The following is a 72,089-nucleotide window of genomic DNA, read 5'->3' on the forward strand; positions in this document are numbered from 1 at the left end:
TTGCACTATTCATGTGACCCTGAGAGCACAGATAAACCTCCAAGTGGCATCAACAATTCTCAGAAAGAGTGCTAACGACCAGATGACTGCAAGAAATATAAATACTTTCATTCACCACTATCCATTCAGAACTGAAGAAGCCTCTTGGGTAAGAAGTGAAACATCTTCAAGCAAAAACAAAGTCCAGTTGCCTTTTGAAAAAGCACCTTTGGGTGTAGTTGATTTATTTCACCTTTCATTATATCATTTTTCCCCATGTTCATGCCTCTTAAATTCCATGTTCCTACTATAATTCTGTGCTGGTAGCTTCAGATTTTATTTTCCTGCATGGCAACACCAGCCACTAGATCTCCAAAGGGCTTCAATCTAGCCATGCCATAAACATCATCAGCACTTTCAAAAATCTTCACTTCATTCTCAATATCATGTTGAATCCCATTCAATCTGAGGGGTGTTCTCATCTAACATGATATTTGCAGTGTATGCCTCCCAGCATACACAAAGGACAGCACAGCAGGAGGCTGATGGTGCAGATCAGCAGAGGGGCTGGACAGCTCTGGGCGATGACTGCTCACTCAGGATAAGCCTAATGACTTAAGCTGTTGACAGCCCCAGGCATGGTCAGCCTGGTGGGAAGCCAGGATCTACACCCATTGTCACCTGCACTGGCAGGAAGCCCAGGTTTGAACTGATTGGATGCCATCCACCTGGGCAGGTACAAATAGACGCCAGGCTTCCCTGTTTTCCCAGTTCGTTCTGTTCAGAATAAACTCATCTTCACCCCAGCTCTGTGTCCGTCTCTATGTGAAGCACGCGACTTTACAATATTGTCCATCATTTTACATTTTCTATCGTTGTGGTTTTCAGGGTAAAATACAGAAGTGGTTTACCATAGCACCTGAAAGCAGGACAAGAAGCAACAGATGGAAACTGGTCAAGGAGAGAAGCAACCTAGAACTGAGAAACTTCCTGACAGTTAGAACAACTAACCAGTGGAACAACCTGCCTCCAGAAGTGGCAAATGCTCCAACACGGGAAGTTTTTAAGAAGAGACTGGACAGCCATTTGTCTGAAATGGTATAGGGTTTCCTGCCTGAGCAGGGGGTTGGACTAGATGACCTCCAAGGTCCCTTCCATCTTCTTCTTCTTCTTCTTCTTCTTCTTCTTCTTCTTCTTCTTCTTCTTCTTCTTCTTCTTCTTCTTCTTCTTCTTCTTCTTCTTCTTATTGTTATTATGTCTTCTCCCTCACAAAATGAAATGATGCCTTTGCTATTGTTATTAAAGTGATCTTGTACCTCAGCATCTTCCTCTATCACTGTCGCCCAATATAGACACCTGCTTGCTTCGATTGGACAGCTGGGGTATGTTCAAGGTTTGGGTGACCCTGCTGGGATGATATATACTTGATATACAGTAACACTCAGCATTCTTTGCTTATCTGTCCCCAGGAGCAGCTTCCCCCACCACAATGAGGCAGCACAGCAGGATTTGAGATGGGGTATATAAAAGCTTCATGGATCATGAATGGGAAAACAAAGCATAATTAACTAGCACATTTATTTATTTATTTTGTGGATCAACTAGATTGGTGCTGCCAGTTTTATGTAAAGATTGTAAAATAGATTATAAAATTTCTTCCACACTACAGTATGTATGCCAGTAAACTCTTCTTCATGAAGAATTAAGGAGCAAACATAATTCCTGCTGTATTTGGACAGGGTATATATGCTATAGATTGCAAGTCATACTCATTGCTCTGGGATGTTCTGCTTCTGAGGAGGAAGCAAATTGGTTTTCATGGCATTCCTCTTGATTTATAGCCAGGGGGCTCTGCTCAGAATGATCTAGCATGTATCTCTGTATTTACAGTGTTAATATTCTATCCAATTCTCTAGCTGGTTTTCTGCTCCTCTCCCTGATTTATAAACAGTTAAGAGTGTTCCAATCCTTCCAATCAGCTGAGAGGTAAAAATTCCTTTTTTAAATAAAGCTTTTGATAGTAGATCTAAATTCTCTCTCTGCATATCCATTTCTCCCCATATAGAACCATACTGGTTTGCTCATCATCAATTCCTTTTTTTTAATAAAAAAAGAAAACTAAGGCTTTTGGTCTTTAAAAAATCCTTAAATAAGCTTCCTTCCTTCCTTCCTTCCTTCCTTCCTTCCTTCCTTCCTTCCTTCCTTCCTTCCTTCCTTCCTTCCTTCCTCCCTCCCTCCCTCCCTCCCTCCCTCCCTCCCTCCCTTCCTCTCTCCCTCAAATATAGTAATAGGTTAGAAGGGACTTTGGAGGTATTCTAGTCCATCCGCCTGCTCAAGAAGAAGATCCTATACCATTCTGGACAAATGAGTGTTCACTCAATTTTTTTAGGTTCCACGTTATTTAGGAAGTTATTTATTATTGTTGTAATTATACTTTTAATAATGCTTCCATTTTCATGCAATACGGTCTATAGAGACACTGTATTGAATAGGGATCATCAAGTTTGGAGATATTTCTGGGCAACTTTGATATATGACTGTTTTCCAATTATGTAAGCTGTAGGTTCATTCTAAGCAGTTGATTTTAAGATTGGGCAATCTCTGAATGCGGTTGTTGGTTTTTTGTTAGTGTGGGAAGAATCCCGAGAAAGAAATATTTTGGGAAATATTAAAAAGGCAAAATATATTTCCCCAAAGGATCTTAAAGGCAGAAACCAACCCCCCCCAAGTCTCTCTGCCCCAAACAGAAACCAAGTCTGCAGATATGCAGATGTGATAATCTTGTCAGAAAGATTGGAGCCAGGAAGCTTGAATTAGAAAGACAAAGATCCCTAGAATCAACAATCCCTCACACCAAAAATCCAACAGTCATCAGCCACAGCCCCAGAGAAGCAGGATATAACCTTTGGCCCATAATAGGATTAACCCACCACCATCAGAATACCAAAAGGCACACTCAGACTCAGGTCAAAGTTCATGTCACAGGAATAACTCCAAACAAAAGCTGAAGAAGGTATAAAAACTCACAACTCTCTACTACAATGTGGTCAGCTTTCCCAGAGCCATCTTCCTGTCTGGCTCTCCTCTTCAATAAACTCCAACCTTCTTTCTAAAGCAGTCTCCATTTTGTTTATTCCCAGCTTGGACTGGACCCTGATGAAGATTTTTCTTTAGCAAAAATACAGTACTATAATAAGGATGGGAATTAATTTCAGTTGTGAGATTTTCTAGCTACCTTAACTCTGTGCTATATATGGTCAGGAGAGTGAATTATTTTTAAAAAGGTAAATCATTTTTACCCTATAATTGCCCCCAGATCAGCATGAGGCATGATAGCCTCACACACTGTAGTTAGGAGGAAGACCCTCTGGAGGAGAGGTGATAGAGCAGAAACTAGCAAACTGTTACCACAAAGTAGGAAATAGAACTAGGATAGTTCCACATAGCTTCTGGGAGAGAGGTTTTGGGGCCCTCAGTCTTCCACCTTGCAGACTTCAGTAACCTGCTACAGCTTGGTAAAAATAAATGCTATAATAAATATTAGCTTAGAAATTCTTATAGTGTCCAGGACTAAGATCTGGACTAAGAACAGACTAGCTTAGGGCAAAGACAATCATATCTAGCATTCTTTATCGCATTGTGGCCAAGGAGTTACTGATGGAAGCCCACAGGCAGGTTAGGATTCATGTTCCCAGGGATTCATATGGAGAAGTATATTGCCTCTGGTTCTAGTTCTGGAGGTAATATATGGATATGAAGACTAGTAACAATTGATAACTGTATGTAGTTTGAATTCATTTCAGAGTCAGTATAGGCTGCAAGGGTGCTTGTAGTCTGTTCTGAAATTCATCTACATGAAGCAGACTCCAAAATCCTTCATCGCTACATTGCTTATTCCAGAATATGGCAGTAGTTCTGCATATTATGAATGCTGAGCCATCTGTGACTATAAAACATGTGAAGCAAAGTTGTAAATAATGAAAGCTGTTTTTCTCCTTAGCCAATTTCTTCACATTCATTTGATATTGTACACGTCTGATTTGATAGTTACAGTCTCTTAATTGATTTGGCAAGACATTGGCAGCTCCAAAGACTCAAGTTCCAGCCAATTTAGGAGTTATTTTTATCCCTAGGCTGCAGGTTCTGTGTGTATAATCCATTGAGATTTCTTTACTTCTTGTGTTAGAAAAGTTCATGTAAGGGATGTGTGAGTGCTTTCTATCAAAATAGCATATGGAAGCTTTTAGAAATCAATTTGAAGACTAAATGTGAGTTGTCTTCTTTTTTTTTTACAACATCAGTTTTATGTTAATAGTCTTAAAAGCAAATCCTTCCCTGCTTGCAAGAAGGGAGGAAATTTTCTATCCAAATAATATTTATCTGAAGCAACTTTGGGTTTAAAAAAGTACCCATAAACAACTGTGTATGCAGTCTGGTCCTTGCCTTATGTTTGAGCCTTCAGCTCCCACCAGGATATGATATTATGGGGACTGTAGTCCGAATCATTTTGCCATTTTTTTTCAAGATTGATCAAGAAGCTCTCTTGTGAGATTAAAACCAAAGTATAAGAAGCACATCACTTGGATAAGATTATCTTTTCCACTGAACTGTGTCTATTTATTTAAACCATATTTATTCTTTTCTAAGCCAAAGAGGCTTAACGGAATTCAGAGAAAGACAAACACATATACACACACAAACACACAGCCCACACACACAGGGAAGAGAAGGGCATGCACACATTCTCTCTCTCTCTCTCTCTCTCTCTCTCTCTCTCTCTCTCTCTCTCTCTCTCTCTCTCTCTCTCTCTCTCTCCCTCCTTAAAAATAAAAAGCATAGCAACAAATTCAGGTATTTAATTCTGAGGGTTGGAGCCAAAGAATAACCAATGTGAAAAGTAAGACAAGCAAAATGGGAAACTAAAGTTTTGACAAAAGGAAAAAAACAACAAATCTTTTAGAGGGCAAAATCTAAGGGAATGAAAAATCCCCAAGCAATTTGATGAGGACTGACAAGGTAAAGTAGGACTGGAATATCTAAGAAACCAAGTATAGCTGGAGCAAGGAATGAAGGTGTTCCATGCTTCATTCCATCTTAATCTGCATTTGTAAATATTATGGAATAGACCCCTGAATTATTTTATTTTCAATTCCAACTATTGCTATTTGCATCAACTATTGTATACTCATGCAGACCCAGTTGCGGCCCTATCTGGACCGAGATGCCCTACGCACAGTCACCCATGCGCTCGTGATCTCCCATTTAGACTACTGCAATGCTCTCTATATGGGGCTGCCCTCGAGGACCACTCGGAGGCTTCAGCTGGTGCAGAGTGTTGCTGCGCGAGTTGTGATGGGGGTTTCCCGATACTCCCATGTAACACCTCTACTCTGCGAGCTGCATTGGCTTCCAGTTGCCCTCTGGGTGAGATTCAAGGTGATGGTGATGACCTGAGTCCCTAGGGAGAAGGGCGGTATAGAAATCAAATAAAACTAAAACTATAAAGCCCTAAATGGCTTGGGTCCGGGATATTTGAGGGAACACCTGCTGCCGGCATCAAGCTCCCTTCGTCCTGTGCGCTCCCACATGGAGGGCCTTCTCAGGGTGCTGCTGGTAAAAGACTACCGGTGGATAACACCCAGGGGGAGGGCCTTCTCAGTGGGTGCGCCTGCCCTTTGGAACCAGCTGCCCATGGAGCTTAGGACTGCCCCCGACCTTCAGTCATTCTGCCGGGACCTGAAAACCTGGCTCTTTGAGCTTTCCGGCCCAGGCTGACAGTTTTTAATTGGGGTTTTATATTTTTTTTCAGGGATCAAATTTATTATTTTTAACTGTTTTTAACTCTTGTATTGTCTTAACGTTTTTTAAATACTTTGCAAACCGCCCTGAGTCCTACAGGAAAAGGGCGGTATATAAATTCAATAAACTTAAACTTAACTTGAATGCTTAAGGTGCTCATGTGTGTTCTCCATTTTTATCCTCAAAACAATCCCTCTGTGAGGACAATTGCTCTGAGAGAAGGAATGGTCTAAACCAGGGGTAGGCAACCTTGGCTCTTTTATGACTCGTGGATTTCAACTCCCAGAATTCCTGGCTCAGGAATTCTGGGAGTTGAAGTCCACAAATCATAAAAGAGCCAAGGTTGCCTACCCCTGGTCTAAACTCATTCAGTTACTTTCCTTTGTTAAGAGTAGATTTGAACATAGGTCCCCTAGTCCTAGTATAGTTCCTTAACTACTACTCCACTTCTACTTTCACTGGATTAATTCTACATCTAGAGTTGAAATTGGGTCGTTGCACATGGATAGTGCACATGCTTTATTACGCAGCTGTCATAAAGAATTTGAATGAACATGATATTCATGTACAGAGAATGCTTTATGATGGATGAATGCCATACTGATAATTTACTTTAATTTCTGGACCTTAGTAGATTCCTGGCATTGAGTCAAGGATCAGCATTGATCTATCTCAATAATATGTGCTGTTTCTCTTCCCCTCCTGTCATAGAGCCTTGGTGGAGCAGTGGGCTAATGCCTCCTTAAGTAACACCAGCTGCCTGCAATTAGTGCAGGTTCGCGTCCCACCAGGCTCAAGGTTGACTCAGCCTTCCATCCTTCTGAGGTAGGTAAAATGAGGACCAAGATTGTTGGGGGCAATAAGCTGACTTTGTAATAATGCCACTTGGGGTGTGTGTGAAAGCCCTAATAAGCAGGCATATACATAGAATGAAGGCTACTGCTAAGCTTGTAAGCCGCCCTGAGTCTTCGGAGAAGGGCGGGATATAAATGGAAATAAAATAAATAAATAAATAAATAAATATCACAAGCTCCATTTATTCCAAGTTCACAAGTAAAGCATGGGCAAAAGGAGAGATGGAGGTTCCCTAAAATATTTTGATTATTAAAGAGACAATTTCAATTTATGCATATTCCCTAGTACACACCCAGTCCTGTGCGATAGTGATATACTCCTGCTATTCCTCAAGGTCCATGTTTATGGAATTCTCCATCTCTTTGCATACATACCTGAATGACAAGTCCCTTTCAACAAATCTTGACTCACAATAATATCACAGACACATCTATATTGTTTTCCTGGCCACATACAGAAATGGTTCTTGTCTTCTATGGTCCTTAATTTCTTGGTTCTTGACTTCTTCCAGATATTTTTTTCAACTTCCTAGTCTCATCTATAGCTTTTTCTCCCCATGTTTTTAGCTGTCAAGTTTATTCCTATAAAACTTTGGAAAGGTAAAATTGAATCAGAATTGAATCAGAATTATGGGAAATAATTTTGACTGAAAACGTGACACAAGAACTTTGAAAATCCCTATAATAAATTTATTCAGATCTAGCAATCATCTATTAATTATATCAGCAATGATTTCTTGAGCAGGTTATTATTTAATTCCATTTATATCCCGCCCTTCTCCGAAGACTCAGGGTGGCTTACAAGCTTAGCAGTATCCTTCATTCTATGTATATGCCTGCTTATTAGGGCTTTCACACACACCCCAAGCGGCATTATTACAAAGTCAGCTTAATTGCCTCCAACAATCTGGGTCCTCATTTTACCTACCTCAGAAGGATGGAAGGCTGAGTCAACCTTGAGCCTGGTGGGACGCGAACCTGCAATAATTATAAATGATATTCCGAACAGAAATGTTATTTTTTTAAAAAAAGGGTTGCATTTCTTCTTAATTATTTTTAAAGGCACAGACACTGATTATTGAACTTTGAGAAGTCTATGCATGAAGAGTAATAGACACACCAGAGACAGCATGCAACAGTCCTAACCAAATAGTGAAAAAATTACATTCCTTTTGGTGATATCTCCAAATGGACTTTCCTTGTTTTTTAAAAAGTGGTTATTTTCTGAAAATATATATATTTGTACTTAAGAACAAACTGCCCTATTCTGGATTCTTGCACAAACCAAAGGGCTGCATAAATTGCCACTGGATTCCATGAATATATTTTTTGACTCATTTATGATTATATCACAAATCTGAATGCTGCACACCCAATGATCACTTACCCCAACCAAATTATTAATATACCAAACATAGAAACAAATTTTAAAAAGTGAACCAATCTCCATATCCCCTATATGAAGGTGTTAAAGAAGCTGAATTATCATAAAATGAAAATTTCATTTTAAATGAAGTTAATTGAAAGGGAGCTTTTGCAGCTGGTGCAGGTGGCTACCCTCTGCTTCTAGGGGATTATGAAGCTTAAAGGGGTCACAGCTTCCCTTGCCACACAAGACAGAGTTGATGACATTAGTGCTTAATGGTGTTTGCATTGCACTCCCCCACCCCCCACCCCCCAAAAAATAGGTATGAGGGAAAAAGCAATATAGGTTCCAGGGCTGTTGAATCAATTAGCGTTACAATAGGTAGTTTTCACATATGGGGATGACCAGCTCAGCAACTACAGGCCTGGATATTTACATAGCTGTTAATTGGTCTCCTGCTGCTGGCTTAATAGGGTTGAGTTTATCAGCATTCCTAAGATCCCCCTCCTTGTGATCATATCATCATCATCATCACCACCACCACCATCAGCAGCAGCATTTTGTATGGTTGCAATGAAAGATACTTAGGGCATCAATTGGAGGATAGGCAGAGGGGGAATTAGATTCAGCCATGAAACAAGCCAATATAGGGTAGGAAGGCATATGCCACTAGGCAGCTGTACCTCTAAAATAAAGTATATGCTCTTATGCTGTTTGGCCTCAGTTTTGATTAAGGGCCAACATTGCTTCGTATGATAATAAGTGATTGCAAAATGTAGCGTGCAGCTACAGTGTGGCTTGAATTCCTGTCCAGCCCAATTTGGTCTCTCCTGTATTGTCTCTTCATATGAATTTAATCTAAATCTGGATTATTTGAACTGTCCTTCAAAGAAGATCTTCAAGGGCTGTCTGGTCCTATTCTACTGTTTTATGTGACAGTTTGTAATCATGTACATGAGTAGTATTCTCATATCATGATAAACATGATCAGATGTTCCATCCCTGGCTCTCTTATTGATACATGGACACATTACAAATAGTTTCATTGATACCTTTATTCTTTTTTTAAAATACATTTTATTCAGTTTTATTATGAGATACAAATGCAGAAAAAGACAAAGCTAAACAACAAGGTGAAAGAAAGAGAGAAGTGCAAAGGAGAAAAAAGGAGTGACTTCTGATTTTTTTCAGTGTAGTAAAACACACACACACAAATACAACTTCAATATTTTAAGTCATGTCTATAATAACAGCAGTTTAATCATCAAAACCTAAATTAAATATTTCATTTTTTTAGTTTCAAGCAGTTTCCAAGTAGAAATAAAACTAAATAAATATTGATACCTTTAGTCTTTTGTATTACTGAAAAGAAAGAAAAGGGAAGAATGAGAGAGAGAGAAGATGACAGAGACTGTTACATAAGGAGCCTTAAAATTCGGAACAAACTCCTCACAATTATTCAAAACTAGGACTGTTGTACTTTCTCCTCTGAGTATCTCGCTCCATTTTTTTTTTCCTGTTTGCTTTTAAAAACTGCAATTAACCACTTTTTCTTATATAAGGCTTTCAAGTAAAGATGGTGTGTGACAATTTCTATAACAGTCTTAATAAATTTAAAACAAAATGTAAACAAAATGATTCCATTATTAAACATACTATAATTAGAAATGCTAATGTAAAGCCAATTAATGGACAATATTGGGTGAGCTGCAGAACACTTAAACCGGTAGAACTCTTTAAAAATGTTTTGTTTTTAACCAGTTGACCTCATTAGAAGAAGTGAGAAATGTAAGTCAACTGGATGAATGAATAAACAGTTCAATTTTAAATGAGTGAACACACCTATTAGAGGTGGAAAGGTTACATAAACCTCAAGGAGTGATCTTACCTCTTTTTCTCTCTTTCTCTTTGAAAACGAAAAGCATCACCATAGAAATTGATGTCTTTTAGATATATTTGGATATGTCTAGATATGTGGTGGTGGTGACTCAAACCAACTACATTGCTCTAGAATGAGTAAAAGAGTTCACAACTGAGTTCATGGCATGAGGCAGTTTTCTTTCCAGCTCCCTAACATACACACAATAAACTAATTGCATATGCAGCTCAGCGCTTCTTGGCTGTCACTTAACTTACTGATAAAAACAATAATTTAGAAATTCTACAAACCATTGGAGCAAACAGTGTTAATTAGAACTGTTAGAATTATATTTCAGATGACATTTTCTAACTGTGGTGCCAATGCAATGGCGGAACTGTAAAATCTATTTGTGAGTAATTTTATTCTTCTTAAAAGTGTTGAAGATTTACAGGAATTCTGGCCCTCTTTTGCTGCATCTTGCAGGTTGTTCTCCTTATTTGACAAGATACAACATTTGAAAAGGATCTTTAAACTGTAACCTGAATATGAATTGTAGCTGGAAACAAAAGACAAATGTAAATTTAGTCCGCATGAATAGAATTATTTCTAGATTACAGTGATTATAGTTCCACTTTATTCTATGTACAGATCAGTCCTAAGCTTGTATATAAGTGTAGGAAGAAAAGTCTTCATCATAGTTCCATCCAAGCCGGGGATAAACAACATACATGGTGACTGCCTTGGGAAGAGGGTTACAGTTTATTGCAGAGGAAAGCCAGACAGGAAGATGGATCCAGAAAAAAGGACTGTCCACATGTGGGTATTGGGTTTTTATACCCTCTGGACTCTATTGTTTGGAGTTATTTCCAGTTCCAGGCTTTGTATTTCCTGTGTGACGTATTCTGCCCTGAGTCTAAGTGTGCCCTTCTAGGAATCTTGCTAGGAATCTTGCTGGTTGTGGGTATGTCCCAGCCCCTGCCTCCCTGGGGCTGGAGTATGAAGATGTTAAGTCTTTGTCTACCTAAGCTCCTGGCTCCAACCTTCTCAATGGCTCACATTTGTATGTCTATAGAACTGGTTTTCTGCTTGGCAGGGAAGGAGACCTGAGACTATTAAGAAAACTGAGCATGCTTTCCTGGTTCTTCAATTTCTTTTTAGGAAATATATTATTCTGCCCTTTTTATATTTCCTTCTCTGGGGAGCTGACTTCCCTCATAAGAAAGGATTCAGATACATTTGAATAGGGTCAAAGATGAATGATGTTGAGAGATTTTGGAAATGAAAATTCTCATTTCTCAAGAATTTCTCAAGAAATTGAAAAGTAGGTACAAGAAGAAAAGATTGCATGAAGACACCAGTCACAGAATCTCACCAATGAAAGAGATTATTTAGATTGTGTAGAAGGATCCCTTGATTAGTGCAGGAATCCAGTTGCTGCCTGAACATTTCCAGTATAGGAAAACACAAGATCCCTCTCAATCATTAGCTTCATGTTTGAATTGCTGTTCCAGTTAGGACATAATGTTCAGCTGATCTTTAGCTTCCTGTAACTGGTCTTTAGCTTCCTGCAAGAGCATTATTCCATGTGCTATACTTATGGATGAGCTAGAACAGATCAATGCCTTTTTTTGTATATTGCTTCTTCAGATATTTGACTCAAGAAGTACAAGTGCCACTTTATCTCCTCAGTGATTTTTATTCAACTTAAATGTACCTATGTTATTCAAACTTGCTAAGCACATTGATTTGTGCTTTAAATTGTAAGCCGCCCTGAGACTTCGGAGAAGGGCAGGATATAAATGGGATTAAAGAGCCTTGGAGCAGTGGGCTAATGCCTCCTTAAGTAACACCAGCTGCCTGCAATTAGTGCAGGTTCGCATCCCACCAGGCTCAAGGTTGACTCAGCCTTACATCCTTCTGAGGTAGGTAAAATGAGGACCCAGATTGTTGGGGGCAATAAGGTGACTTTGTAATAATGCCGCTTGGGGTGTGTGTGAAAGCCCTAATAAGCAGGCATATACATAGAATGAAGGCTACTGCTAAGTTTGTAAGCCGCCCTGAGTCTTCGGAGAAGGGCGGGATATAAATGGAATTAAAATAAAATAAAAAAATAAAATAAAATAAAAATACACTTCCCTTGTAATGGTTAGTTTCCAGTTCCTTGATCCTCCTTATTGCCTTCCTTTGCATCTGTTTCATTCTCTCTGAATCCTTCAAACTGCAACAGATAAATAAAAACAACCAGCAACAGAGATAATCACATTTTTCATGCTATTATAAAATCTTGTCACCCAAAAGGCCTATCACCTGTACTTATACTGTTGTAGAAGGACAGAAAGCAAAGTTCACTTGAACATTTTCTAACAGAAAGAACTTTTTGGTAAGAAAACTAACTGCACAATATGGTAGTATATTTTCTGTCACTGTGACTATGGAGGCAAAAATGAACAGTTATTTGTCAGAAATGCTGTAGAATAGATCCCTAAATGGCTGATGGGACTTGATGGACTTAATACCCCTTTTAAATTCTGGGGTACAGTTATTTTGGAAAGAGTTTCAGTTGCAAATCAACTATGTCTACATGTAGCCAACAATTAAAACTATACCATTTAGGTTTAATTTACACAATTGTTTTATTGGTTTTATGATTGCTCTTTTTCCAGGCAGACTTTTAGAGTATGGTATGGAAACACAACCTTATAGATATTGCTCTGCTGCCAAAATTATATCCCAACATATAAGAAAAAAAAGCTCAAAGCAACTTCTGCTCTATTGTCAATAGGTCATGTTTTAGAGTTGTCTAAATTTTTTGTACATTTGTCATTGTTTTAAAACTGTGCACCAGTATGTATTTCAGACATGTCAAACACAAGGCCCGGAGGCCGGATGCGGCCTGCAAAGTGGTTTCATGTGGCCCGCAAAGCCATCCTGGAAACAGTGAGGGAACGGCCCCCACTGCCTTGGCCCTGGCCCAGAGACCCTCAGATCTGTCCCACTCCTGCCCAGGCCCCCATAGGCACCCTTCATTTGAACATTGTAGAGCTGGCCATGCCCACCCAGTAGGCCATATACACTCTAGCCATGCCCACCCAGTAGGCCACACCCACCCTGGCCATAACCACCTGGCCCCTTGAGGGCAACCTCAATGCTGATGCGGCTCTCAAATGAAATTGAGTTTGACACCCCTGATGTATTTCATTGTAAATCATAAATCATGTTTACTTGCTGCCCTGATCATTGGCAAGCTAATGTAACATGCTATGGTCTGATTCTGGCACCGTCCAACTGGAAGATAGAGAAAACATGGCTTCCTACTCTGATTTCCCTTTTAAATAGATAAAGCTGGAACTCCATCTTTACTATTCATGCTGAACTTTATTAACTGAGCTAGGAGTAGATATTGGCCATATCAGCTAAGACTTTGTCCTAATGGGTAGATTCACTGTTTACATCCACATCTTACGACTTAAGTATGATGTATGTGTATACATCCATTATGAAACATATATTTTTTGGCTTCCACCTCAGCCAACTTTATTCTCTTAAGTTGACAACAGCCATATTGTTTTATGTAACCCTTTTTGGTTAATAAGGTTACTAAACTAATCCAAATTTTGGGCTTCTTTTATTGCCAAAATGAAAATGCAGTAAATGGAAAAGCTAATTTTGCTTTGGGTTCCAACAAAACAAAACAAAACAAAACAAAACAAAACAAAACAAAACAAAACAAAACAAAACAAAACAAAACAAAACACAAAGCCCTGGGCAGAGCCAGAAAACCAGTGAGTCAACCCTTGAAATTAGCCTAATTGGGGAAAATCCCTCATGTGGATGTGTACTCTGGATGATAGGCTGTACAAACCAACTCCTGTTTTTAAAAATGTTTAAAAAAATAATAAGAAGAGTTGTTTTGTCAGTTGAGCCCTGAATTTGAATCCCAACTCCACAGATGGCTAGGTAACAGCTTCAATTTATTAGCAGATTTCTTTTACTGTATATAGACCTTTGATAAGGATATTTCCCACAGGACATCCACTTTATCACTTTGGTCAATGATATTTTGCAGAATGACTTTATGGAAGAATAAGGGGAACTTTATGTAAACCTTTTTGCTAAGAGCAAAATCTGGAGTTCACTCCAGGTTCTTCACAGAAAGCTTGGCCCATGGTGTAGAATTTTTGTGAAATGACATGGTGTGTCCTCATTAACACCCACACTATGAACCTATGATTTATAAGAGTTCAGTGCTTATGAAGATAGTGAATTATTAAATCAATAGCACATGATGCATTTAGAGCACAGACTCTATATCTAACAATGCCAGTTTGCTAAAGTCACGCATTCGGCAGGATCTTGCATTCTTTAATCAACCTCTTATTGTTTGATTTATATGCACGCACCAAGACAGTACAATCTAGATAAGAGCAAGCTCTTCTGGGATCTCTTGGCTTCAATGTGTTTAGCTTTATGTAATCATCTATGGCTACGCTGACATATAAAAAAACCCAATGATTTTGGTAATAGCTGGGTCTGCATTGGTGGGAAAATGCATTAATACTCAGATCAATGACACAATTAGTAATATATACAACATACTTAAATTGAGCTGCTTTTCCTAGCAAGAGAAGGATCTAAGCTCTATCAACCAATTAAGTTCTAAGGGGCTGCCACAAAGAAGAGAAGAAGGCTTCTGGCTTAGAAATCTCACTCTGACTTAATTATTTTTGTCATGGGATGATTGCTATGCATTTCCTTTGACACACAGAAAAGAGTCCTGATTTCTGCAGGAAAAAGGAATGCTTTCTGTCTTACAAAGCCAAAAAAAGTTCCCACCTTCTATAAGGGAACCCTAAGTGTGGGGTTTTGCTGTGGGGTGGTGTTAGGGCTTATGACCTAGCAGAGATGTGAACATAGGAGGAGAATTCAGCTTTGGGGCCAATTCACTACTTATGGTAGTGTTGAATTTGCCCCCAAAGTTGAATTTTCCTCCTAATCACATTCAGTTAGATGAGCAACCTTAGCTAGAAGAAAGGGAAAAAAGAGGAGCGTGCAAACCTATGACTACATAGCCTAAATCAGGGATGTCAAACTCGCAATGTCACATGACATGTCATGACGTATTACGAGTTTTTTTTCCATTGCCAGCAATGGGGTGGGCACGGTTTTGCCATGACGCATCCGGCCCATAGGCCGGCAGTTTGATACTCTGGCCTAAATGGTATTTAATATTATATTTGAATGAAGCCATTATGTCTGCAGTAGTTTCATCATTCAGAAATCAAAGGAGTTGTTGCTTATGCATCACTGAGTTGTGGTGGCATGGTGGTTAGGATGTAGTATTGCAGGCAAATTCTGCCCGCAGCCAGGAGCTTGATGATCATGATGATCTATGTTTAGTGTTAAACTATTATACTGTACTATTTCCTCTTTCATTTGTTCTCCTTTCAGTCATAAGTATACCAGACAGGATTCCAGAACTACATCCAGCTCTGAATTCCAGGGAAAACTCACTAAAGCCCATAAAATGCAGAAAAAAATGTAATTTTCAACAAAAAGGAAAATATATTTATTACATGGGGAATAACCCCATTAACTTCATTCAAGTGCTGCTGTTTAGGTCCTGCCTACTTTTGGGGGTGCTGTCCCTAGTACATAAAAGGTAAAGGTAAAGGTTCCCGCACACATGTGTGTTAGTCATTTCCAACTCTAGGGGACGGTACTCATCTCCGTTTCAAAGCCAAAGAGCCAGCGCTTGTCCGAGGATGTCTCCGTGGTCATGTGGCCAACATGACTAGATGCCAAAGGCGACAGAACGCTGTTACCTTCCCACCGTAGTGGTCCCTATTTTTCTACTTGCATTTTTACGTGCTTTCGAACTGCTAGGTTGGCAGAAGCTGGGACGAGTAACAGGCGCTCACTCTGTTACACGGCACTCAGGATTTGACCTGCCAAACTGCCGACCTTCTGATCGACAAGCTCAATGTCCTAAACCACTGAGCCACCGCGTCCCTTCCCTAGTACATACAACAACTTAAAGTCCAAGTGCAGCATTTGGCCCAAAGAATTGATGTAAATTTTTGTTCCTTTAAATCATGTTGCATTAAGAATTCTAAAGATGCACATACAAGCTACTGTAGGTTCTCAGAAAACTCTAATAAATAGGTTGATGGATGCTTTTAATTGTAATGATAGGTGGATGGATCTGTGGTGTATTTCTTTTACAAACTGTTTAGATTAATCTTGAAGCAGCATAAGAGAGCTTGAAAAATAAGTAAGAACTCTGTTTTGTATCACATGTTTTTGGTATGAATTCAACATGGACTGAAAGAAAACTCTTATTATAAGTGGCACATGATTCCTAGGCTTGGGGATACCAAGGGAACTTACTACATATACTTCATAAAATGATTACTTTTTGTTTCTGTTGGATTTTTCTTCCTTTTTAAGAAATTAGTAGCTATTTCTTGGGTTAATTAATTTGTTCCCCACTTTCTATGTACTGGGAAGACTTGGTGTCTGGGCAAGTACTCAAATGGAAGCTCCTGTGGAATTTAAATATGGGAGGCTGGCGAGCAAGAATAGAAGAAAGCTATTAACCTCCTGTCCAGTTTTGTGAATTAATTGTATGCTTCTGCTTGGCTGCTCTCTAATATAAAATGCTGAACATGATAGACATTGGAATTGTACCATACAACTATGTTTTTACATCACATATGTTACAGAACAGTCTCTAGAAAATAATTATTGTATATTCTGCCTTTGTATTTGTAGAACAGCTGTGTTACAAGTACGATATAGATGAAAAAAGGCAGATAAAAGCATTATTATCAGGTTTCTTTGCCCTTCCTGCCCTCCTGAGATTATACTTAACTTAAATAAATTTGCCATTCATTTGACCACATTTATTATGCTTTTACTACTCAAGTCTTTATGAGATATTTGGATCTTTGATTTAAGCTAAATTTTATCACAACTTTTCTGTTGAAATCAAAGGGACTTGTGTGTATGCAAACTTTGCTACTACGAAGATTCAATACATTTAAAACAGACCCATAAAAAAAGTGAATCTTAAGTCAGTCAGGGCTAAATTAAGGCCCACTGATTTTGATAGGTCTATTTTAAATACAACCACAATTGGATTCAATGCAAACCTATAAATTATTTCTTTTTCATTAAAATATTTTTCACAAAATACGAAGCTCTCTCTACTTCTCAGCCTTAGCAAGTTCTATGGACTTCAATTCCCAGAATTCCCCAGCCAGCCAAGGTTGAAAAACACTGCTGTATACAATCTGAACTAGTTTTGATAGCTAGAAGACATTTTTATTATTATTATTATTATTATTATTATTATTATTATTATTATTATTATTATTATTATTATTATTATTATTTCGGTTTATATACCGCCCTATTCCCGAAGGACTCAGGGCAGTTTACAGTGCAGAATTTAAAAACAATTTAGGATTTAAACTTCCTACATAATTGCGTATGTTAAATTTCCTATTTTTTCCCCTTTGTTGAATAATTTGGCTGAAATGTTTTGATTAAGAGAGATGTACTTTTGGGGGAAGGAGAGTTGTTTCTCTTTTTTCTTTTGAGCAGGTAAAAATAAAACAAACTATTTGTGTATGAAAGCTCCAGAAATTGTTTGGGGTGGATTTGATTAGGAAAATTATTAAAACCTAAAAATATTTAATAATAATATTGAATTATTATTAAAAGCTAGATCAACCATACATATTCATTATTTGATAACATTTCACATACAAGCAAGTAATCCCAAATAAGATTAGTAAATGTGGTTTTATTTAAATCTTTCTCTCACATACGTACGCATATTTCAATATTGAGCGTAGGATTAATTTTTTCATTTCTTTGCACAGCTTCACTTCTTCTAATCAGATCTGAATTAGTTTCTTGAAGAAACCAGATGTAATCTCATTAGTCTTTGGGTTTGAAAACTACAGGATGGCTAAGTAAGGAGCATATGTTAAACGAGCATTACTCAGGAGAATTGCGAGTGGCCTTGAATGAAAGATAGAACAGCAGGTTTTGAAAATTTGATTAGCACTTTAGGAATTAAAGGGGAAGGTTAGCTCAAGCAGCTAACAACTGAAATATGCATTGTAGTCAGGGAGACAAATGAGAGCCATACGTCTAATGCAGTAGCATGTAGCTGTAATCTTGACCAACAAAGTTCCTATAAGCATCCATCTGATTATGACTGTATTTATGTAGCTAGATGCTACTCCAGTTTTGCTACTGTGGCCTTTTCCTTATCAAAGATAAAACTGCTTTAAAAGATTCCCAGAGTTTTGGATGTAGCCAGCATGTTGGGCACATTTTGGTAAAATGCATATATAAAACAGAATGAGATGTGATGCTAGCTACCAGCTTGGCTGGCTTCAAAAAAGGGTTGGACCAATTCTTGGAAGTCATGGGGATCATTAGCTGTTAGCCTTGATAGCAGTGTGGCTGCTGCAAACATATGTGGGAATGACCTTGAGAGACAGGAGGAAGATTTGCAGACTAGACAACAATTTGATAAGAGGCAACTCAGTCCACAGGTGGGGGAAAAGCATGAGAAACATTTCAGAAGGGACCCTCCCTAGATTTCCAGAGACTAAAAAAAAGAGGATGGGATAAATACTTTCAGCCTTTCATAATTCTGTTAATATAACCTTATGATAATGTAAGATTAATTCATCTGAGATTGCTTCATATCTGGATTACATTACAAGGATGACACTGCCTCCAAAGACTACTTGCTCGGAATCTAGTGGCCTTCCTTGTGCAGCTGGTCATTGTGAGACACACTGTTGGAATACATGGGCAAGGTGTCAGTCTTGCTAAACAGACCAGATGGGAGACACAAGGGGATGATCTAATTCTACTTTATCCTAAAGCTACTTTAACAGAATCTTCCAAGTTTGTAAAGGATGTGGAAGTTCCCCCTTCTGTCATCTCTACAGTTGGAGAAACTAGGGAGGGTTTCTTTTGAGCTTCTTCCCCTGCCCTCTATGCAGCTACAGGCTATACTATCTCTTATCTGATTATTCCCTAGGCAGCATCCCTGGGCACAATCTCCAAGGGTCTTTCCCATATAACAATACACATAAAGCACTGTTTATGCTTTGTTTTTATTTCTTCTTATTCAGTCTTTGGAAGATAGGAAGGAACTTTCATTGGTAGGAACATATCTCTCTATATTTACACTATATATTCATGAGTCCAAAGCATTTCTTGAACCTGGAAACAAACCAGAGAAACTTGTAGACCTTTCATAGGATTGTGGGATTGTTTACTATTCTGTACAAAAGTTTTCAGGCCAGAACTAATTACTAGTTTTATCCAAAAGAAGATTCTGGTTTCTGAGGTTGACCTTATCCATAAACTATTTTGTTTCATCCTCCAACAATATGACTTCAGTTTAAGAAGCGTCTAACATTACAAGGGTGATTATATGCTGATGGTCCCAGAACTGATCTTGGACATATCTACAACAGTTTTGGAAAGCTGCTTGGAACCATTGCCAATCAATTGGACAATACTAGAACAAAATTGACTAATGATCTGATGAACTTTTCGCTTCATTACTAGAGCACATATTTTCAATATCTTCATAAATGACTTAGATGAGTTAATAGAAAGGGAAGTTATCAAATCTGCAGATGACACTAAACTGGCAGGAATAGCCAACACCCCAGAAGACAAGCTCAGGATCCCAAAAGATCTCAACAGACTTGAACAATGGGCCCTATCTAACAACATGAAATTTAATGTGGAGAAAAGCAAGGTTTTACAACTAGGCAGCAAAAACCATAGGTACAAATACAGATTAGGCGGTACCTGGCTCAAAAACACTAACTGTGAAAGGGACCTTGGAGTCCTAGTGGACAATCACTTAACCATGAGCCAGTAGTGTTCAGCAGCAGTCAAAAAAGCTAATACAATCCTTGGTTGTATAAATAGAGGCATAGAATCAAAATCATGTGAAGTATTAGTACCGCTTTATAAATCCTTAGTAAGACCATACCTAGAATACTGCATCCAGTTTTGGTCACCACATTACAAAAAAAGATGTTGAGACTTTGGAGAAAAGTGCAAAGAAGAGCAACTAAGATGATTAAAGGTCTAGAGACAAAAACATATGAAGAACAGTTGCAGGAATTGGGTATGGTTAGTCTAGAACACGGGTGTCAAACTCGCGATGCCATGTGATGTGTCGTGATGTATCACAACTTTTTTCCATTGCTGGCAATGGGGTGGGTGCAGTTTTGGCATGATGCATCTGGCCAATGGGCTGGCAGTTTGACACCCCTGGTCTAGAGAAAAGGACTAGGGGTGACATGTCATCTTGTGGGACTAAGGAAGTCTGCCTTCTCTGACTTGGCTCCCATGCATCCAGTCTGGGACACCACATTACAAAAAAGTTGAGATCTTGGAAAAAGTACAAAAAACAGCAACTAAGATGATAAAAGGCCTGGAGACAAACACATATGAAGAACGATTGCAGGAATTGGGTATGGCTAGTCTAGACAAAAGAGGCACTAGGGGTGACATGATAGCAGTATTCCAGTATTTGATGGGCTGCCACAAAGAATAGAGGATCAACTTATTTTCCAAATAACCAGAGAGCAGGACAAGAAATAATGGATGGAAACTAATCAAGGAGAGAAGCAACCTGGAATTAAGGCGCAACTTTCTAACAGGGAAAGCAATTAACTGGTGAAACAGCTTGCCTGTAGGTGCTTCATCACTGGAGGTTTTTAAGAAAAGACTGTACAGTCTCCTGTCTGAATAGGGGGATGGACTAGAAGACCTCAAAGGTGCCTTCCAGCTCTATTCTGATTGATTTATATTTCCAGCAAAGAGTGGTTGGTAATTGACAATTCACTGACAATCACTCTAAGTCATCATAACATCACAGCTAAGGTTAAGGCTATCAGTCAATCTCTAGTTGCAGTGGTATTTGTTGAAAACCCAGAAAGTCCCCCAGTCTTTGATATGCTTTCAGGAATTCAGTAGCTACATCAAAACTGTAGCTTCTAAGAAAGTGGAATATTACTGTTTATGCTTTGCTTCCTGATTTCTATTTTTCTGATGTCCGACTGGGTCTATTGGAGCATCTACTCCCTATTGTCTGAGCAACTGCTAAGCACATTGATTTGTGCTTTAAATTGTAAGCCGCACTGAGTCTTCGGAGAAGGGCGGGATATAAATGGGATTAATAATAAAAAAACTGACTGGAGCTAGGAATAAATTCATTTTAAATTTGACAAATTGGATGGTGATAGATGAATTTATTTCAATTTAGCTGAATGGGCAGGATCAAATAATCAAATAAATTAAGGCAGAAGTTATGAAATATATCAGGAATGATCATGCTAAGTATACATACATCCAAACGGGAGCTAACAAGATGATAAGAAGTCTGCAATAACAAAATTTATGAAGAACACCTAAAGAAACGAGGTGCATTTATTTTGCGGAAGAGAAGATTAAGAGGAAAGGTCTGAAAAGATATCCGATGCAAGAGTAGGTAGGTACATTTGCTTTCTCCTGGAACTGAGAACTGGATGAGGATCAATGATTGGAATTTAAAGAAAAAAAAAGATTCAGATTGAATATTAGAAGGAATTTCCTGATGAAAAGAGGAGTTAAGCATTTATGCTGACTGCCTACAGCACTGTGGATTCTTCCTCTCTTTCAAAAGTTTCATATGGATACTGGATAGCTACACATTGGGAATGGTTTAATGGATTCATGAACTGAGCAGATTGATCTAGATCAGGGGGGTCAAACTCGCAACGTCATGTGATGTGTCGTGACCTATCACAACTTTTTTCCCATTGCCAGCAATGGGGTGGGCGTGTTTTTATCATGACGCATCCAGCCTGCAGGCTGGCAGTTTGACACCCTTGATCTAGATGTTCCATAAGATGCCCTCCAACCTAGTTATCCAAATTATTCTACCCAAATACAGTTATTTCATTTTGATTTGGTGATGCCCACTTCTTAAGTTTCCTTCCTTCCTTCCTTCCTTCCTTCCTTCCTTCCTTCCTTCCTTCCTTCCTTCTTTCCCTTCCCTTCCCTTCCCTTCTCTTCTCTTCCCTTCCCTTCCCTTCCCTTCCCTTCCCTTCCCTTCCCTTTTTATTTATTTGTATCCTACCTTTATTATTTTGATAAATAACTCAACACACCTTCTTCCTCCTATTTTCTCCATCACCAGGGAATTAGGCTGAGAGAAAATGACCGATCCAAGGCCATCAAAATCATCTTAGCCTCACTCCCTTTATGCAACCTCTGCCAAAGTAATAAAATAATTCACTATTGTGAAAAGATGAAAAGATGTTCTTCCTTTCCTACTAAGCAGAAAAAGAGTACATTTTCATCTTTCTTACTGGCCCCTCAATTATAACATCTTTTTTTCTATACTAAAACTGAATTGCATCACGGAGACTGGGAAATTGTTGTAATGTTAGTAGTCAGATACTTTCTTCAATATGCAGGACAATCGAGTCCTAGGGGTAAATTAAAGAATAAGTAGAACTCTCTTAAACAGCTGCCTTGTGTATAAAAAGCAAACACAATCATTCTCATGACACAAGAAATTTATGAGGGTCCCTCTTTAGAAAAAAAAATGAAGGCTATGAGGGCCAGTTTTCATAAGCTATTTTGGAAATGGAATTTTTATCACATCTCCAATCCACTCTCCCACCAATGCTCCTTTTTCAACTTTTATAATTAGCTCTGACATCAAGTGCCAAATACTAAAAACTTTTCTTCCTTTCTTAATTGTCAAACTTAGAGCTCCATATTGGGGAAAACGTGCACCATCAGATGATCTGGTATCAGATGTTACTATCTGTACCATTACTGTTTATCAGATGGATGGATAATGGATAATAATGGTTGTATGATGACATAATGAATAATTATCACACAGAGATAGTTATATGTCTGAAATATATCACAATGGAAGAAAGTAAAGTCCATCAAAATGTATACACTTTGTTCAAATTTCTTTATATAATGGACAGAACTGATATTTAACACCTGTTCTGCCTTTGAATGAAAGTATTTAAGTTACATGCATTTCTAAAATTACCAACAATTTATTACTACCAGAACAGGTGTTAAGCTAACTAGCCTGTGATATCCTGGATAAGTGAAGCATGTGGGAAGGGGGGCTGGCTAGCTTTCAATTTGCTGACACAGAGACTGTTTTTATGAAGGTGTGCAACTTCAGATCTGAATTCTTAAACAATTTTTGGATAAAAATCCTTAGAACCTAGGAATTTATTCATTTTCAATTTGTCAGTAGGCCCCAGTACATTTTGTATTTTGATTTACTTCTCTAAAAATAATCAATTCTATAATTTCCTTAGTTGTTCCTTAACCCTTGTTAACTACTCCTGCTTGACTAAGAAGCAGCCATAGAAATTGGTTAAATAAAAATACCGTAATTAAGAAGCAAAATAGATTTTTCAAAGATATTCTTTAAATACCGTTTCCCCACAGTTTCTTATCTACTATAAGCATATCCTTCATTCTTGTCAATTAAACAAGAATTATAAAAAATGATAATAAAAATTATATTTTTATTATCATAATACTTATGTCAGCCTTAATGCCTTAGCAATAGATTTATATATTAGTTTTATCAGAGTTTTTGTTCATTTTAAACATCTGCTTATAGATATTGAATTTCTTAACACTGTGATTATTCCAAAGCAAGGGCCTAAATATTTTGATTACATGTTATCTTTTATCTCTCATACATCATTTTGGCTACAGCAGTGTCCCTTGATCTATAAAATAGTTAATATTCCCCCTTCCCATTAGAAAGAGAGCTCTAACCTTGGAAGTTTGGAATATAACATTGGATCCTCCCCTGCAATTTCACAGCTCCAGTGTTGGGAGAAGGAGAAACAAGGATAATTGTGAGTTATAGCATAGATCTGAAGAATTCAAGGCCCTCTAAATCTTTCTCCACATTCTGATCCAGGGGGAAAACATCGTAGTCCAAATGTGGATATAAAATGGGGAGGAACAGACTTCAGCTCAACCCTGACAAGACTGAGTGGCTGTGCATTCCGGCATCCCGGGACATTCAAAATGTTCCATCTCTTTCTATGGGGGGTGAGCTTTTACCCCCCGTGGATAGGGCTCGCAACTTGGGAGTCCTCCTAGATTCACGGCTTACCCTGGAAGATCATATAGTGGCCGTGACTAGGGGGGCTTTCGCCCAGGTTCGCCTGGTGCACCAGTTGCGGCCCTATCTGAACCGGGATGCCCTGTGTACGGTCACTCATGCGCTCGTGACCTCTCGCCTTGACTACTGTAATGCTCTCTACATGGGGCTTCCCTTGAAGACCACTCGGAGGCTCCAACTGGTACAGAATGCGGCCGCGAGAGTTGTCTTGGGAGTTTCCCGGTACTCCCATGTTACACCTTTGCTCCGCGAGCTGCATTGGTTACCAGTTGTCTTTCGGGTGAGGTTCAAGGTGTTGGTTACGATCTTTAAGTCCCTACATGGCATGGGTCCGGGATACCTCAGGGACCACCTGCTGCCGGCATCGATTCCCCTTCGCCCTGTGCGTTCCCACAGAGAGGGCCTCCTCAGGGTGCCGCCAGTCAGGGAATGCCGACTGGTGGCCCCCAGGGGGAGGGCCTTCTCTGTGGGCGCTCCGGCATTATGGAATCAACTGCCGGTGGAGCTCCGAATGGCACCAGACCTCCGAACTTTCCGTCGGGGCCTGAAGACCCACCTGTTTGAAATAGCTGGTCTGGCCTGATGGGGGATTATGGGTTTTTAATTGTTTTTAAATTTGTATTACTGTTTTAATTGGGCATGGGTTTAATCCTTTTTTAATTTTTGTATTGTCTTTTTTATATATGCCCTGTGAACCGCCCTGAGTCCCTACCAAGGAGAAGGGCGGTATATAAATCAAATAAACTATAACTATAACTATAACTATAAAATATTTATTTCCATTACTCTTAATAAGAATATAATGAGAAAATTATTGGAACACTGACAAAATCTATTCATCTCTAATTTGCACAGTGCTGTGATAGGCAGGCAAGGGTTTCTTAAAGCATCCAGCACTGATATACTGTGAGTGGTCCAAAGTGGTCTTCTAAGATGCAGTCATTTACTGGAATACGAAGTGTGGTTGTCTGTAATGATCTATGTATACGCAAGCAATATTTCTCCTCAGTAACCTGTTTTATGCTGGTTGCACTTACTATTTTGATTTATGACTTTAGAATCAGGATCTACCTATATGAGGGGTTAGATATCACCAGAATTATGTGGGGACTATGGGAATCGTAAGATGACAGTAGCCATGCCATGAAGACTATGTTTACCCCAAGTCAGAGGAGAATTTTCAATGCAGAATCCAATTGACAATTTCTCCTGGTGTTACAGTAAATTGTTAGACTGCTGTATCTAATTCAGTGCTACAGCCTTAAACCCAACCTGAAATTTCTCCATAGAACTTAGTGAGCGCAGTCAGTTAATAGGTTAACCAGGAGATGGAAAAGTCCCAAAATTAACGAAGCCTTCAAGGAAGACATTGGGTCGACATGTTGAGACAACTCATTGAAATGAAAAAGCTGACAGGAACATGACAGGGAAATCAAAACATTGCCTTCTCATATGTTCTAATTCACAAATGTGCAAATGGATAGTAGCTCCCCCTTGATGACAGATTTAATTTAAAACTTTATGTAAGTACTAATTATAATATTTTCCTGTGAGGGAAAATATTTCAGACAGTATGGCTAATGACACTGTGAGCTGAAAGTGGCTTCCATTTCTTTATACTAAAAACATTCCCTCCCTTCTCCTCCTCTCTTTTTCATGTCTATTGTGGGTAAAATAATTAAAATCCTGTAGTTTTTGTTCCCTAAAAGGCTACAGCTGCCTAAACTGACTAATTTAGTGGTGACAGAAGCTTCATAAGCAAGAGCTAATTTCACCTGCTGTATCTAAGGAAAGTGCTGGGTGACCTGAAATGACTCAATCCAATTAAACTGTTCCTGTCTTAAAGGTAGGACAGCTGTTACAGAAGTCTTTGGGCTGTTACAGAAAAGCAAAGCTAATATGGGAAGTGAAAGCATCAGCAATTGTTTCAATGAAAATTAATGGCAAAAATTAACTGATAGTTCTGTGGAGAATGAAATGAATGTGGACGGTGTTTCTACTTTTGCTTGAAGGTCTCAAAATAGGTTGCTATAAAATCTTTCCTACCCAAATGTATAAGATGCCTGTTAATCAGAGTTTTATTGGAAGAAAAAAAACACCTGCTGAGATGAGGTTATCATAGCAACTTTCAGTAGATCATTTTATGTGCTTTAAGTCAGAGTTCCACAACCTTACCAGCTTTGTGGAAGGATGGTGGTGTGGAGAAGGGATGGTTATGTGCAAGTGGTGGGCAAGTGGTGGGCAAGTGCACGTGCACGCGCAGCTCCATTTGTATGAGTGATGAGTGATGGGGACACGTGATGTATGAGTGATGGGGACACGTGCCTCCCCCCACTTACACAAATGGAGTGCACATGCACATGCTCTCGCCCAAGTGGGAATGCTCACCTGTGCACTCACCCACCACTTCTATAACCCACTTCTGAATGGCTCAAGGCCCGGTAGTGGGCTGTGGCCCTTGCTTTAAGTCTAGCCTTTCATCTAAGGAAGTGGATTATATAAAAAGCTCTGTTCCCCTCCCCATTTTCATATCACAGGTAGACTAGGCTGAACTACAAGACAATACATTTCCAGCTATGTTCTCTTCTAAGCAATGATGATAATTTTATTTATTTCTATAGCCACCCATCTCAACCAAGTGACTCTGGGTGACTAAAAATGAAGAACTTTCATAGCTCTCTTAAAACAATAGAAAATAAATATATACAACTGCTGAGAAAACTATCATAATAACTGTCAGTAAAGCCAAGAAATGGGAGCCCTAAATATAGTTGAGGTGCCAAGTCAGGGCACATAGCCAAGTTTTTAAAAAGCCTTACAAAAGGCCAATAGGATCAGGGCCATTCTTATCTTTGAAGGAAGGATGTTCCAAAGGGCAGGGGCTACAGCAGAGTAGGCAGCCAACATTCTTTGACTTACAGCATGCCCAACCTGTTGGACTGCATTGGATTTCCAAACTATAGAGAAAAGACCCTTAGGTAACCCAGTTCCAAGTCAGGTAGGGCTTTAAAGGTGACCACTACCTTGGATTGTACCCAGATACCCAATGGATGCTCACCCAGTAGTGGTGTTACATGTGCTGAATCTCTGACACCATTTACTACTCATGCACCACATTTTGTACGGTTGAATCTTCCAAATGTTCTTCAAGGACAGCCCCAAGTAGAGGGTGTTGCAGTAATCCAATTGAGATGTTACCATAGGTGGCTGTGAGCAGAGTAAAGACCCTCCTAGCCACGGCTGCGATATGGTCTTTGAGCAGGAGCTGTGAATCCAGGAGGACTCCCAAGTTGCACAATGGGTCTATTTGGTCCAATGCTACCCCATATCCAGAACCAAAGACAGGAAAGCCTTGTTGTGTCCATAAGGCCCAAATACCCTCAGACACTCAGTCTTGTTTGGGTTAAGTAGCATTGGGCCCCATCCAAACCCCACCACCCTCCAGACTGAGACAGGACACCCATGTCATCAATATAACTGAAGTGTAGCATGACTCATGGGAGCTGCCATTCAGCAATTACAGAAGCTTCCAAGTGAGTTGGGATGTTATAGAGTAACATGCCTTTAGGAGGGGAGGAGCTGCTTACTTAAACGAGAAAGTATTATCCTAACAGCAGTATAGTGACTCACTGATGTCATTCAGCAAGAACTCCAAGTGTGTGTGAACAAATGAGCTTTCTTCGCTCTCCTTCATCAATAGACAAAAGTCTTCTCTGATTTGGTGTCTTCCACGTGAGCTGAAATCAACTCCCAAAACTTTTGGAAGGGCCTAGCTTTAGGAAAGCTGCTCTAAGCAAGATGTCTCTTCAGATGAAGTTATTTATTTATTTTTAAATAATACTAATTCGTTCATCATTCAACAATATGCCAAAAACAGCATGTCATACATTTTGAACATTTAAAATGACTATGTTTGCAGCAGTTAAAGCATAAAGCTAAAACGGGGTGAGAAATGAAATATAGACAAGATTATGAAAACACAAGACGTCATCTGTGTTGTGGAAAGCTTTCATTTTCATTATAAGGGCAACATAAACCTTAAATACTGAGATATCCTAGAACAAGGATTTGGGAGATTTATATTAAAACATGGTTTGTTTAAATATGGCATTTGTTGATTAAGCCATAATTGACTGAGTTCATACTGTGATAAGCTATAAACAATGATTACATACCTGTATACTCGCATGTTATTATTGTTTTCTATAAGCAACTTTATTTATGCAAGCATAAAAAAGTACAAAGTTAAGATGTAAGAGAACAAAAAAACCCAGATAAATGTATGTCAACTCCCTTCATTATACCTTTACATACTTTTCTATCCTCAAACCATCTTTGCTTCCATCAAAGATCCATAGAGCACATTATTTTTGATCCATGGAGCACAATTTTGATCCATAGAGCACAATTTGAAAAATAAATAAATATCTGTAATATACATTTATAATATTTTAGACTTTATATTTCATATTTTATATTTTTATCTCTTGTGATATCAAAACGTAATGCAAATGTGGCATAAATAAATAGTTTACAGACCATTATGGTCATATTAATGCAACATGCTAAATCAATTAAACCACACTATAGGTTGGGTTTAGTCACTGGGCTACTATATAAAAAAGGATAAGATACAATGTTCAGCACTGTGTTCTTCACAGAAGCCAACAAATGAACAGCTGCACAACAGTACAGACTGCTCATTTCCACAGCAACTGGTAATCAGAGGTTGTTTCTCATTCTGGAAGTAATAGGATGTCTTTGCAACTGGTAGTTTCATCCTCCCTCAATTAGCTAAGTCTTCTTTTAAAGTTGTTCAACCTGATGACAGATTCTACAGCTATTTCCTGCATGAAAAAAATCCATCCTTTTATGCATCCCGAGTCTCTCATTGACTCACTATAGATTTAGCTTTATGACAGAGGAAGGAAACCTCTTCTTATCCATTTCCTCAAAGATATTTCAACACTTTTATCTTATTTATTTATTTATTTATTTATTTATTTATTTATTTATTTATTTATTTATTTATTTATTTATTTAATTTATATACCGCCCTTCTCCTGAAGGACTCAGGGCAGTGTACAGGGCAATAAAAATAAGAATACATTAGTTAAAATAATATTGGTCCTTCTCTAATTTTTTTCCTAAGTGACAAACTTTCAGACCTCGAAACCTCTGCTCCTGCAGCTTCTTTCATCATTTTGGAATTTTTCCGCTTGTTTTTCCTTCTGTAGGATTGTGACTAAGATTCTGTAAAGGAGCCAACATGCTGTCTGGGGAATTCTGGATGTCGAAGTCCACACATTTTAAAGTCACCCAGATAGTGAAATATTGATAAAGAGTATTCCAAAAATCTGTGGACTGAGTTATATAACCACAGTATAGTTTTATTTTTAATCCCTTGCCTTGTGATTCCCAACATGCGGGTTGCCTTCTTCACTCCTTCTACAGGCAGAATCTCCACCACCACCAGATCCGTTTCTCATCCATGTTGTTATAAGTTCAATCATATCTGCATATAGCTGGAATTAGAAATTATTTTTGCTCCAAGGTGCTTCATTGACTATTGCTTATGCTAGAGCTAAAGGTTTCTGCTTTCCAGTTGTGTCTGACTCTAGGGAGCAGTGCTTATCTCTGTTTCTTAGCTGAGGGAGTGATCCTTATCTGAAGATACTTCTGTGGTCATTTGGCCAGCATGACTATACACCAAGGCACATGGAATGCTGTTATCTTCCCATCGAAGTGGTATCTATTTACCTACTCGCACTTGCACGCTTTCGAAATGCTAGCTGGGCAGGAGTTGGGGCAAGTAACAAAAGCTCACCCCGTCACATGGTGCTTGAGTCTCAAACCCAGGCTGTCAGTTTTCCAGCTGACAAGCTCAGCCTCTTTAACCGCTGAGATATCACACCCTCTTGCTTATGCTGAGCGACATTTACTATTTTAATGTCCTCTCCTTTGGTTTAAAGACATGGATACGTAAGCAGTTTTCTTTTTTCCCCCAAAAACTGCCAAGTTAATTCAGTCTTCGATGAAGGATCAACACATGCATTCTGGCCAAACGAAAAATTTACAAGAGCAGAAAGAATGCTACTTCTGCTCCACATAAAACCTTTATTGGACTACTAGATGAAAAAAGTAAAGTGCTTGCTGTTCTTCCCAGTATCAGATTTTGCAACTGTGATCCTATTTGTCATTGCTAATGAAATCTTTGGTCCTGGAGAAGACTCCTGCGAGTCCCTTGGACTGCAAGGCGATCAAACCAGTCAGTCCTAGAGGAGATCAACCCTGACTGCTCTTTACAAGGCCAGATCCTGAAGTTGAAACTCAAATACTTTGGCCACCTAATGAGAAAGAAGGACTCACTGGAGAAGAGCCTAATGCTGGGAAAGATCGAGGGCAATAGAAGAAGGGGACGACAGAGAATGAGGTGGCTGGATGGAGTCACTGAAGCAGTAGGCGTGAGCTTAAATGAACTCCAGATGATGGTAGAGGACAGGAAGGCCTGGAGGAATGTTGTCCATAGGGTCACGATGGGTCGGACATGACTTCGCAGCTAACAACAACAAATGAAATCTTAAAATCATAGGTTTGGAAGGCACCTTGCAGGTCTTCTAGTCCAACTCCCTGCTCAAGCAGGAGACCCTATACAGTTCTGGACAAATGGCTGTCCAACAAACTTCCCACAAGGGAGCACCCACAACTTCACGAGGCAAACCGTTTTTGAATGGTGTCAGATTGTGTTCCTATTCCTGATGTGATAGAATGTGCTCCTTCTCTTTTCTTGCGGCCCTGAATGGTCCAGACTGAAAGGAGAATGTGGGATTGTGAGAATTATCATAGACCGGTGATGATAAAACAAGAAACATACCCATGCTTCCTTATAATTCCTTATAATTCTTACCGAATGTGGTAGAATTCACCCCTGGATAAGTACTTAACCATAAGTTCATGATTTTTTAAAATTATTATTATTGCAAATATACCTGCAAAAATACATCAACACAGCTCTGATTGTTGGCTTTTGGTACCTTTGCTTGAGTTCCCCTATCTGTAAAACAATGACAAGAGTATTAAGGCACCTAGCCTGGGCCTTGTGAGAACTTGTTACAATATGCACAGCTCTGTGAATGTAAAGATCTCTTATAAATGGTAGATATTACTTATTGCTCTGTTTACTGGATTTGTTGTGTTAAATGTGGCAGAACCCCTCTTCCGCCTGGCTGTGTTTATTCACCTTATTCACCTTCACAAATCAGAGGGGCTATGAAAGAGCAGAAACGTGCACTCAAAACCTCTTCAATAAATGGATTCTGTTTATCTTTTGAAACAGGGTATTTAGAAATCCATAGCAGGAAACTAAGCTACTTGAGATGGGTATCTGGCATACATTTGCTGTTCCTAAATAAATTTCCCTACTATTATAACCTAAATAAAATGCATTTTATATTGACATGGACTGAATGCAGTGATGATGATCTCTAACTTTGTTGATAAGCACCAATTCTGTGTCTCTCAAAGATGACCAATGAGCAGCATTTTCATTATGTGTGTGGATTTTATATGGATATGATATCTTTCCTGGCTCTGAGGTCATATTCAGGTCACTGGGGTATGTGTTTTTCTTCTCTCTCTTTCTTTGAACATGTGTTTTATGCAGAGTGAACCAGCCATTACAGTGCAGCAATAGTGGACAATACAGCCCAGCCAATAGTGCTTTATTTAATAAATCATTATCTTTCTGCCTCACTTAATGTAATGTATAAACTAAGTTGTAAATTCAAAATGGTAATATTTCCGTGTTATTTTGGGGGTATGTGTAGGAGACTTATTATGTATGAAGGATTTAGAAAAGCCCACTTTGATTTGGGAACATCAGCATTAACTCCCTAAGCACAGGGGAGATTGGAATATCATAGATATTTTATTCTCTTATGTAGTTATCCCCTAAAATTTCTCTCAAATGTGATATTGTCTCTTTATTCAGAGCTACTAGCTACTAGCCACCATTTAACGCGGTGGCTCAGTGGGTTAGGACGCTGAGCTTGTCGATCAGAAGGTTGGCAGTTTGGCAGGTCAAATCCCGAGTGCCACGTAACAGAGTGAGCGCCTGTTACTCGTCCCAGCTTCTGCCAACCTAGCAGTTCGAAAGCATGTAAAAATGCAAGTAGAAAAATAGGGACCACTATGGTGGGAAGGTAACAGCGTTCTGTGCGCCTTTGGCATCTAGTCATGCTGGCCACATGACCACGGAGATGTCCTCAGACAAGCGCTGGCTCTTTGGCTTTGAAACGGAGATGAGCACCGGCCCCTAGGGTCGGAAATGACTAGCACGCATGTGCGGGGGAACCTTTACCTTTACCTTTACTAGATATGAACTGAAAACATCTAAAAACCCCACTAGTTACTGCAAAGGGTAAAGTCTCTTGTATCTCTTTGCTGCCTTCTAATGGCCATCCAGATTTCTTTAGTCCAGATCTATTACCCATAATTCAGCATGAGTGTGAAAGTAATAGTAAAGCTCCTAGTGACTTCACAACATGCACTTTTCTTGGAATCTAATTGTTCATAGCTGATCTTAACAAAAGCAAGCAAGCAGAGTAAATCCTGATTGGTCTGTGGATATGAGAATCCCTGAAAATACAGCATATGTCAGCTTGATTGATCTGGCCTGGCCTATTAGATCCCTGCTATTTGATGATCTCATAGAATAAACAGGCTGATAAAGACTTAGAAACCAGGAAATTATTACTGTGAGGAACCCCTAATGGAGTTTTCTGTCTTTAACCATCCAAGCATATTTCCTCAATAGGAAAAATAGTGCAATGTATGGATGACATCATTAGTGAATAGATGTATGGGCAAAGCCATGTAAATTGTGATGGCATCACAACCTGAGTAAGTTGCATAAATATTCTGGAAAGTCAAGGAGGCAAAATCAAATTGTTGCCATTTCAGGCTGCAGCCTTGTGTCAAGAGGAAGTTCTGTTTTCACAGATCCTAGACCTAGAGCATTACTACAAATGTTTGTCAGATTCGCTGATTGAGTAGTCTGACTTGAGCTGTTTAAAAAAATCTATGACTTCATTAAAAAAACAATGGAGCTATCTATCCAATGGATCTGGCACTACCGTAATTTGAAGATGATGAAATACCAATCCATTCATTCTTCACTGGTCTTGCTGAATTTCTCCTCCTGTCTGATCAGTTTCCCGCTTGCCTCATCAGATACATTTCATGAAATATGAAAGCTTGTTCATGTTTCAAGAACATTTTTAATTGGGAGGAGTTGTAATTACCAGATATAAAACTCTTTCTGCAAGCAGCCAGTATGTATGGGAAGGTAGGTACGACGAGCACACGAAATGTTCTGCTACAAGAAGAATCATGTTGCCTCTGCCTTTGATTATGTATAATTTAGATTTAAAAGGTATTATAGTTGAAGAGTTGGGAAGGCTCTGAAAACGTAACTCGGAATGAAATTGCTCAGTTGCTGTTCTTTTTTTTTGCAGCATGCTTCAATCACCAAGAGCTCTTTATTTTTAAATGCTTGTTCTGGATGGAAAATTATTTTAATTGAATTGCTGTCATCCATTTTCCTACTCTTTGTTCTATGATCATTACAGAAAGTCAAGTTGGGAGAAATAGTTTATAAAATGGATTCTTGACTCAGTTTAGGTTTAAGGAAAAGCTCTAACCCAAAGCTATTAATTCAACTATAGGAGTGCAGTGTCTTTTTATAATACCACAAGTAGGGATACTTAAACAACTCCTTATTAAAATTCCAACCCCCCTCCAAGATATAACTTCATCAAAAAACAACTGGATGAATATTTATAGAAATAGAATTTACCAAACATCACAGAGAATCAGAGAAATTTTTTGAATGAATCTAAAACATATGGAACTGTATAAAGCTATTAAAAAGACTAAAACAGGAAAACAGTCTGATGCAGATAGGCTGCTAGCCTTGCTATAAATGTTTTGAGGACAAGCTTTTACAACTTTACAACAAATAATGAATATTATTCTGCAGAATGGAAAGATTTTTGATAGCTAGAAAGAAGCTAATGTAGCCTTAATATTTAAGGAGGTACAAGAATTGACTTTAGATTTAGATTTAGATTAGATTTAGATTTATTAAATTTATATGCCGCCCTTCTCCCCAAGGACTCAGGGTGGCTCATAACAATAAAAATTAAAAAAACATACAGTACAAAATTTAAAAAAGAATTAAACAATGGGTGTAATAAATAAATGACAATTTAACCCAATAAAAGCCAAATTTAAAACCATAGTCAGTCCAGGCCTGCTTGTTGGAACACCCATGTCTTCAGGTCACGGCGGAAGGATTGAAGGTCAGGGGCCGTCCGCAGCTCTGGAGGCAACTCATTCCAGAGGGTCGGTGCGCCCACAGAGAAGGCTTTCCCCCTGGGGGTCGCCAGCCGGCATTGCCTAGCTGACGGAACCCTGAGGAGGCCGACTTTGTGGGAGTGAACCAGGCAATGGGAGGTTGGCAATGGCAGCAGGTGGTCTCGGAAGTACCCTGGGCCTAAGCCATGTAGGGCTTTAACAAATAATTATCAAACAATGTATTTATGTAAGAATGAGTACAAATTGTTTATCATACTTTTGTGCGAAAAGTTGAAGATAATTGTACAGGACTTAATTCATGAAGACCAATATGGATTTTTAAATAGAAGACAATTACAAGATAATATTAAAAATGTTCTGGATATTCTGGAGAACCTGGAGCAATATAATGAATGCAAGCAATGCAGCTTGCATTGATATTCTTAGATACAGAGAAAGCCTTTGATAATTTGAACTGGATTTCTTTGTTTAGAATTCTGGACCATTAGAACCTTGGAAATAATAATGGAGATAAATGGATAAGATTTATTTATACTTCATAGAAAGCAATAATAATTGTTAATGGAGAACTAACAAAACCTTGTGAGATTTAAAACAAGACAAGGATGTCCATTGTCTCCATTTTTATTCATTGTAGTTCTTGAGGTACTGAATAGAGAGATAAGAGAATCATGGGAGTTAAGATTGAAAAAAATAAACTTATAAATTAAGGACATTTACAGATGATTTGATGTTTTGGAAGATCCACTAGAGGAAGCAGAAACATTAATGGGAAAATTAAAGGACTTTACATTAGCATGTTTTAAGATTAATAATCAGAAGACATAGATGTTAACAGGAAACATGAAATTAGAAGAATAAATACAACTAATGAAAAAAACTGTTAAGATTCAAAAAGTAAAATGCTTGGTTATTTCTATACAAACATGAATTACATGTTGTTTCAAAATAATTATGTTAAGACATGGAATGAAATTTTGTTTGGTTCAGATAAAAGAATGGATGTTGCTGAGAAACAATAAGACTTTTATAGTTAGAAGTTTGCAATCCACGGTATGGATGGCATGAATATTTATGGTATAATAAAGAAGAATTTTAGACTCAGTTACATACAATGGTTTTAAAGATTAATATTCAGTTTAAGCCAGAGGTTTTCCCTATAGGATTGATGGATAAACAAGTAGCAAAGACATAGAAGATTATTTCAATATATGATTACAATGCTGCATTGAGATTATTATATGCACAAAGATGGAAAGATTCTTCACTATCCACTATGATGGATTCTGCACTATCCACTATGATGGAATGCTGATGAAATTGACAGGCCTTGCTCAGATGGATAAACTGACATCTTTGATTAGAGAAAAGATAATATCTACATTTATTGGCTACTGTAAACCTTCTGTGGACTTTTTGCATAAAAATTAAAAAAATGAAATGTGATTATTCTTTTGATGATAGGATAGATTATATAAAAAGTAAAATCATAATGTAGATGTATAAATTGTATTTATAATTGCTATGAAGGAGATACTGGGTGGCTTACAACATTAAAATAAAAAGATACAACTTCATGAAGACTAGATTTTTTTCACTCCCTACCCATGGTGGTGCAGTGGTTACAATGCAGTATTGCAAGTTAATTCTGCTGACTTCCAGCAGTTCGATTCTGACCGGCTCAAGGTTGGTCAGTAAAATGAGGACCCAGATTGTTGGGGACAATATGCTGATTCTGTAAACTGCTTAGAGAAGGCTGTAAAATGAGGGCCCAGATTGTTGGGGGCAATAAGCTGACTTTGTAAAATGCTGCTTGAGGGCCCCCGAAAGCCCTAATAAGCAGGCATATATATAGAATGAAGGCTATTGCTAAGCACTTTGATTTGTGCTTTAAATTGTAAGCCGCGCTGAGTCTTCGGAGAAGGGTGGGATATAAATGGGATTAAAAAAAATAAAAAAATAAAGCACTTATAAAGTGGTATATAAGTCTAAGTGCTATTGCTATTGCCACTCCCTCTCATTTCCATTGTCATATTTAATCAATTAAGCCTAGTCCAGTCCAACTGAATTGCTTATTAATTTTTATCTCCATACCTCTTTCCTAAGAAGATGATACTTTGTAATAGGAGGTCAACTCTCTATACAGCTTGGAGTAATTTAGGCTTTATTAGATATCCAAAACGTTTATAGCATCAATGATTTCAGATAAGAGTGGGATAAGGAATGGGATGGCTAGGATAAGGAATGACTACTTATATTTAGTCTTCTGTGCTTCAATGAATGGAGGAGAGAGGTTGGGAGATTACTTATAAATTATCATTGGAACTGATTGCCACCTAATTTAGATAAAGGGGAAAACTTTGGACAGAATGTTGGGAAACTGTAAAATAAAAGAAAAAAAATGATATCAGGAAAGATGGACTCCTTCTATTGATTGCTGGGTTCTTCTTCCTAAAAAAAAGCTGTGATTCATTTTTTGTCAATTACAGAACATCCATCCTATAAAAATGATGCTATTTCTCTCTCACACAGGTGCACTGATTTCTGTGGATTCAGATCACAGTAATATTTATTCCATGCTTATTATTGTTACTATGAGGAAAACAATCCCAGCTTCTATATGAGTTTTATGTCATGGTAATTGAAAATGAGCTTGAAGGACTTTGTGTGGCTGTAAACCATCCGTATCACCCACCTGAACTCACCATGCCCCCTATTTTGTTCCAAGATGAGGAAAAAGATCCCTCTGGTCATCTGGCCCATATTGTATAAGACTTTTCAGAGAGATACAACACATAAGCTAATGGGAAGAGACTGAAGACTATAAATTTCAAGTGCCTAGGGAACTACACTGATATATGTTGAAATGGCATACTGATAATGGAACAATGCGTGCATCAACCATATAGTTTTATAACTAAGCAATCAAGACTTTTCACACCTTGCTTGTATCTCACTTCCAGCTGCAGTTGCTTTTGTGTTAAGAATTATGGCTGCTTTAGCTGATCATGCAAGAAAATATCAGAAAACCAAATATTTAAATCATGGGCAATTATATTAGGATTTAACTGCTTTGGTGTAGTAGTTGAACCTTTCTAAAACATGACAGAGGACAGCCACCACACATGGACCTAATTTTAATATTTAATGTTTTAATTTTCAGGAATTTATGACCTTTCATTGAATTCTCTTGCCGAAAGGAATTTATGTATTTCTACAGTATATGGATGACCTTAGGCCTATCATTTACTGGAGCTCATTTGGAACAAATTCCTAACAAATTAGGAACCACTCATGTCCAGCCAGAATTGCCACTTTCTCATAAAACAAAATACAAGTAACAGATGTCATCATTTCCCACCTGAAGCATAAAAAAACCCAAAAAACACAAAACGAAGAAGATCAACTATATGCCCAAGTAAACAGCTGAAGCAGATTTTCATTCATATTAGGAAAGTTTCTGATTTGGTAATTTGTATGAACCCTGGACCACCTGTGGGCATTCATGCAGTTGCAAAGATATCCTTTTGGGATTTTTTTATATCCTAATAATCAAAACACTACAGCAGGGGTGTCAAACTCACAACGTCATGTGACGTGTCGCAACATATTGCCGGCAATGGGGTGGGCGCGGTTTAGCTATGATGCATCTGACCTGTGGGCCGGCAGTTTGACACCCCTGCTCTATAGCATCAATGATTTCTTATCTACATAAGATTATAAAATAAGTAAGTTTAAAAAATAGCAACAATGGAATTCAGCTTTTTCTCAGAGCGTGTACTGTTTGAGTACAGAGTCCAGGTATCTGAAGGCAAGCATCATTAAAAAATAGATGCAATCCTATTTTGGCTCCATACACCAAGATTACAACATTTCAGACTGCATTAAAAAAATCATGACTAAAAGTAAAACGATACACTGTCCCGGTGCACAAAATGGGCTGTAAAAATCTGAACAACCACAGGAATGGCAGCAAAAGGTTCTCTTCCCCTTCCCCCCAGCCAAGTTCAAACCCTATCATAATTATTCTGTAAAGGGGAATGATCTACCGAGGTGGGAGTTGCCACTGAGCAAACATGCCTAGGCTTGAACCAGAAGAGGGCTCTTTGCATGATTAATACTCTGGTTTATTTTGGTGGGAGGAGAAAGCAACAAACCTTTAACTATCTAGAGAGAGGTGATTTATCAGCTAGACAGCTTTCCTTTAGGGAGCTTTATCCCAGCACTGCAAATCCTTCCCAGCTAAGTGAATTGATATCTCTTCCATTAGCAATCAAACTCCTTCATATGTATGAGGTATGGGAATCAATACTTAACCAAGTGGAGTGGTACTTGCAGGGTATTGATACAAATAAAACAGTGGTATAGAGAATTAAGTAGCTCTTCAATTTCTTTTGGAAAAGGCACATGATGGTAAATGGATTGTGTTCCAAGACCAGCAGAAGAGCTTGATGGCATACGGCAGAGTTATCAAACTCACAACGTCACTTGACGTGTCGCGACGTATCACAACTTTTTTGCCATTGCTGGCAATGGGGTGGGCACAGTTTTGCTATGATGTATCTGGCCTGTGGGCCAGCAGTTTGACATCCCTGGCATATGGCTTTTGCTTATGTAGAAAGAAGCATTGTGCTTTTGTGGACTTGTGGTAGAATCTGATCTAATTTCCATAAAAACTTTACCATCAATACTGTCCTCATGAATCAGATCGTGCAGCTTGGGAGATCTAACTGAATAAGTCACGATTCCAGATTATATTTATTTCTCGGGCTTTATCTCAGCTTCCAAGTCTACAGTGTGCTGTGCTGTGCTGTGCATTATGTCTTTACAATCAATTAAGCAATTGTTCTATGATTGTAATGGTGCCAATTTCTTTTGGTCCACTGGAAATAAAGCAATGGTAGGAAAAACCTCAGCTGACAATTTTCTGCATATTATCTTCTGCTTTGCCATTCAGTGGTAGGAGATCTGTCTTGCATGCTGGAGATCTGCATTTTAACTCTGACATCTCTATATAGGATGTTGAACCGGGCCACTCTAAAACCCAGGAAAGAATCCAGTTAATGAACTCTGAACAATCTGAATCAACAAACAGCCTGATTTTAGTAATAAGCAACTTCCTATATTTTTACAGAAGGAGGAACACAAGCCAGGAGGCAAAGTCAGCTCAGAGGAGTTGATACCGTTCTTTATCATGTAAAGGGGGTCATCTTCATTTGCAATATAAATTATCTTCCACTGAAATGAAAGTTCATATAAGTGTTGTGATTCAGGGTCAGCCTGTGGGTTCAGCAGTTGGGTAGGACGATTCAGAGGAGGAGGAGGAGGGGGGTGTTGGAGAGGTTGCTGAGGGTGTTGGAGAGCTTGCTGATGAGAGCCCTCAGCCAGGCCCCTCCCACCTGGTCACGACGCAGACCCAGCTGTGTGAGCCTGACAGCGTGGATGAAGATGACCCACAGCTGGCCCTGTTCAAGGACGCCTGACGCAGGAGGCAGTCAATCAGGAGTAAACAGAGGAAGGCAATGGGGCACCTCAGAAGGAGGCAGAGAGAAGCCACACCCTGAACTGTATAAAAGGGGAATGCGTGGGAGGGCTGGTTTACTGAAGGCAACCGCTTGAATAGCTCCTGTTTCATGGTTCATGTCTTGTTCTGTTTGCTTTTGTGTCCATAAATTTGGCAGGCTTAGTTCCAGCCTCTTGCCTTCTTGTAAAAGGGGTTGTCCCTGCCTTTTCTGCAGGGCCGGTAGCAGGCTGGTACAGAACAATAACTACTACAAAGAACATTGTTAGAAAAACCTTAAAAGATGTCTATTCAATGTATATTTAGTTCAATAAGTCTCTCTCCCCAATAAATGGATATATCAGATTGTAGTTTCAATATTTGTATTTTATTTTAGTGGTAAAGAAAGCTCTTGCCCAAGCATATTGCTTTACTGTTAAAAATAATAAGGTTATAGAAACTTCAGAATGATCTGGAAGAAGTATTTTGAACCTCATCTATGCCCAATGTCAGTCTGAAGCCAGATTTCTTTCCAAACTGCCAAATGAGAGAAAAAGATATGACTGCTTTAATGAGTCAGTTTCATTAAAGATTACTCCTCCCACTCATAGAAGGACCAAAGCCTTTCTGCTGAAATTATCTGTGAAGTACACCCCACAATCATATTGGTTATTAGGTTCACGTGCATGGCCAGTTAACTCAGAGTAATAAAGCAGTAATAAATATGACACCCTCCCCGCTAAAATCAGACTAAAGGTGCACTGGCCTGGTCCAAGGAAATAACTTGAGTAAACATCTTATACAACATGCTCCCATGTTCACATGAAGATAAAGGGAGGGAGAAGGGAAGCACATTCAAACTTGCAAGATGCTGTTACTATAGCTTTACAATAAAAATAATATCAATCTATATGCATTGGTGTCTTAGTCTAGTCTACCAGGTTCACATGTGCTAAGACAATTGGTTCTGATAGCATATTGAATGATAAACTAGCCCACCACCTTGTTTTCTTTAAATTTAAATTTATATTATATTTTATTTTGTGGTTTATATGAACTTAGCCTGGACAAAGCAAGACAAGAAAACAGGGCCTTCTGTAACCCTAACCCTATCCCTTAATTCTTACAGAAACATGCTCAGTGTAGGACAAAATTAAAGCCATGATACTCAATTTAATTGGCAGTGTTACTGGTTCTGGAAGCAGATGTAAACTTTGCATCTGAAAATTCCACGTTCCTATTTGAATGGACTCCAATGAGTTTGAAAGGAATATTTGGGACTTATTACTCAAGTGTTTGGCAGGAACAGGTAGTAGAATTAGTGGCCTGGGAAAAAAAATGGGTAGGAACATTTCAGAACCACACATGGAATGAATTAGAGGAATTAATTCATTCCCAGAGAGGGTTATCCTGGAGTTAGTCCAGGAGTTTTGTGGCACTTCTGCTTAATAAACCTTAATGAAGCTTAATACAGCATAATGGTTGGGTTCACATAACCCTCACCTGCAAACCAACAGTCATATTAAAGGGTCCTTTGTCTATAATAAAGCACAAGGGAAAGCATATTGTACTTTACCGGTTTACTGGTTTCTCTTCTCTGAAAAAAACACAACTGATGAAGGCAAGAGTTGTTGAACGATAGCTCTTATAATCTCAAATCATTATGGAAAACGGATCCAGGTAAATGTGAGCTGTAATCTGGTCATCAGACGTAAGAAAATGTAGCTTGCATTATAGGATATGAGTTTATTCCACATATATTAAAGGTGGACAAGTGTCATGGTGCATGTTACATTTCCCTTCTTATCAGTATTTTTTCCTTGGCGAAGTCACAACTTTTTCTGAATTCCCAAGAGTTAAAAAATATGGCTCTAAAAAGGAGCAAGATTAATGCATTGTTGATCTATGTAATCATCAATGTGTGAACAGAGGGCCATATGTATATACTGTAGGTGTGTGTGTGTGTGTGAGAGAGAGAGAGAGACAGAGACAGAGACAGAGACAGAGAGAGGGAGAGAGAAAGAGAGAGATGGGGAAGGAAAATTACAAGGATTCATCTGCCCCACCTTCTTGTCAACCTGATGAACATTTTATCAGATCAATTATATAGCTAATCCAAGCATGTTCAGACTAATATAAACAGGGAGGAATAATGTACATCGTCTGAAAAATGTGTCAACTTTAAGTATTTGATTGAGCTAATATTTAGATAATGGACATTTTCCAATATTTTGTAACAGGTCTTCAATCCAACTGAAAGAATCAACAAAGGAACATAAAAGAAAATCTTAATGGCATTCTACAGAGGTAAGAGAATTTAATCTTACCCACACATCCCTGAGCAATTTGATCCTTTTACTCTGACTTCTAATGTCATGTCCCAGTTCAACACAACCAGTGGTAAGATACTGTGCATCAGCTTTGCTTGTACATTAAGAATGGACAAATTTTGGTGGCTGGAAGTCACATTTAACTTCTTGTGGTTTGTCCATGAATCACAAAGGGCAGAAGAGAAAGTAAATAGAACACTTTATCTAAGCATATTTATCTTTTCTTTTTAAGTCTCCTTCAGTGTTTTCACTATGGTATTTAGATGTTCTCAGAATGTATGGAAGGTAGGCCACCCCTTTCCCACAATAACAGAGAGGGCTCTAAAGGAATCAGAAAAGGGATTTGGAACCATCTCAGATCCATGATCTAATGCTGAGTAAATAAAAACAAAACAAAACAAACATTCCTTTCAAAAGGCCTGAGATAAATATAGAAATTCATTTTCTTTCCCCCAGATACACTTCCCAACGTGTTGTATTCCCATTGTCATTTGTAACTGAGGAAAGCTAGCTTTGTATATCTGGAGAGCATAGTTAGTCTTCAATTTACGACAATTGAGCCCAAAGTTTCCATTGCTAAGCAAGGCTGTAAAGTGAGGTGCGCCTCATTTTATGAGGTTTTTTTTCTTCCCCATAGTGTTTTGAAAGGAAACACTGCAGCTGTTAAGTGAATAGGCAGTTGTTAAGCAAATCTGGCTTCCCCATTGACTTTGCTTTCTCAGCCTTCCGGGAATGTTACAAATGGTGATCAGATGACCCTGGGACAGTGCAACTGTTGTAAATACATGCCAGTTGCCAAGCTCCAGAATTTTTGATTATGTGACCATGAGAATGCTGTAGTGGTTGTAAGTTTGAAAATCGGTCATAATTCCTTTGTTTCAGGGCTGTTGTAACTTCGAACAATCACTAAACGAATGGTTGTAGATTGAGGATTACCTGTATCTTGTTCAAGAAACCCTGTGGGACCATCAGTAAAGGACTTTCAGAAAGGTATCTATTTTTATACAGGAGGCCCAATAAAGCCGTTAGTTCCAGAGTCTAAAACTAATCTAACTACACCATTGAGAAAGGGAAGTTCACAAAACCAAGGACAGGAAGACAAAATTCTGAAGTAGAAGAAAGGATAGGCAGGGCTGGAGGGATGAGCTGATCTGACTTACCACCGTGACGTAAACAGTGGTGGAGCCTCACACAGGTGTCCAGAGCAAGGCATGAAAGAGGTTGCCTAGAGACGCCTGCGTTCGTTCTGGAGATCACATCAGGCGTCAAGGAGGCTAAAAGGTGTTGCCAGGAGACAGGGAGGGGAGCAAGTACAAGGGCTGGAAATTGCTCACAGAAGTAGTTAACTTCATAAAGTTAAAGGATGACACAGGTGTAGGTTACTAGGCTTTGGCAAAATGCGAACAGTAATCAAGATGAAAAAACAACAACAACAAATGAGATGGGCACGCCAAGGAAAGCTTTGAGAAGCCTGTAGTAGTTAACATGTGCACACGTAAAGGTGAAGCACTGAATCATAGGCTTCATCTTCATTCATTTTGATTTTAAAATGCATATAATATATTTCCCTTTGCATCAAAATTAGCAGGTTGTTGCTTTTGTGGCTTTGGCATGTTTATGAGCAGAGTGATTAAATCATAAATTCAGTTGATACATTTCCCTCCTGACCACATGAATGACGTTTTCCAGATAGCTAGCCAGTAGATAGTGGGTCTATAGTTCCATCTCGCAGGCCTACCCCTAACTGGGTCTGTTCTTCCAATATCCAACTATTTGGGGAAGATCTGAAGAAGGAGGCTACCATGAACTCATAGACCCCTTTTTTCTGGTTTCACAGTCTCTGAGTGATATGCTGGAGCATTCCTCCAAAAGAGCAATTTGTAGAGCCAGGGCAAAAACTAGATTTGATCTGAATCCATGTAATTAAAATGAGACAGCAGTGAGATGATTACCACCCAGTTGCTGCATTTCAAAATGGCCCTGTTCTGTGATAATGAAACATTTAGTAACAATGGTTGGAGATGTCTCTGGGCCATATTCAGGCCTTTTAGGTTGCCACACCCAGGTTGTGTGTCTCTATATAATGGGAAATTCAGTGAAACAACTATAAAAACATGTTTAAACTATAATAAACCCATTAGTATTCTGTGACTTTGTACACCAAGGCAGAGATCACTGTGACTTTGTACATTCAAGGCAGAGATCACTGTGGTGCCATTTTAATCAAAAGCCTTTATATTTGTGCTTTTCAAGCTTGGAAACTTTAAGAAGTGTGGCCTTCAAGTCAGCATGCTGGTTGGGGAATTCTGAGAGTTGAATTCCACACTTTGTAAAGTTTCAATTTTTTTTTATCCCATTTATATCCCGCCCTTCTCCGAAGACTCAGGGCGGCTTACAATTTTAAGCACAAACCAATGTGCTTAGCACATTGAAAACTTTGAAAACGCTGTTCTAATACCTTCCTTTTTTAATATATCAAATGTTCTAGGCACTCACAATGGCACAGAGCTCTTCACTAAGAGGCTTCTAGGCCAAGAACACCAGCAAATAATGCCCTTATTCTTGGATTGTCAGAGCTGTGAATGCCTACTTGGGATTCTAGAAATTCTGGCTGAAACCTCTGTGAAAAGAGCTCATGAATGTATATGGCATTTTCAATATTTAAAGACTGAACAGTGGGTTATTCTGTGTTTATTTTGTACACTTTAAATAATAAGCACAACCTGTCTGCCCCTCTTCCCAATCCACGATCCCCCAGATCCAGTGGTGGGATTCAGCCAGTTCGCACTACTTCAGCAGAACCGGTAGCTAATTTTTTGCTGCTCAGGCCCAGAATGGACTTCCAGAAGTGGCATCCACACAAAGAACCAGTTATTCACATATTTGAATCTCACCACTGCCCAAATCCATATGAGAATCTTCTATTCTCTTTGGAAGAAACAGAGGAGGGGGGGGGGAGAAAGCCTTTTACAAAGGTAGCTAAGAATTTTGCAAAAGTAGAAGGTAAGATTTGATATAATATTAGTATAGACTTCTATTTTCCATTGAGAACTCTGTTAAATACACTACAAACTCCACTATTTGTGTCAATCTCTTCACAATTGCCTAAGCCATGTTTCTCAGCCTTGGCAACTTTAAGATGTGTGGACTTCAGTTCCCAGAATTCCCTAGCCAGCCATGTTAAAGTTGTCAAAGTTGACAAACACCGATATAAGGAACTCTGCTCTGCCTTCTGGAACAGATTCCGAATATTAGGTACAAACATAGGACCTTCTTTAACAAAATTGGCAGTCTAGTGCCATGAAAAAGCAGTTAAGTAAGGTCCAGTGGATACCTAAGAGACACGTGCTAGAGAACAGCCCTTGAAAAGGCAATGACAAGACAACCACTTGTCACAAACATTTCCTAGCTAAAACACCCTGATGTATCATCTGTGATCTAGTGCCTGGGCCAGATCGTTTCCATCTCAAAGGAAGGTTTAGGTTATAGATCTGTCCTTGCTTAAAGACAGTTGTGTAATGTAAAACAGCCATGCATCAGCAAAAAAGAGCCTAATGCAGACATAAATCAAAGATCTAAGTAAAAGATATCTTCACTATCTTAGGCAATCTAGCAGCCTCTTCATCTTTTCCATTTTTATCTTCTCATATATGCTAGGACTATGCAGGTTCTAAAAGGGAATTGGAAGAAGGGCTTTAGGCCTTGAAGGAGCAGAGTACCTTGTGCTGTTTCTTAAAGCAGCATTTCTCATTACAGGTTACTGTGAGAAACTGAAGAAAAGTTGTAACTGTTTCCCCAGAAGTGCAAAAAAATAAAGGTGTGTGTGTGTGTGTGTGTGTGTAATTGTGTGGGGGTGTGTGGGGGTGTTTGGGGGTGGGCAGGAGGTCTGCTATGCTCACCCAAAGTCCAGAGCATTTTTTATGCATCTTTTTGGAAATATGCAGATCTCTAGCGCATACTAACAGTGCCAATCAGCATTCCGCACAAGATAAACAAGCTAGCGTGCAATGCACAAAAATAAAAGCACACCAATCTGGAAGAAGAAATAGCAATATCCAGAAACCACTCAGAGAATATTTCTGTTGACTCTAGCTTCTCACATTAAGAAAATGTTCTCTGAACAAAGAAACTTTAAAAGAAGACTGTGCAAATTGCAAACATACAGCTTATGGAGAAATTTGCATTAATTGCTTGTATATTTTGGAATGCTTAGAAACTAGGCATTTTTGATATGCTGACTTAAAATAATAAAAATACAATACAATACAATACAATAACTAAAGTCCCTTAGTACCATCAGTAATCTTGCTGTTCAGAGTAATTCACTTCTTTAATCAATATTTTACTGACTGAATGGTATTAGCAGACAGTAGCCCAAACACCATCAGGATGCCATACCTTCGGATTGTATATTACTCGCACTGTTGAATGCTGTACTTTATGTTAACCCTCCACAGGGTTGGGCTGCAATCAGAAGTGTCCCTTATTTAAGCCAAAGTGTTTGCCTTCCTTTGTGCTACTCTTATTAGGAGAGACTTTTAGGACTTCTTGGACACATGGGTCTTTTTAGCTTGCCAGCAAGGGTCAGGTCTAGGAACTTTTAAGTCTTCCTTCTTTTTCAAGCTTCTTATAAACAACGGTGCTTGAGGGCTATTGCGGTTCAACAGGTCAATCAAATAGCACACAAGATAAAGAGCCTCCCGGGTGTCCAAAGTCCCCTGACATGGCTAACACAATGGCCAGCTGATCAAACAGCCACATATTACCCCAGGGTAGAAAAGGTGGCGGAAGCAAGCAACTTAAGTCTGCCTGTTGTTTCAACTTTGATCTGACCATACTGGCCATGAGCTGGATAGAGGCAAAATCTGAGGATTGCTCCCAAAATCATGGTAGGCCATAATTTTGTATGTAGAATATCAACATCCTCTATTCTCTCAATTGTTTCTTTGCTGCAGATGCACAGAACTGCATTAGGCTTGACAAAACAAAATGTGTGTGTTTTTTTTAAAAAAAAAGACAGATTTGAAAACGCAAGAATTGTTTTTAATTGAGTGATTCATAACTATTAGCTGCCGAAATAATTTTATAGCTTTGCAACAGTGGCGAATATCTGTAGCTCAGGTGTAGGATGAGGGTGAAGGTTTCTTCACCAAGCTTGTGGGTTGGTTTCTGAACGTTTCGTTACCAGGCTGGGTAACATCTTCGGTGGAGTTTAGGGGATGTCAGTGTCGGTGTTCTTCTGCTTTTATAGACTTCAGGTGTGGGTGAGTCAAGTGAGGGTATTATTATGGGTCTTGTGATGTTGTGGTTAAGTACACAGCACCCAAACCACACCACACCACACAGTCAACCACCATGCAAAAACTAACCCTACCACACACAAAAGGGGCTTCAGGAATGACAGCCAGAATTCTCCAACTCCTAGGAATAGCAATAGCCCACAAACCCACAGCCATACTCTGCCAGGAATTATCCAGAACCAAAGACAAGATACAGAAGGATGAAAGAAACAATGTAATCTACAAAATCAACTGTAACGATTGCAGCCAATTCTATGTGGGACAAACATCACATCAATTAAAAACCAGGATCCATGAACACCAGCTGGCAGTCAAACGCCATGATCCCAAATCCTTAATCTCTACCCACACCAACACCAAGCAACACCAGTTCGATTGGAGCAACACTAAAATCATCCATCACGCTACCACCCGCTACACCACGTTTGTGAGTTAATTGAAGCCTGGCACTCCACAAGCAATTTCATCAACAGACACATTGATCTACAGCCAGCTTACGAACCCCTCAGAATCCAAATCAATTGCACAGTCAACTGGAGACAGCACCAACCCTCAACCAACCCACGCAATCCCCCTCCCCCCACCAGCAGTTAAACCTCCCAATAACCCTGATCTGATATAACCTCCCCATCACAAGCCTCATCACAAGCCTCTCACTGATGACTCACACTTGGCCTGTCACAAGACCCATCACAGATACTCACTTGACACACCCACGCCTGAAGCCTTTACAAACAGAACACTGACACTGATATCCCCTAGACTCCACTGAAGATGTTACCTAGCCTGGTAACGAAATGTTTGGAAACCAACCCACAAGCTTCACTTCAATGCAGCCCTAGGCTGCGTCAACAGAAGGATAGCATCAAGATCATGAGATGTAATAGTATCGCTTCATACTGCACTAGTGAGGCCACACTTGGAATACTGTGTCCAATTCTAGTTGCCATGATACAAAAAAGATCCTGAAGCCTTAGAAAGAGTGCAGAGAAGAGCAACAAAAATAATGAGTCTGCAGGATAAATTGTATGATGACCAGTTAAGGGAACTAGCTATGTTCCCATCTTAACAAAGAGGATTAGGGATAGCATGACAGCTGTCACAGAGAAGAGGGAGTCGACTTATTCTCCAGAGCACTTGAGGATAGTAGAAGAAGCAATGGGTGAAATTCATTAAAGAGAGATCCAACTTGGAACTAAGAAGAAATCTCCTGACAATGATAATAATTAATCAATGGAAGAGCTTGCCTACCAGAGTTATGGGTGCTCCATCGTTGGAAGTAATAAAGAAAAGATTGGATAGCCATTTGTCCAGGAGGCTATAAGTTCTTGTGCCTTGGTCAGGGGATTGGATTAGAAGACCTCCAAGGTCCCTTCTATGATTCTACTGATCAGCTTCTACTTAAGACATTTTTATGAATTGTATGATATCAAATTATAAAAAAGATCATGTTAGGAATAACTCACCAATCTTGCAACATCCAGAAAGAGATAATAAAACATTTAAAAATCAATGAACAAAATATTTTACTTTTATATTAACCCAATAAATATAGGACCAAGTTAAAAAATTTAGGGGAAAAACTCCCAGAAGTGACATGTTGGCAATAGCTTATGCTGATGGTTCATCATATAATAGGTTTTATAAAACTTTATAGATCAGGAAAAAAAAATATTTTGGGCCTAGAATCAAATTTGATTGTGATCTTGCATCACTTAACTTCTTACAGACTTTTTTCATCTGTATTTTACTGTTTTAACAATACAAAAAACTCCCAAACCTCAAGTTCCTGAAACTTAAACTTCAGATCTATCCACAATCTGATATTCTTATTTTGGGCCACTTTCTTAGTTTTCACTTTCAGGGAATCTGCCTTTTGTTCTGCTAAATGCAAACAAAGTGGAACTCTATGCTTGGACAGGGAAATGATTAACAGCATGGCTTCCAAAGACAGCCCAAAAAGGAAGCACATGGAATGCAGCAAAGACAAGAAGAATTATTGTGGACAAAGGTCAGATGGATCAGAGCTGTATAAGATGATATCTGAAACCTGACACATTCCAGGAATTTTTGGCACTTTAATGTCACATTAAAGAGCATGTATTGCATATCCCCAAAGTCATGCTGCATGTTAGGTTTCATAAATTCTGTGCAAGTACATTTTGGATCTTTTTGTTTTAAAATTAGGAATGATGGAAAGTGGAGGAGGTGGAAAGATTTACTGCTATTTGGTATGCCAATTGCAGCAGGTGGGTGATTCTATCCATTCCTATTAGCCATAATTAGAACAGTAATATATGATGATAATGTTGTATGCCTAGAAGTCAGTCTTGACTCCGGGTGACTGACAAGTCTCTTCAATTTTCTTGGCAAGGTTTTTTTTTTTAAATGATTAGCTATTGCTTTCTTCCTAGGCCTGAAAGACAACAACTGGCCCAAAGTCATATATCAGATTGGAGGATTAAAGATCAGGTTTGCTGGCCCAGTGTCTTTAACCACTACACCAAACTGCTTCTCAGTAATATCTTAGTGCTTATAAAATCCATTTAGGAGTGGATAATATCTTTATTGGGACCCATGAAAATAGCATAAAAGTCGGCTTGAGATTTTGAATTCTCCAAAATGCTTCAGCAGGCAAGACGTTACAAACCTAAGGGATGGAGAAGCAGCCCAAAACTTAAGCCATATATATATCACGTCCACCATGCATAATAAAATGTCCCTTCATGTTCGTTACATTTCCAGCATTGACTAGTAGTACCTTTATACATACTAGATAATTTGTCATATACTAATAGTACTAATAGTACCTCATTTTATAATCATTCTCTTCTAAATTACAATACAATGTGAATTTCAGTCCAAAATAACAGATTCTTGAAAGCTTGCCAGATATTCTTCACATCCCATTTTCTACCAAACAAAACCAGGGAGGGGAATAGGAGCTATTTTGGGTTTATCTCATGTTTTCCACTTTCTGTAAAATCTTCTTCTCCCTTAAAGGTTCACTGTTCATTGTTCCCATGCTTTCACGGGACTCTCCCTTGGGGTTGGGGGAAGGAGAATCATTATGTTGTCACTAAAATCACTTGCATTGCCTAAAAGATGCAGGAAACTCAACCCCAAGTTTGTGATGTTTTCCTACGGATTCTTAAATCTTCTCTGCTTTAGCCCTTGAATGTTTTTTTGCTAGAGCAGTTAAAAAGCAATAGTTGGCCATATTTAATAGGTCTGAGCAGATCGCCCATGATCTATTTTGAAAAGTCACTTTGCCTGATTAATGGCCATTACTCTACCTCAATTAACACAGCTTTTCTGCATGTGCTTATACTAGGCTTTCCCTTTTCCTTCGTCACTACTTTTCTTGAATCTGAACATGTTCTCTTGGGCTTTTGTGATATAGAACATGTTAAATAGCGGGTTCTTTGGTGCAGGAATTTATTTATTTATTTAATTGGATTTGTATACCGCCCCTTCCCGAAGGAAAAGCGGATAACTCATTGTTTATTTTATGCTGGAACTGTACTGAGGCGAAGGCTGCAACCAGCCGCAATATATAGTCTAGCCCCTAGGCGGCAGCCAATAGGTTTGAATCAACCATTGCTGCCTGGGGATAGCCAATTGCAGCACAGGAGACTGGTAGTGTGGGTTGCTGGAGAGCCGTTAGCTGCTCCAGCAACCCACGTGGTGTATCACAAGAGCCCAGTACATAACAGAATACATCTGGATATAGGCAACATTTGGAGACTGTTTTGTGAATCTGCTATGAACGTATGTGGGTTCATCCAATTATGGAACCGAGAAAGTAAGTAGGTAAGTTTGTTCCTTTTCACCTCTTCATATCTCACTAGGATGTTCTTTGATACTCAGCTGATACTTTTCATTTTCTCTAAGCAAATAGGCATATTTTCAAACATAGCCTTCAGCTGAAACCACCCACAATTTTTCTTTTAGGGTTACAGAGACGTAAGATATTACATAGATAATGCTAGAGGCTAATGCTTAACCTAAAATTAGCTACCGGTTCTGCCGAAGTGGTGTGAACCGGCTAAATCCCACCACTGATCTGAGGTCATCTAGTCCATTCCAAGTTGTAATAATTGGATCCTTGAAGACTGTCCACACAATTCAGTTTGGCTTCAGTTTATTCCATAGCCCAGGTTTTCACTGTGAGGCCTTGCCCCAAAGATATGCCACTTGTAGAGAATGTGGGTTCTCCATTTCTGAGGTTTTTAAGAATAAATGGGACAGCTAACTCCCTTCCAACTCTGTTATTCTGTTAACCACCCACTCAAGGATTGTTTATTGATTTTCATGCACATTGCAGAAAGTTTTCCCTTCCAACTTCAGCAACATAAAAGGCCACGATGGGTGGGAATTCTGCAAGTTCAGCCTCAATGTACCTGGAAAGCACCCAAGTTGGAAAGAGTGTCTTAGTCAATGGGTGTATATTTGGCTTCTGTTATAAATCTTATTAAATTGTCATGTGCTACATGAAACTATGCTTATTGTCAGAATTTATAGGTGTTGTTGCTTTTTCCTGTGGGTGCTTAATGTTCAATCTTTGCTTTGTTATTCTTTTTTCCAGAACTTAGGAAAACTAGCCCAATCAACTCCTCTCTAACCAAGGCTTCCATACATTTGATTTATCAGTGATCTGTTATATCCTGCTTTGAAATAGTTCAATCTTCCTCAGAGATTATATCTGATCATTTGCTTTTAAATTTCTTTAGACAATTTTATTGTTATGAGGTACTTCAGTGAGCATGTTTGTTAAGGTCACAACACTGTCTGTAACACAGATTTCCACAGTGAGTAAATTTGGGGTGGGGACAAATGACAAGAAATGTTTAAGGATGTCATAATACAAATGCTGTGTCTTATGATCTCCAACAGACGGCAAACATGCAACTGTGCTGCTCATAATGGCTGTACTATAATTTTGGCATCATTTTGATGTGTTGCCGAGGCTGAGGTTTTTGAAACAAAAACACTAAATGCATAATAAAGAAGAAAACACTGCTGTTTATTCTCAATTTGCAAATTGCAGACCTGTGGGATTTACTACATTAGGCTCATAAACATAGCCACCTTTCAGATACAATACTAATTAGCAAAATATAATTGATTGGAAAATCTCCATCTTTTTTAAATGAAAAAGGCCTCAAGGTTAGAGTCCCCTAATGAATTCTTTATTAACTATCTCAGGGCATTAATAGAAGAGTGTTGCCCTCTTAATCAAGCCCACAGGCTCCATAAGTAATGTCATTTTTATGTGACAGAAAGGCTGAGGCTTAATTGCTGCAGGAGGAATTTCTATTCAATTTTCAATGAATTTAGCGTGCCTGAATAATAGACAGTCCTGTTTGTTCTGAACTTGCAGTTATTAGTTAAGCGTTGTTATTGGTTTTGGATTTTTAGTCAATATCGCTGAGGGTAGTCATTTGTGAACTGTACTAGTACAGGTAAGCCTTGACTTACAACAGTTCATTTAGTGATTGTTTGAAGTTACAATGGCATTAAAAAAGTTACTTGTGACCATTTTTCCCACTTATGACCGTTGCAGTGTCCTCATGGTCACCTGATTTATAGTCAGACGCTTGACAACTGACTCACATTTATGACAGTTGCAGAGTCCCGGGGTCATGTGATCATCTTTTGCAACCTTCTGACAAGCAGTCATTGGGGAAGCCAGATTCACTTAACAACTGTGTTACTAATTTAACAACTGCAGTAATTCAGTTAACAAATGTGGCAAGAAAAATGATAAAACAGGGCAAAAATCACTTAACAAATTTCTCACTTAGCAACATAAATTTTGGGCTCAGTTGTGGTTGTAAGAGGAGTACCAATAATGTACTGCCCCATAGAGATAGAATCAGTCAGAATTAGAACTGCTTAATTTGGATTAAAACATCCATATTTCCTGCTCTTGTCAGTATGAATAGCTGCTGCACATCTAATTTTGAAATAAATTGTTCAAATTCAGATGCCCAACATGAATACAAAACTTCTTTATCCATCTTGATGTATTTAGAAGCATTATATTGTGTAGTGCAACTTTAACTTCATTTTTTTTAAGGTGAGGACGTTAGATTATGTTTTTAAATACTCTGAAGGAAGCAATATTGGAATTAATTGGGTTGGGTTGGTTTCTAAGTAAATAGGGTTGGAAATGAATTGCTAGTTCTAAAAAGTGGCGAGTGCCAATTTTAAATGTGGAAACACTGTTTGCATTAACCTGATCACTTCATACATACTTCATGTTTTTCTTTATTTCTAATGAAATGAAAAGATTATGGATCCTCCATATTTGGCAATATATTCCTTTTGTCTTTGCTCATATTTATTGAACAAACAAGATGTAAATCAGTAATAAAAATCATTTTCATGGAATGAAATAATAGCTTACAATACTCAGGTTCATTTTTGGTTCATGATAAGTATGCTTCAGGTATTGTGGCAACTCTGTTTTGTCCAGATAAAGCTCCTGTTATAAGCAAATGCTACAGGAATAATCATGGTGATTTATATAAAAAGTCATCATCTGCTCTGGAATAATCTTGGTTTTAGTCTATTGAATTATATAGGCAGATTCACTTTCAAACCCATGGAACTTTCTCTGCCTGTTCAGAAATGCCACCAACATCTTGTCTCTATATCTCTTGCAACATCTGCAACCCTTGATGGGCATCATCCATGCTCATTCGTACTCAATGGCAGTGGTTTTCCAAGATATCAGATTGAATATTTTTGGAGGTCTACTTGACCTTGGAAACTTTTCTATACCATGCATATGTTCTATCACTGAACTGGGTTGTTGTTGTTTTTTCTTCTTAAATCTATATTACAAGTCCCCATTGACTTTGCTTCTCGAAAGCTGGCAGTGAAGGATGCAAATGTCAATCATGTCACCACTGCAACATCATAATTGTGAGTCAACTGGCAAGTGTCCGAATTGTGATATATGGTCACAGGAACACTGCAATAGCTGTCATTACGAGGACCCATCATATGTTGTTGTTGTTCAGCATCATGGTGACTTTCAACATTCACTGAATGAGTGGGTATTAAATGAGCACTGTAGAATATTGGTGTTGTACAACAATTTTGTTTATGGCAGTTCAGGCTTTGTTCACCAGATCCAAGTATGTAACAAAAAAAAAAAAGGAATTGTTTCACTTGTTATATTCAGAGGATCAGTCTCTCACACTGAATTGCCTGACTGTTTTACTGAAAAGTATCAAGCCAAACAACCAAACATATACACCACAAACATAGGGCTAAATTTTATTAAAGGTAAAAACCCAATGGTGCAAACCTGACCATTTATCCTACTTTGAATTGAGAGAGAAGACATCAGTGCAAAATACAACCATTTAAGACATTGTTAGGAAAAGGCAAAGTCCAGATAAGTCCACATTTAATTTGTATTCTGTTAGTTACTATGGCAGCCCGTTCCCATCAGATGTTATCTACAATTAAGGGTGAAGGGTTGATATTAAGGCTGAGTCTGGCTTTATGAAGTCTTGTTTGAGTGATTGCCCTATGGGGAAAACAAATGGATTACGCCCCTATATCAATGTGCCTGACCAGACTGTTCGCCTTTATTTCCAAAAGGTCCGAGGGAGACAATGTGTCCTTTGACCCTGTGGAATTGCCTTTCAGATCAGCAGTGGTGGCAATTACAGATGTCATCTCGCCTCTTGCCTTCCTTCTCTCCTGAAGTAAAGTTGCAGCCCAGTTTTCATCTGGCTCGTCTTTTCATCATGTTTGATTATACATAATTATGTTCTATTTTACTTTATTATTCAAATTGTTTGAAATTATTTGACTTCGTTATGAAATCATATGCCTTTGCTTTCTAATACGCAGAACTACTTTGCAATAAATGACAGGTTGCATTATGCAAAACCACCACTTGATTAATGTCATTAACAAAAATAGCAATAATATCCATTTCATGAGAAACACATTTGGCAGATAAGATAAGATAATCTTTATTGTCATTTTTTTACTGTGGGCACAATGGCACACATCAAAATGAAATTTAGTTGTCCGCTCTCAAAGTAAAATACACACTTAAACATACTATATACAACATATGTATAGACCCACACCCCTATATATACACAACAAATAAATATTAAATACTGTCCATCTTGAATATATAACGGAAGGAGGAAGCTTGAGAGTTCACAAGGTTAATGCTGTATGGCAGTGATGGCGAACCTTTTAGAGACCAAGTACCCAAACTGCAACCCAAAACCCACTTATGTATTGTCGGGTGCTAGGTGGGTGTGGCTAATTGGGTCAGCATGGCCCATTCGGTGGGTGTGGTCCATTTGGTGGGTGTGGCCACTTGGGTGGGCGTGGCCCATTGGGTTGGTGTGGCTGCAGTGGTAACGGCAGACTAGGTGAGACTAAAAAGTTCAATCAATAAATTCCAACTTTGCAAGATCTTTTTTTTCCGTGAAAAGTTGAAATTGATTGATTGATTGAACCTTTTTTTTTTCACACATGGTGGTGGAGGCCTAAAGTGAAAAGGTTTTATAAAACTCAGCTGAAGGCCTAGGACTGGGGTGATGCCATAGGTTCTCCACCACGTCTATATGGAATGAAACTATGGCTGAATCTGGATGTTCTGCTACAGATACCACGAAGCCTCCTCCCAGAAGGTAACAAGGAAAACAGCTCGTGAAGAGGATGTGTAGTGTCCCAGATAATCTTACAGACCCTGCTCAAGCAACGCTTCTGTGCTATGTTCTGGATGGGAGGAAGGGAACTGCCAATGATATTTTCGGCCATCCTCACCACTCTTCACTGCCTTCCTGTTAGAAGCAGTGATGCTTCCAAAGTAGACTGTGATGCTGTATGACAGATGCTCTTGATCATCCCCCTGTAGAAAGTGATGAGGATAGGAGAAGGAAGATGTGCTTTTCTCATGCGACGCAGAAAAATAAATGTAATGTTTAACTGTAACATCAACATAAAGTATTGAATACATTGTTATCTATTTGTTGATTTAGAGTCCTGATGCTTTAGAGCAAGCATGTCACACCCGCGACATCACGTGACCTCGTGTGACATATCGTGACTTTTTCCCCATTGCCGGCAATGGGGTGGGTGCGGTTTCGTCATGATGCATCCGGCCCGCGGACCAGCAGTTTGACATGCCTGCTTTAGAGATTCAGTTTCGTTTCCCTCTTTTCCATTTTATTAGAATATATCTGAATTGCATAGGGACGCGGTGGCTCAGAGGGTTAGGACACTGAGCTTGTCGATCAGATGGTCGGCAGTTTGGCGGGTCGAATCCCGACTGCCACGTAACAGAGTAAGCGCCTGTTACTTGTCCCTTGTCCCAGCTTCTGCCAACCTAGCAGTTCAAAAGCACGTAAAAATGCAAGTAGAAAAATAGGGACCACTACGGTGGGAAGGTAACAGCGTTCCGTGCACCTTTGGCCTCTAGTCATGCCGGCCACATGACCACGGAGATGTCCTCGGACAAGCGCTGGCTCTTCGGCTTTGAAATGGAGATGAGCACCGGCCCCTAGAGTTGGAAATGACTAGCAGACATGTGCGGGGGAACCTTTACCTTTACCTTTATCTGAATTGCATTTTAATGAAACCCTTGAATTAATCTCCTGAACTGAAATACCAGAAAATGGCCAGCTTCTTTACTGTTGGAATACCACATTATACAGATTAGGGGAAAGGCTCACCAAGTTTGAAAACCCTTGAGCTCATTTATGACCTCGAAATAGACTCTTCAATGTTTTAATGAAATTGCTGCTTTTCAATACTATTATTCAGGAAAGGTTCCTGGCTGGGGTTCTTAAACTAACAGCACTTTTTTGCTAGACTCTAGGACAGTGTTTTTCAACCTTGGCTACTTAAGATGTGTTGTGGACTTCAACATCCAGAATTCCTCAGCCAGCATGCCAAGACTGAAGACGCTGCACTAGGAAAAGAGAGTAGTCTGATACTGAATTAGGAACAAATGGTACCCTGACCAGAAATAAGTTATATATTCAGCTAATCAAATGAATGAGATGTTAATGGTATTTGTAAACTGAATATATGCTAGCAAAGTCACGTGGCTATAATTTTGTGTCAACAAAGTATAATTTGGAAATCATGGGAACCTCATCAGTCTATCTTGGTCAGATCCCACCACCTGAATTCAGTTCAATGGCACAACAGAAAAGAGCTGTGAAGGAACTATAATCTAAGTCTTATAAAGAAAGATGGAAGGATCTGTGTATTTTCCCCCAGAGAAATGATGACTGGGTGGGTGTAGTATGAAAGGGCCTTTCAAATACCTGAAAGATTGTCACATAAAATAAAGTCAGTTCCTGTTCTCTCACTCCAGCATGATGGACTTAAAATAATTGGTTTAAGTTAGAGCAAATTAGGGACGCGGTGGCTCAGTGGGTTAGGACGCTGAGCTTGTCGATCAGAAGATCGGCAGTTTGGCAGGTCGAATCCCGAGTGCCGCGTAACAGAGTGAGCGCCTGTTACTCGTCCCAGCTTCTGCCAACCTAGCAGTTCGAAAGCATGTAAAAATGCAAGTAGAAAGATAGGGACCACTACGGTGGGAAGGTAACAGTGTTCTGTGTGCCTATGGCATCTAGTCATGCCGGCCACATGACCACGGAGACGTCCTCGGACAAGCGCTGGCTCTTCGGCTTTGAAACAGAGATGAGCACCGCCCCATAGAGTTGGAAACGACTGGCACGCATGTGCGGGGGAACCTTTACCTTACCTTTATTAGAGCAAATTAGATTCCATTTTATTTTTTTGGGAGGGGGAGGGGGGAGAGACAGTAACACTCCTAATAGTAAAAAATAGTTTTACATATACCAGTGATGGCGAATCTTTTAGAGACCGAGTGCCCAAAAACTGGCCCTGCCCTGTCCCGCCACCCTGCTCTGTCCCCATCTTGCTCACTCCACCTCCACCCCACCCACCCACAGGGCCATTCACCGCCTCCACAGCCAGCCGCAGATCACCCAGGGAGCCCAGCAGCACCATGGTGGACACACCCTCTGCCCGCACCTCACAGCATCAACTGCATGCGATGGAGGAGTCTTGTCCCCGCTGCCCAGCTGCCATGTCCCTGGCTGCACTGCTCCATGTGGTCCGCGCTCGGGAACAACTCTCCTCCGGGGGGGCTGCTGCTGATGGGGCCATGGGGGGAGGCGGGGCTGGGGCAATGGTGCGTGTGCCCACAGAGAGGGCTCTGAGTGCTGCCTGTGGCACACGTGCCATAGGTTTGCCACCACTGACATATACCCTTGAATTCCTCAGCAGTTCTACAGTGCAACCTAGAGAAATGATGGGCATTTCACTAGATGTTTGAAGTGGGAGGCTAGCAGCCATCATAAAGAGACTGCATTCTCTGATTGTGAAACCTAACCTTAACAGAAGTTAAGTTGTGTATTGTATAGAGAGTTCTGGGTCTTTTTGATCATTTCTGATTAGATGTGTTCTTCCACTTTCCCAAAGAATGACTGAACATTCCAGGGAAGACCAAAACAGTGAGTTGTGCTTGACTTCAGGACAATAGGACTACACGTAGTTCCCCTTCTAATTTCTCTATAAGAACCAAAGTTATGGAGATAAGGCCATCTATGCACAAGGCCAATGTATGAAACCGTGGCATCTATCTGATGTCAAGCCCTCAGGCATTCAAGAAAATGCATGGAGAGGGATAAGACTTTCCAAATAAAATGAGATTGTATTGGTGGGATGATATTAACAAACACAAATCATACAATTTATGTTTGATCAAAGATTAAAGCTGAAACATGTTATCAATCCAATGGATTCACTTCTTGTTTTTGTCCTTGGACCAAATAGTGCTTATTCTGTCAGGGGAAGGCTGGAAAGAAGTTGTCTTCATGCAGTGTCAGAATATGTGAAAATCTACTCAACCAACTCTGCCAGTTAAAGGCTACAGGCCTGACCTTTGCTAGGTATTACTTCCCCAGCTGTTACTAGAAAACCAGGTTCCTGTTGGAGGGAGGATATCTTAGATGACTCAGTGAGAGCAGCATGCCACAATGGTTTGCTAAATCATTAGCTTGTTAAAAGATAACTGAAAATACACCAGTAACTCAGGACTATGAGTGGGAGGCAATCTTTTCTGTCTAGTAGTGTATCAACTCTCATTTTTAAAAGGCCAGTGACAAAATTAGCAGCCCCATGACAACGTTTTCTTCATAGCCTCAGCAAGTGTAGAGCTCAAGCTGGCACCTTTGCCTGTCACTCTGTTCTTTATAGTTTATCTGCAAAATCAAATATCTCTGAATTTGCACTATTCTTCTCTATGTCCAGCAAAGTTCAGCCAGGCTGATAAAATCCTGTGGTGAATTGACCCACAAAGAAATGTCCCATGGAGATTTCTCTTGCAGACTGTCAGACTTGTTTTTTTTCCCTAAAAGGTAACTTTAAAATATTTGTAATCAAGGTAAACGGAAACTTCACTCAGAAGAAGTATGCAAAATGTGAGCCTAGTACCGAGTATAATGAAAGAAATGGACAATATCTCTCTCCATAGGATGAAGACTCTGATCAACTGAGCAATGTGTCTGTTCTACTCTCACTTAATGATGGGCAACTTCAACAGCCCTGTTGGTGCAATTCAAATGCTTTTTTCTTCCCTAACTTGGATTCAGAATGAATAGAACTGCAGATGAAGGTCTTCCAGAGAGAACAAATACATGATTTAGATGACTATAAAACCCAGCAAGAACCTTTTCTTCTGCACAAATGTGATTTTCTGAGCCATCTTCAAAGGCAGCTCCACCAATAACGCTCACTGCAGTAGGCTAAAAATCTCAGTCTGCAGAGTTTGCAATTTGTGAATCAATCTGAAAAGTTCATCTGAAAGGCATGCTGTATCATCCTTAGCCTGCAGGTAACAAAGTTAGACCCAGAAGAAAACCCATCTCCACCCCAGCTATGAAACTGCTGATTCTGAGATTGGGCAACCTTCTCTATAACAAATTGGATAGCTATATTTGATTCTCACGACAGTGGGAAAAGGAAAAGATGAAAAAAACTGAAAAACAAAATAAAACAGAGAAAGACAGAGGATACAAACATTGGAAAGAGGAAATGGTGGTCAGTAATAAAAATAACTCTGTCTTATTGATGGTTGATTGAATCCGAGGTTATTACATTCACATGATGTATATTCACCATGTATTTTTCTTCCTCTCAGTATTGTGCATGTAGTTTTGGTCACCGCGATATAAAAAAGATATTGAGACTCAGTCTAGAAAGAGTACAGAGAAGAGCAACAAAGATGGTTAGGGGACTGGAGGCTAAAACATATAAGGAACGGTTGCTGGAATTGGGTATGTTTAGTTTAATGAAGAGGAGGACAAGGGGGGGGGGCATGATAGCAGTGTTCCAATATCTCAGGGGCTCCCACAAAGAAGATGGAGTCAAGGTATTCTCCAAAGCACCTGAAAGCAGGACAAGAAGCAACAGATGGAAACTAGTCAAGGAGAGAAGCAACCTAGAACTAAGGAGAAACTTCTTGACAGTTAGAACAATTAACCAGTAGAACAACCTGCCACCAGAAGCTGTGAATGCTCCAACACTGGAAGTTTTTAACAAGAGACTGGACAGTCATTTGTCTGAAATGGTATAGGGTTTCCTGCCTGAGAAGGGGGTTGCACTAGATGACCTCCAATGTCCCTTCTAACTACTACTACTACTACTACTACTACTAATTATTATTATTATTATTATTATTATTATTATTATTATTATTATTATTATTATTATTATTATTATTATTATTATTATTATTATTATTCACCAGGAGTATTTATGTATATTTTCCATATTATGCCATGGGAAGGAGGGAGGGAGAAAGATGGTACTTGTGGTTTGAAATGAGAGCCACTTGGCTTAGAAAACATTTGGGAACCAGTTCCAAGGGAACGCTGTCAAGCAAATTGAGAATGGCACAGTTGTTTCTTCTTGTGTCCAATATTACCTGTCAGAACCTCACCAGTAGCTTCCTTTTAGTTGTTAATGGTGATGGTCTCCAGAGAAGGCTCAGGCCTGACTATGAATATTAATGCATTCACAGACCTTCTGTTTGAACAGGCTGAATTATCAGCTGGTTTATGGATTGGGGGTAGGTGGGAGAGAATGCATTATGGAAACGAAGATGCAGGTATGTTAGCTATTTATTTGAAAAGGCTTTGGGAAATGCTTACTGTATCTCTTCTACTCCATCCAGTTATTCTGCTTATTGGCCACATAAAATCAAATTGGGGGTCCATTTGCAAAAGGAAGAGATTCATTCATTTGGCTAATGGACAGCTGAGGTATAGAGATCTTATACAGTAGATTGGCAACATCTCCCCTTCCCCAACTTTGTGTTTTCTTGATATGGCAGCCCCCTAATCGCAAACACTAAGGAATTACCAACAAAGGAGATGGTCGTTAATAGGGATTTGCAGAGTGTTTTGTGAACACCTTAAGGTTTCATTCCTAGGGACTCCTTTTAATTTTGCATCATCTTCCGGTTTCCATACCTATATATATTTGCTCCAGATTAAACCATAGCTATATAATTATGGAGAGCTAGTTGGTGTAGTGCTTAAGGCACCAAGCTAGAAACTAGCAGATTGTCAGTTCTTGTCCTGTCTTAGGCATCAAGCCAGCTCTTTGAGCCAGTCACTTTCATGTAGCCCTTGGAAGGAAGCAAGAGCAAGACACTTCTGGAAAAAAGAAGACTTCAGTGACTGGACCAGGCAGTCACCAGGAATTTTAAAAAGAAACTTGACCTAAAGGCACAAAGGTGAAGTAAGGACTGAGATTCATGGTTGACAGATTAGAGCAGGGGTCTTCAAACTTGGTGCTTTTATGACTTAATGACTTCAAATCCCAGCGTGACTGGCTGAGGAATTCTGGGAGTTGAAGTCGACAAGTCATAAAAGGGCCAAGTTTGAAGAGCCCTGGATTAGAAGGCCCCCAAACTGTCAAAGAGGTAAAAGGCACAAACAGGGTTATAGAGATATATTGAATAGTTTTTCCTTTAAATATCCTTACAAAACATAGAAAATGATGCCTTTTCTCCAGTTAATTGTGTTTGGCTGTATTTTATCCCCTTCTATTCACAAGTATTATAAATACAAGAATTCAAAATATATGCCTATGTTGGCAGAAGAGATTTCCTCATAGTCAGGATTTTTGTTTTAGTGGTAGGTTGTTTTTTCTCATCCCAAATATTTGGGACTACAACTCTGAACCTTTAGGACCAATGAAGGTGCATGTCAAAATATCTGAAGGAACAAGATTGCAGCAGTATTAACAGCAGTGCAAACTGAATCATACAGTAGACTGTGGAGTAGTAAAGGGCAAGGAGAAACCATAGTAGCTGTGTGGTTTAACAAGGCAAATAAAAGTGTGTGTGTGTGGGGAGCATTAACAAAAATATATCTAGGAGGAAAAGAATGGCTGTGGTTGCTAAAAGCAAAGTACTAACATCTATCATCCCACAGCCCTAGACGAAACAAAAACAACCATTCTGAGCATTTCTAAACATGACAATGATCCGAAACATTTTGCTACCTGGAAATAGAACATGGTCACTCTAGATCAGGCATGTCAAACTACTGGCCCACAGGCTGGATGTGTCACGTTGAAACTGCGCTCACCCCATTGATGGCAATGGGGAAAAAGTCGCGATACGTGACGTTACCTGACGTTGCAGGTTTGACATGCCTGCTCTAGATGAATGTCTGCAATGTCGGCAGGTCAGGCTTTCAAAGCCTGTTGGTCTGGCCCCTACTTTCTTGGGGATTCCCATTTTTCACCTTTAGAATGCCACAAAAGTATGCATGCACATAAGCATCCCTAAATGTTCTGCTTCTTGTCTATGGTGACTGGAGAGAGGGGGCTCCCAAACTCTGCATGCAAACTCAATAAAAGAGAGGCCATTGATCATGGGAGCAGGTTGACAAGGAGTGGAAGGAGTTCATGCCTCTGTCTCTAGGTACCAGCTGACTAGCCACCCAGGATAAAACATTCAAGAAGAACAGAAAATGGAGTGACCGTGGGAAGCTGCTCATTCTTTGCACCTCTGTTTGGGTAATGGCTGACTTTAGCATTTCAGTAAAACTGTTTAGGATAGAGTGATAAAATGTGTGACTTTGCCTTTTAAAAAAAAACAAAAAACCATCTATTGCTTGACTTTAAAAATTCTTTAAAATTCAGGCAAAACTATTTGAAAGAGGCAATGTCATAAGCAATTTTATTTTGGTGACAAACTTTGATCAGGATAAAGAGAGGCACAACCAGAGTCAATCTTGTTAGACTGAACCATGTGCATATGTAGCTTCTCTTTAATTTTCATCAGCAAAAGCAAGAATAGGCTTCCCAGACATCAGGCATGGGGGGGGCGGGGGGGGGAGAAGAAAAGGAAAGAGCAAACACATACTTAAAACCAGCAGTCAGCTTCAACACAAATAGGTTCTTGAGATTGGCTTTGAACTCTCCCTTTGTGGGTAAACTATCAATGGCCTGAGCTTATTCTTCTATCAACCCCAACAGTGCTTATTTGCAGGATGATTATTTTACACTTTTGTGAAATCAAGACTTATTTACATTCACCCACTGCCAATGAGGCTTCAAGAGGCGTCAACCCCATTTATTCCAGGGTGTATTGATTTCCACCATGCTTCTGAAATAGCTGACAAATTTCTGCCTCGGGCCCGTTTAGAATAAGCCAACAAGCTTAGTACTGCTGTCTAAGATGTCATGGCTTATATTCAAGAATTAAAAAAAAAGCTGCTTAACTAGAAATTAAACCCCAACTGAAACATTTATAAAGGGCATGACTCTCACCCATTTTGGAAAAAGACACAGCTGCAAACCGAAGAATGAACCAATTATATTGGGAAATCAGTCCATTCTCTTTTTAAATACCGAATTATTGGCACCTCCCTTCTTAACATTATTTCCCCCCCACTCCCATAAATATGTAATCCACTCCATGCTTTTCAGTGATGTTGCTAGAGATTATGGAGTTAATGGTTTTACAGTTGGGGGGAGGAGCATTTACACAAACTTGTGTATACAACAGCATTTACCTTTCCTCCATTAACTGCCCCTTCCCTCCATGCTTTACAGATGCATTCTTGTTATCTTACATAAAAACAAACTAACAGAAACCTATTAGTCACCTCTCTTCCTCTTTGGAAAGGTGGGGGGAATAGATTTTTTTTTTAAAAAAAATATCTGTGCTACCATAATCACAAGAATAACCTCCTAGAACTTGCTTCTCCTGCTCTGGTGTTAAACTTACCATCCATTTATTTATAATAGAAAAGAATAACATTCTTTAAAAGTTAACAGTACAAATTTCCATGTTCCTGCCTGCCTGGGTTCTTCTTGAAGAAACACGTTTTTCAAAATAATAGGGGGAAAAATGATGTGAGCAGTGTTGTGACCCCATTTGTTCGCTTCTTTTATCTGTCCTCTGGATACTTATTTGGGATTGAGGTTTCTTTGCTTCTGACCTCAACTTTCGGCCTTAATGCACTGCTGGAGCTCTAGTTAGTTATTCTATAGTATGAATACCTAAACTGTTTGCTCCCCTGAGTTCACAGTTTATATGCACAAATAGCTTCCCTAGAAGATGTTCATGAACCCACAAAAGGTTTTTGAACCCAGAGCTACGTCCGGAACAAAACATATTTAGAGGGATAGAATATATAAATGACTGGCACAGAATTTTTACGTAGATGTGTGGCATATTCAGATCAACAGCAAGACCCAGGAAATTAGTTTGAAAGAAAATGGCATTTTTACTCATCATGGCTTATACAACACATTTGTGAGTACTGCTGCACAAAAGGATCTGTAGCTCCTTGCATTTACTCTCCAGATTGTGACAGAGAACAAGGGGCTCTACATGGGGCTACCCTTGAAGACCACTCGGAGGCTCCAGCTGGCACAGAATGCAGCCGCGAGAGTTGTGTCGGGGGTCTCCCGATACTCCCGTGTTACACCTTTGCTCCGCGAGCTGCATTGGTTGCCAGTTGTCTTCCGGGTGAGGTTCAAGGTGTTGGTAATGACCTACAAAGCCCTCCATGGCATGGGTCCAGAATACCTTGGGGAGCACCTGCAGCCGGCGTCAACTTCCCTCCGCCCAGTACGCTCCCACAGAGAGGGCCTCCTCAGGGTGCCGCCGGTCAAAGAATGCCGACTGGTGGCCCCCAGGGGGAGAGCGTTCTCTGTGGGTGCACCGGACTTATGGAACCATCTTCCGGTAGAGCTCCGGATGGCGCCCGACCTCCGCTCCTTCCGGCGCGACCTTAAAACCCATCTCTTTAAGGAAGCGGGCCTGGCCTGATGGGATGGGGTGGGTTTGTTATTATGACTTTAATTTTAAATTTGTACTATGGGCATTGTTTAATCATGTTTTAATAATTTTAACTTTTGTATCTGTCTTTTACGTATTGCCCTGTTAACCGCCCTGAGTCTCTTGAGAGAAGGGCGGTATATAAATTAAATAAATAAATAAATAAATAATAAGGGGATTTGTGAGTTAGCAAGGTTGCTGTATTTTTATTCCCACACTAGTGTTCTTCAAATAATGCATTTACATAAGAAGAGTTTTCTGCATTAAGTTCTCCAGCTGGCTATCAGGAGAAGTATAAAGTGTAAATTTACAATAGTTTATCTCTGATTTCAAGGATATGCTAGGATGGGAGAAATTGCAATTATTATTGTTGGGGAGAATTTCTGTGATAAAAATAAATGTGATGCCTAGAATGATGTCTTTTTTTCAAGCAATGTCTGCTTTGGCAACGGCTATATTATTTAAGCAATGGCATTCTGTCTCTCCTTTCACATCCTTTCTTTAATGATTCTATTCCACCATTTCTTTGATATTAGTGTAATTTTTGTCCCACAGTGAATTGTCCTTTGGCGAGTGGACTGTGGCAAGTTGTCACACATTGAATTGGCTGTGGCAAGTGGGGCCATGGCAACCTGGCTGTAGTGAGTTGGCCATGGCAAGTTGGCCATGGCAAATTGTCCTAGACCCATGGCAAATAAATATAGCTAGGTTTCTGTGGCAAGGGGAAAAAAGCCAAGGGTTAAATATAAAACCCTCAAAGATCCAAAGAAATTAGAATCGATACTTCCAGTTAATATTATTTAAAATTAACATTACTAATAAAAACAATATTTGATATCTCTGATTTCAAGTAATTACACATTTCAATACAATTTTAGCTAGTTAAATATGAAGATGTAATGCTGAATTATATTCCAAAGGTACATAATTCGACAATTCTTGGAAGAACTTTTTAAAAGCCTCAGATGTTTTAAAAATGTTATTATATTATTATCTCTCCCCCCCTTCATCTGTCAACAGTCTTGACAGCCTAGAGTTACGCTGTATAATTTATTTCATGATTCCAGCAACTGACTTCAATCCAGCCCCTTTAAATCTATGGTCACTTTACAATGACTTGTCCAATGTTTCTATGGTGAAATTTGAAAATTCTATATTATTGCTAGCATATATTCTTGAGAATAAAGATTTGTTGGAAATTATCCCAGTTTAAAAAAGGGATACTGTTTTATTCTTTTCCCAGATTTTTTTGCTGTAATTTTTGTTGTGGATGCTTTCCCCAGACTGTCTCTCCCCCCCCCCCGACTTCCTTTCCTATTTTCCATTTCCTCCTTTGCCTGATCATATATCTGGTAATCTTACTTTTGTACACTAACTAGCAGTCAAAAGAATTGATGAAAACTCCTTAATGAGACAACATGTGGACAAACTGAACCTAGACCAAACTAGGTCCAAAAATGCTAGAGAATTCTTGGAACCCTGGAATTCAGATAAGTCAGCCATCACCAGCACACAGAAATAAACAACATTTACATGCCATCAAAGGAGACAATTAAAAAGACCAAAACATCTCCTTGCCAGCAATCAACACCCAATAAGCAGGGATTAATACCAGGATTTATACCAAACCAACAATCAAGTAGTAAACTGTACCTAAGTCAAGGAACTACCCACTCAGAAAAACAATCAAGCAATAAACAACAGCTAATCAAGAAACTACCAAAAAGAAATCAACACTCCTACCAACAGTGATAGGGCAAGCTACTGTACGTAAACAGAGAGGAAACCTCATTTCCTTCTAGTACTGATGATATTATCTTAGTTGGGTAATAAAATATCTGCAAGAAAACAACCAAGCTCAGAAAACATCAAAGTTCCCAGAAAAATAGGATGTTTTGATTAAAAAAAACTTTCCTAGAAGCCATCTTCCCAAAATTATTTTGGTATTTATTTAGGAAAATTATAGCAACAGTCATTGGCCTTCTCTTGTTGCAGTAGACTCCAACTAGTGAGATCCAGGTTTAGATCCACTCCAGGCTCAATCATGAATGCTCACTGGAGTTTTGGCTTGTTCCCCTTTCTTAGTCCAGCTTTTCTCAGAGGGTTGATGTTGCAGGGAAAAATTGGAGGAGGAAGTGGTATGACATCTTGTGTTCCCGAAGAAAGGCAATATATAAATCTAATAAATGATTAAATAAATGTCGTGATCACTGTCACCAGTTAAAAAGCCTTCATGAGAATTATGAATGGCTTAGAACAACCTTTTTTTAAAAAAAAACGTTGCAAGAAATAAACCCCCTCTTTTTTTAAAAAAATGTTTCAGTGCTATAAAACAAGGAAAAAAGAGGCAGAAGCAAATAGCCTGCGGGAAAAAGTGTGCAATTTTGAATTTTGTTTTCTTCTACAAAAGCTCTCTTCTTCACTGTATTTTTTACCCTGAAAATACTTCACTGACAAAAATTCAGGGCAACTTTTCTATTCATTAAGAAAGTGCATATTTTTGGCATAGATTTGTTACTGGACATGAGCCATGGAGACTTATATCATAATCTCTGCCCAGCTTTGACTCTGTGGGTGGTCTTTGATGAATAACTGTCTTTCTGCTTAGCTTCCTATTGCAAGAAAAGTGGGGTCTCCATGATAAACTGTGATCAATGCTTGGGGGTGGCAACAGCTAACGAACAAGGCCATGTCTTAGCTGAACTCTTTATCATAGCCCTGAATAAATTACAGACACAGGTATTCCTGCCCAGGGATATATATATATATATATATATATATATATATATATATATATATATATATATATATATATATATATATATATATATATATATATATATATATATATATATATATATATATATATATATATATATATATATATATATATATTGTGCATAAAAGTAAAATTGAGGATTTGGGGCTTTTCTCTAGCTACTTAACTGAAAGTGATCTACACTCCACACATGGTTGCGTTCCCTTTTGGATTTCCAGATCCTTATGGATCATAGAATTAGCTTATTTTCTACAGGGTATGGAAGAGGAGGATTATTACTTTTTATCTGAAGAGCTCTTGGAGGACCTCTCTTTGAAGGTTGACAGACCCAAAGTTGGTTAAGATAAAACAGTCATAAGAGCAACCATGTGATCTTTGTGACTCCACCTGTCATGATATGACTTCCTGGTTAATACAAAGCCTTACCCTGAATTGCTTCTATCTATCTATCTATCTATCTATCTATCTATCTATCTATCTATCTATCTATCTATCTATCTATCTATCCATCTATCCATCTGTCCACATATCCAGCTTTGCGAAATTGGGAAAATTAGCAGCAATAACAACACCATTAACCTATATCATTTGAAAAAAGATGTTGAGACTCTAGATATGACTTCCTGGTTAATACAAAGCCTTACCCTGAATTGCTTCTATCTATCTATCTATCTATCTATCTATCTATCTATCTATCTATCTATCTATCTATCTATCTATCTATCTATCCATCTGTCCACATATCCAGCTTTGCGAAATTGGGAAAATTAGCAGCAATAACAACACCATTAACCTATATCATTTGAAAAAAGATGTTGAGACTCTAGAAAGAGTACAGAGAAAAGCAACAAAGATGATCAGGGGACTGGAGGCTAAAACATATAAGGAACCTTTGCTGGAACTGGGCATGTCTAGTTTAATGAAGAGAAGGACAAGGGGTGACATGATAGCAGTGTTCCAATATCTCAGGGCCACAAAGGAGAGAGAGTCAAGCTATTTTCCAAAGCGCCTGAAGGAAGGACAAGAAGGAATGGATGGAAGCTAACTAAAGAGAGAAGCAACCTAGAAATAAGGAGAAATTTCCTAACAGTTAGAACAATTAATCAGTGGAACAACCTGCCTCCAGAAGCTGTGAATGCTCCAAACACTGGAAGTTTTTAAGAAGAGATTGGACAGCCATTTGTCTGAAATGGTATAGGGCAGGGGTAAGCAACCTCGGTTCTTTCATAACTCTAGTCATAAAAGAGCCGAGGTTGCCTACCCCTGGTATAGGGTTTCCTGCCTGAGCAGGGGGTTGGACTAGATGACCTCCAAGGTCACTTCCAACTACTGGAAGAAAAGGTGTTTACCCATCACAAATACACAGTGATTGAAAACAAGGATTATATTATTATTATTATTATTATTATTATTATTATTATTATTATTATTATTATTATTGCAAACCATATACCTTGGGGAGCACCTGCGGCCGGCGTAAACTTCCCTCCGCCCAGTACGCTCCCACAGAGAGGGCCTCCTCAGGGTGCCACCGGTCAAAGAATGCCGACTGGTGGCCCCCAGGGGGAGGGCGTTCTCTGTGGGTGCACTGGATTTATGGAACCATCTTCCGGTCGAGCTCCGGATGGCGCCTATCTCCGCTCCTTCCGGCGTGATCTTAAAACACATCTCTTTGAACAAGCTGGCCTGGCCTGATGGGACGGGGTGGGATTTTATAAATGGATTTTAATTTTCAATCTGTATTAATTTATTATGGGCACTGTTTAATTACTTTTTAATAATTTTTAATTTTTGTAACTTGTTTTTATGTATTGCCCTGTTAACCGCCCTGAGTCCTTCGGGAGAAGGGCGGTATATAAATTAAATAAATAAATAAATAATAATAAATATAGCCTGATTAATTATGATACTGTACTATTCTACTATACAATCACAGCAACATATTTTAACTAGTCGGTTAGTCATCTTTTTGTTGTTTTTCTTCTGCCATACAGGTTCCTTTGAAGCATGCATTTCATAGATAACTCCCATATCATTTAATTCTCTTGCCTGGCAAATTTCAGCTCTATTCAAGTACACAATGGAGCATTAGTGCTTCACTTTTTGCCTTTAACAAAGACAAGAGGGCCTACATCCACGGTGTATACTGTGGATGAGGCAGACTAATTGATCTCAAAATTGGAGCATAGGGCTTCTTTCAAGATCTTGACTTTCTAAAGACTTTTTTTTTGAAAATAAACATTTGCAATTCTTCATGAAAGGCACTTTTCTCCATGAATCCTCTTAACCTTTGTTGACCTTGCTTCCTAACTATACAGTGCTTTATACTTGGGGATGACTAGGACTTGAGAAGGCTCCTTCCAATGCATGCATACCTTTGAGTCTGCCCATTCAACTCCAAGGACTGATGGTCTCAAGAGCTAGCTAAAGAAACAGAACAAAATAATGTCTGCTCACTGAGAGAAAATAATATGCATGATTGCGCATTCATGGCCCTGGATATAAAAGTTATTCTTTGAGTACAAAATACAAATAATTGTTTTGAGCTACTGTATACACAGTACAGAGGCTGCCATAGGGGCACAGAATTGGGCTATCTAAGGGACTGCTTCTCCCCATTTACATCAACCTACTCCATCAGCTCTTGCAGAGAAGGGATACTGTGGGTACTATCACCTAAGTATCTACATTTGGTGGGTCCCTAGGGATGGTGATTCTCTGCTTTGGCACCTGTCTTATGGGATATCCTTCTGGCCAAAATTAGATTGGCCCCATTCCTTTTGATAGTCTGAAAAGCCCTCAGTACCTGGTTACGCAACCAGGTCCAGGGCTCCACAGAACTGGAGACTTCTCTAGATGGCTGTATTTTGGTTTTTATGTTATTTGTTACTATGATTTTTATATTTGTATATGCTGTTTCTATACTTTTTTATTTATTGTTATGCACTGCCAAGAGTTGCATTCAATGAGATGAGCAGCTATATAAATTTGATAAATAAATATCTGGACAGCTAAAATGCAGGAAACCACTAGATGGGAGCAAAAATATTATTTCTTTGCTACCATTTAATGGCTCTGTACTGATTTTCAAACAATAGAGCTAAAACTTGTATTTATGATTGGAATGGAACGGAACGGAATGGAACGGAACAGAACAGAACAGAACAGAACAGAACAGAATACTAGCCTTATTGTCACTTTGAATATACACTAATTGGCATACATTAAAATGAAAATGATATAGACTACATAAATATGACAAAAATAAATAAATAAATACAGAATTATGCATATACCCACATATATTGTATGACACAGAGAAACAACAG

Source organism: Vipera ursinii (assembly GCF_947247035.1).
Source record: "Vipera ursinii genome assembly, chromosome: 1".
NCBI classification, from domain to species: Eukaryota; Metazoa; Chordata; class Lepidosauria; order Squamata; family Viperidae; genus Vipera; species Vipera ursinii.